The sequence below is a fragment of the Scyliorhinus torazame genome, chromosome 13 (genome assembly GCF_047496885.1).
Source record: "Scyliorhinus torazame isolate Kashiwa2021f chromosome 13, sScyTor2.1, whole genome shotgun sequence".
In the NCBI taxonomy this organism is placed as follows: Eukaryota; Metazoa; Chordata; class Chondrichthyes; order Carcharhiniformes; family Scyliorhinidae; genus Scyliorhinus; species Scyliorhinus torazame.
In genome coordinates, this window is record NC_092719.1 from 118,120,168 (window position 1) to 118,192,256 (window position 72,089).

Below are 72,089 nucleotides of genomic sequence, written 5' to 3' on the forward strand. Positions count from 1 at the left end.
CATCTGGAGTCTAGAGGAGTGGCTGAAGATTGAGGGCAAGTATGAAGAGACATCAGTTTGCAGGAGTATGATGGTGGGTGAGCAGAGACTGACCTTCTCGGCTGGATAGGGATTCTGCTCATGTTCGGGCTCTTGAACACAAGGAAACAGGAACTGATGATTGTCACTGGGTCTTCAGTTGGGGAATCAATTGCTTTGTTTGCTGACACAAAGTTAATGCTCTTTGAAACGACCAAACTTAAATCTGCCATGTTGAGCCCTCAAAATGTGTCTGATATGGAGCCAAGTGGACTTGCAAATGCAAAAGATTCTGATGATTCTTTCTATTGGCTTAGAAATTCTTTAGCTCAGTTTCTCCTATACCAAAAATGATGACACTTCAAGAGCACACCATTGCCGGTAAACCACTTCAGGCAGGCCTGAGATTGAGGTAGGTGCTACAGAAATGCACCTCCTTCCTTTCTGTTCCTTCCTTGCAATGCTAACAAGCCCAATGGGCTGTGTGGGTCGGATTACCGCCCCTCCTGCGATTGAGGTCTAATCTCCAGCACACCCCGACAAGCCAATCTCGCAGGAAGATCAAGAGGGGGAAACTGAAACACAGTTGTGTGGTTACTGTTTGCAGATTCTTTGAAAATATTCTAGCTTGGAGAATATGAGGGATGACTAAAGACGGGTTGACACGTGAATACTTGGGTGGTGTCCACTGCTTGCTACTGCCTCATCAGAGCTCCGGACCTTTTCAAAGATATGGGTTGAATTCTGCTTTTGTATGGAGTCGTTGTGCTGTCTTCCAAGATGCAGGAGTTGTTTGATGCTCGTTGTACCAGCAGTAATCTATAAGATCGGGTGTCAGCGCAGAAGGCAGTCAGTGATCTGATAGTACACTGTACCTTTGCTAACTTACGCAGCTGAGAAATCATGTAAGGAGGACAGTTAATGCCTGTAATTATTATAACCGACGCTCTCAGATCTATAATTGCTCGGATGATTTGTCATAAGACTGGTTGTCAGAAAAATACCAATTATCAGGATATCTCCAAACTTTGCAGCACGACTTCTGTAGTTTGTTTTGTATGTGAATCTGAAAGAAAAACAAAACTGCATTTATATAGCTTTCATGACCTCGGGATGTCCGACAGAGCTTTAAAACTGGAGAAGTGCTGTCTCTCTGTAGTAATGTGGAAAACACAGCAACCAATTTACACACAGCAAGGTCCCACCAACAGCTGGTGTGATAATAACTAGTTTTACTGAGGCTGGTTTATTGGCAAACATTGGTCCAGGACAAAAGGCTGAACTCACTTGCTCTTCTTTAAAATGACAACATAGGATGCTTAACACATCCATAAAAGTGCAGACAGGACCTCAGTTTGATATCTCAGCTAAAAACTGGCACCTTGGATGGTGCAGCATTCCCCCAGTGCTGCACAGGAGTGTCAGCGTACAGTACATGTTCAAGTCACTGGTGTGAGATTTTGAACTAGAGTCAGTGCGGATTCGGATTGCACTGAAACATTGCTGTACTGGGTTAGTTTGATATTCAGATCATACTGAGTCATTGCTGTACTGGGTTAGTTTGATATTCAGATCATACTGAGACATTGCTGTACTGGGTTAGTTTGATATTCAGATCATACTGAGTCATTGCTGTACTGGGTTAGTTTGATATTCAGATCATACTGAGACATTGCTGTACTGGGTTAGTTTGATATTCAGATCATACTGAGTCATTACTGTACTGGGTTAGTTTGATATTCAGATCATACTGAGACATTGCTGTACTGGGTTAGTGCGGATTCATTCTGTACTGAGACATTGCTGTCCTGGGTTAGTTTGATATTCAGATCATACTGAGACATTGCTGTACTGGGTTAGTGCGGATTCAGTCTGTACTGAGACATTGCTGTACTGGGTTAGTGCGGATTCAGTCTGTGCTGAGACATTGCTGTACTGGGTTAGTGCGAATTCAGTCTCTACTGAGACATTGCTGTACTGGGTTAGTGCGGATTCAGTCTGTACTGAGACATTGCTGTACTAGGTTAGTTTGATATTCAGATCATACTGAAACATTGCTGTACTGGGTTAGTTTGATATTCAGATCATACTGAGACATTGCTGTACTGGGTTAGTTTGATATTCAGATGATACTGAGACATTGCTGTACTGGGTTAGTGCGGATTCAGTCTGTACTGAGACATTGCTGTACTGGGTTAGTGCGGATTCAGTCTGTACTGAGACATTGCTGTACTGGGTTAGTGCGGATTCAGTCTGTACTGAGACATTGCTGTGCTGGGTTAGTGTGGATTCAGTCTGTATTGAGACATTGCTGTACTGGGTTAGTGCGGATTCAGTCTGTACTGAGACATTGCTGTACTGGGTTAGTGCGGATTCAGTCTGTACTGAGACATTGCTGTACTGGGTTAGTGCGGATTCAGTCTGTACTGAGACATTGCTGTACTGGGTTAGTGCGGATTCAGTCTGTACTGAGACATTGCTGTACTGGGTTAGTGCGGATTCAGTCTGTACTGAGACATTGCTATACTGTGTTAGTGCGGATTCAGTCTGTACTGAGACATTGCTGTACTGGGTTAGTGCGGCTTCAGTCTGTACTGAGACATTGCTGTACTGGTTCGTACGAATTCAGTCTGTACTGAGACATTGCTGTACTGGGTTAGTTTGATATTCAGATCACACTGAGACATTGCTGTACTGGGTTAGTGCGGATTCAGTCTGTACTGAGACATTACTGTACTGGGTTAGTGCGGATTCAGTCTGTACTGAGACATTGCTGTACTGTGTTAGTGCGGATTCAGTCTGTACTGAGACACTGCTGTACTGGGTCAGTGCGGATTCAGTCTGTATTGAGACATTGCTGAACTGGGTTAGTGTGGATTCAGTCTGTACTGAGACATTGCTGTACTGTGTTAGTGCTAATTCAGTCTGTACTGAGACATTGCTGTACTGGGTTAGTGCGGATTCAGTCTGTACTGAGACATTGCTGTCCTGGGTTTGTGCGGATTCAGTCTGTACTAAGACATTGCTGTACTGGGTTAGTGCGGATTCAGTCTGTACTGAGACATTGCTGTCCTGGGTTAGTGCCGATTCAGTCTGGACTAAGACATTACTGTACTGGGCTAGTGCGGATTCAGTCTGTACTGAGACATTGCTGTACTGGGCTAGTGCGGATTCAGTCTGTACTGAGACATTGCTGTACTGGGTTAGTGCGGATTCAGTCTGTACTGAGACATTGCTGTACTGGGTTAGTGTGGATTCAGTCTGTACTGAGACATTGCTGTCCTGGGTTAGTTTGATATTCAGATCATACTGAGACATTGCTGCACTGGGTTAGTGCGGATTCAGTCTGTACTGAGACATTGCTGTACTGGGTTAGTGCGGATTCAGTCTGTATTGAGACATTGCTGAACTGGGTTAGTGTGGATTCAGTCTGTACTGAGACATTGCTGTACTGTGTTAGTGCTAATTCAGTCTGTACTGAGACATTGCTGTACTGGGTTAGTGCGGATTCAGTCTGTACTGAGACATTGCTGTCCTGGGTTTGTGCGGATTCAGTCTGTACTAAGACATTGCTGTACTGGGTTAGTGCGGATTCAGTCTGTACTGAGACATTGCTGTCCTGGGTTAGTGCCGATTCAGTCTGGACTAAGACATTACTGTACTGGGCTAGTGCGGATTCAGTCTGTACTGAGACATTGCTGTACTGGGCTAGTGCGGATTCAGTCTGTACTGAGACATTGCTGTACTGGGTTAGTGCGGATTCAGTCTGTACTGAGACATTGCTGTACTGGGTTAGTGTGGATTCAGTCTGTACTGAGACATTGCTGTCCTGGGTTAGTTTGATATTCAGATCATACTGAGACATTGCTGCACTGGGTTAGTGCGGATTCAGTCTGTACTGAGACATTGCTCTACTGGGTTAGTGCGGATTCAGTCTGTACTGAGACATTGCTGTACTGGGTTAGTGCGAATTCAGTCTCCACTGAGACATTGCTGTACTGAGTTAGTGCGGATTCAGTCTGTACTGAGACATTGCTGTACTAGGTTAGTTTGATATTCAGATCATACTGAAACATTGCTGTACTGGGTTAGTTTGATATTCAGATCATACTGAGACACTGCTGTACTGGGTTAGTGCGGATTTAGTCTGTATTGAGACATTGCTGTACTGGGTCAGTGCGGATTCAGTCTCTACTGAGACATTGCTGTACTGGGTTAGTGCGGATTCAGTCTGTACTGAGACATTGCTGTACTGGGTTAGTGCGGATTCAGTCTGCACTGAGACATTGCTGTACTGGGTTAGTGAGGATTCAGTCTGTACTGAGACATTGCTGTACTGGGTTAGTGCGGATTCAGTCTGTACTGAGACATTGCTGTACTGGGTTAGTGCGGATTCAGTCTGTACTGAGACATTGCTGTACTGGGTTAGTGCGGATTCAGTCTGTACTGAGACATTGCTGTACTGGGTTAGTGCGGATTCAGTCTGTATTGAGACATTGCTGTACTGGGTCAGTGCAGATTCAGTCTCTACTGAGACATTGCTGTACTGGGTTAGTGCGGATTCAGTCTGTACTGAAACATTGCTGTACTGGGTTAGTGCGGATTCAGTCTGTACTGAGACATGGCTGTACTGGGTTAGTGTGGATTCAGTCTGTACTGAGACATTGCTGTACTGGGTTAGTATGGATTCAGTCTGTACTGAGACATTGCTGTCCTGGGTTAGTGCGGATTCAGTCTGTACTGAGACATTGCTGTACTGTGTTAGTGCTGATTCAGTCTGTACTGAGACATTGCTGTACTGGGTTAGTGCGGATTCAGTCTGTACTGAGACATTGCTGTACTGTGTTAGTGCGAATTCAGTCTGTACTGAGACATTGCTGTACTACGTTAGTGCGGATTCAGTCTGTACCGAGACATTGCTGTTCTGTGTTAGTGCGGATTCAGTCTGTACTGAGACATTGCTGTACTGGGTTAGTGCGGATTCAGTCTGTACTGAGACATTGCTGTCCTGGGTTAGTGCGGATTCAGTCAGTACTGAGACATTGCTGTACTGGGTTAGTGCGGATTCAGTCTGTACTGAGACATTGCTGTACTGGGTTAGTGCGGATTCAGTCTGTACTGAGACACTGCTGTACTGGGTTAGTGCGGATTTAGTCTGTATTGAGACATTGCTGTACTGGGTCAGTGCGGATTCAGTCTCTACTGAGACATTGCTGTACTGGGTTAGTGCGGATTCAGTCTGTACTGAAACATTGCTGTACTGGGTTAGTGCGGATTCAGTCTGACTGAGACATGGCTGTACTGGGTTAGTGTGGATTCAGTCTGTACTGAGACATTGCTGTACTGGGTTAGTGTGGATTCAGTCTCTACTGAGACATTGCTGTCCTGGGTTAGTGCGGATTCAGTCTGCACTGAGACATTGCTGTACTGTGTTAGTGCGAATTCAGTCTGTACTGTGACATTGCTGTACTACGTTAGTGCGGATTCAGTCTGTACCGAGACATTGCTGTACTGTGTTAGTGCGAATTCAGTCTGTACTGAGGCATTGCTGTACTGGGTTAGTGCGGATTCAGTCTGTACCGAGACAGTGCTGTACTGTGTTAGTGCGAATTCAGTCTGTACTGAGACATTGCTGTACTACGTTAGTGCGGATTCAGTCTGTACCGAGACATTGCTGTACTGTGTTAGTGCGAATTCAGTCTGTACTGAGACATTGCTGTACTACGTTAGTGCGGATTCAGTCTGTACCGAGACATTGCTGTACTGTGTTAGTGCGAATTCAGTCTGTACTGAAACATTGCTGTACTGGGTTAGTGCGGATTCAGTCTGTACCGAGACATTGCTGTCCTGTGTTAGTGCGAATTCAGTCTGTACTGAGACATTGCTGTACTACGTTAGTGCGGATTCAGTCTGTACCGAGACATTGCTGCACTGTGTTAGTGCGAATTCAGTCTGTACTGAGACATTGCTGTACTGTGTTAGTGCGGATTCAGTCTGTACTGAGACATTGCTGTACTGGGTTAGTGCGGATTCAATCTGTACTGAGACATTGCTGTACTGGGTTAGTGCGGATTCAGTCTGGACTGAGACATTGCTGTACTGGGTTAGTGCAAATTCAGTCTGGACTGAGACATTGCTGTACTGGGTTAGTGCGGATTCCGTCTGTACTGAGACATTGCTGTACTGTGTTAGTGCGAATTCAATCTGCACTGAGACATTGCTGTACTACGTTAGTGCGGATTCAGTCTGTACTGAGACATTGCTGTACTGGGTTAGTGCGGATTCAGTCTGTACTGAGACATTGCTGTACTGGGTTAGTGCGGATTCAGTCTGTATTGAGACATTGCTGTACTGGGTCAGTGCGGATTCAGTCTGTACTGAGACATTGCTGTACTGGGTTAGTGCGGATTCAGTCTGTACTGAAACATTGCTGTACTGGGTTAGTGCGGATTCAGTCTGTACTGAGACATGGCTGTACTGGGTTAGTGTGGATTCAGTCTGTACTGAGACATTGCTGTACTTGATTAGTGTGGATTCAGTCTGTACTGAGACATTGCTGTACTGGGTTAGTGCGGATTCAGTCTGTACTGAGACATTGCTGTACTGGGTTAGTGTGGATTCAGAATGGACTGAGACATTGCTGTCCTGGGTTAGTGCAGTTTCAGAATGTACTGATATATTTCTGTACCTGGTTAGTTCGAGATTCTGACTGTACCGAAACATTGCTGTACTTGATTAGTGTGGATTCAGACTACACTGGGCCATTGCTGTACTGGGTTAGTGCAGTTTCAGAATGTACTGATATATTTCTGTACCTGGCTAGTTCGAGATTCAGACTGTACTGAGACATTGCTGTACTGGGTTAGTGCGGATTCAGTCTGTACTGAGACATTGCTGTACTGGGTTAGTGCGGATTCAGTCTGTACTGAGACATTGCTGTACTGTGTTAGTGCGAATTCAGTCTGTACTGAGACATTGCTGTACTGGGTTAGTGCGGATTCAGTCTGTACTGAGGCATTGCTGTACTGGGTTAGTGCGGATTCAGTCTGTACTGAGACATTGCTGTACTGTGTTAGTGCGAATTCAGTCTGCACTGAGACATTGCTGTACTGGGTGAGTGCAGATGTCTCAGTACAATCTCAATTCGCACTCACCCAGTACAGCAATGTCTCAGTATGATCTGAATCTCAAACTAACCCAGTACAGCAATGGCCCAGTATAGTCAGAATCTCAAACATACCAAGTACAGCAATGTTTCGGTACAGTCTGAATCTCGAACTAACCAGGTACAGAAATATATCAGTACATTCTGAAACTGCACTAACCCAGTACAGCAATGTCTCAGTATAGTCTGAATCCACACTAATCAAGTACAGCAATGTCTCAGTACAGTCTGAATCCGCACTAATCCAGTACAGCAATGTCTCAGTACAGTCTGAATCCGCACTAATCCAGTACAGCAATGTCTCAGTACAGTCTGAATCCACACTAATCCAGTACAGCAATGTCTCAGTACAGACTGAATCCACACTAATCACGTACAGTAATGTCTCAGTACAGTCTGAATCCGCACTAATCCAATACAGCAATGTCTCAGTCCAGTCTGAATCCACACTAATCCAGTACAGCAATGTCTCAGTACCGTCTGAATCCGCACTAATCAAGTACAGCAATGTCTCAGTACAGACTGAATTCGCACTAACACAGTACAGCAATGTCTCAGTACAATCTGAATCTGCACTAATCCAGTACAGCAATGTCTCAGTGCAGTCTGAATCCGCACTCACCTGGTACAGCAATGTCTCAGTACAGTCCGAATCTCAAACTAATCCAGTACAGCAATGTCTCAGTGCATCTAAATCCCCACTAACACAGTACAGCAATGTCTCAGGACAGTCTGAATCCGCACTCACCTGGCACAGAAATGTCTCAGTACAGTCCGAATCTCAAACTAATCCAGTCCAGCAATGTCTCAGTACATCTAAATCCCCACTAACACAGTACAGCAATGTCTCAGTACAGTCAGAATCTGACATCCACTAATACAGTGATGTCGCAGTCTTTCTGTCTTTCAGGTGGACAGCATGATAGCACAGTGGTTAGCACTGTTGCTTCTCAGCACCAGGGTCCCAGGTTTGATTCCCGGCTTGGGTCACTGTTTGTGCTGAGTCTGCACGGTCTCCCCGTGTCTGCATAGATTTCCTCCGGTTGCTCCGGTTTTCTCCCACAAATCCCGAAAGTTGTGGGGCGGGATTCTCCACTCCCACGCCGAAGTGGCCGCGCCGTCGTGAACGCCGTTGAGGTTCACGACGGCGCGGAACGGCCCCGGTCCTGACCGATTCAGGCCCTGACAATGGGCCAGTATCGGGGCCGCGTCATCAACACGCGCCAGGCCTTGTCGCCCGCGTGAAAGCGGTGCCGCATACATGACGCGGCCGGCGCCGCATAATGGACGTCATCCGCGCATGCGCGGGTTTTCCGGCGCCAACCCGCGCATGCATGGTTGCCGTCCTCTCTAAGTCCGCCCCGCAAGAAGATGGGGGACGGATCTTGCAGGGCCGCGGAAGGAAGGAGGTCCTCCTTCAGAGAGGACGGCCCGACGATCGGTGGGCACCGATCGCGGGCCATCCCACATTCCAGGTGAAGCCCGGTGCAGGATCCCCCCTCGCCCCGCAACAGGCCGCCCCCCCAGCGTTCACGCACCGCCCACGGCTGCAGCGACTAGGTGTGGACGGCGCTGGAGGTAACCCTCCGTTTTGGCCTGGCCGCTCGGCCCATCCGGGCCTCAGAATAGCTGGGGTGCCGGAGAATCGCCATTTTCGGTGTCTCCGGCGATTCTCCGGCCTGCGGCCCGCGAAACTCGACCGGGCCATTCCCGCCACTTGGGAGAATCGCGGGAGGGCGTCGGACCGGCGTCCCCGGAAATTCTGGCGGCCCAGGCGATTCTCCCAACCGGCGTGGGAGTGGAGAATCGCGCCCGTGCTGTTTGGTAATTTGGACATTCTGAATTCTCCCTCAGTGTACATGAACAGGTGCCAGAGTGTGGTGACTAGGGGCTTTTCACAGTAACTTCATTGCAGTGTTAATGTCAGCCTACTTGTGACAATAATAATGATTATTATTATTATTATTAATACTGCACTTTCTCATTTTTATGTCTGTCCTGGTGGGATTATTAACTTTCAGGATATGGTCGGAAACATATCAGAGTGGCACCTCGCATTCACATCCAATTCGTCTGCCCCATATTCAAGTTGTTACGTTAAATGGGTTGACATATCTGTTGGATTGGTCGAGGACGGATTTTGATATCTATATCACAAGTATACATAAGTTGTCCGGTGGAAGGGCTCTTGTGGTCACATTAGTGTTAATAGAGGCTTCATTTAATATCTATAACTGTCGGGTGAGACAACAATTGGTCAGGTGCGTACTTATTTTGTATCTGCTCCAGCTCTTGGCAGTTCTCAGAGTCCAATATCATCACTAAGCGCTAGCTATGCAAGGAGAAGGGAGTAATGGGGAATAAGATCAAGGTTAGTTCAAATTCAGTGCAAGGTTCAAATCGTACTCCAGCCGGCCTTGGCAAGTGGAGATTGAACCTGCAGCTCTGAATTCTGGATTGCCCCCTAGTGGAGTACTCATGTCTGGTGGGTTTGTATTGCTCATCTCCCCTCATCATACAGATTATGAGAGTCCATTATATCCTCATCGGACTGACCATCATTCCAAAGAACAATACAGCACGGAACAGGCCCTTCGGCCCTCCAAGCCTGTACCGGCCATGATACCACCCTTGGCCAAAGTCCTCAGCACTTCTTAGTGCCATATCCATCTATACCCATCCTATCCATGTGTTTGTTGAGATGCCTTTTGAACACCGTCAATGTATCTGCTTCCACAACCTCCCCTGGCAACGCGTTTCAGCACTCACCACCCTCTGTGTAAGAAACCTGCCTCGCATATCTCTTATAAACTTTGCCCCCTGGACCTTAAACCTATGCCCCCTAGTGACTGACCCCTCCATCCTGGGAAAGAGTGCCTGCCCATCTACTCTTTCCATGCCTCTCATAATTTTGTAGACCTCTATCAGGTCGCCCCTCAACCTCCCTCGTTCTAATGAAAACAGTCCGAGTCTATTCAGTGTCTCCGCATAGCTAACACCCTCCAGACCAGGCAACATCCTGGTAAATCTCCTCTGCACCCTATCCAAAGCCGCCACATTCTTCTGGTAGTGTGGCTACCAGAATTTATCATAGAATTTACAGTGCAGAAGGAGGCTATTCGGCCCATCGGGTCTGCACCGGCTCTTGGAAAGAGCACCCTACCCAAGGTCAACACCTCCACCTTATCCCCATAACCCAGTAACCCCACCCAACACTAAGGGCAATTTTGGACACTAAGGGCAATTTAGCATGGCCAATCCACCTAACCTGCCCATCTTTGGACTGTGGGAGGAAACCGGAGCACCCGGAGGAAACCCACGCACACACGGGGAGGATGTGCAGACTCCACACAGACAGTGTCCCAAGCCGGAATTGAACCTGGGACCCTGGAGCTGTGAAGCAATTGTGCTATCCACAATGCTACCGTGCTGCCCATTGTGCGCAATATTCCAAGTGCAGCCGTACCAAGGTTCTATACAACTGTAGCATGACTTGCCAGTTTTTATACTCGATGCCCCGATACTTTTTTAGACTTGATGCTTTCTTGACTACTATGTCCACTTGTGTTGCCACTTTCAAAGACCTGTGGACCTGTTCACCCAGATCTCTCTGACTTTCCATATTCCTAAGAGTTTTGCCATTTACGGTATATTTCCCCTCTTACCAAAATACATTACCTCCCATTTGTCCGGATTAAACTCCATTTACCATTTCTCTGCCCCAGTCTCCAACCTATCAATGTCCTGCTGTATCCTCTGACAATCGTCAACACTCTCTGCCAACCTTGGTGTCATCCGCGAACTTACTAATCAGACCGGCTACATTTTCCTCCAAGTCGTTTATGTATACAACAAACAACAGAGGCCCCAGCGCCAATCCCTGTGGAACACCACTAGTCACAACCTTCCATTCAGAAAAACACCCTTCTACTGCTACCCCCTGCCTTCTGTGACCGAGCCAGTTCTGTATCCATCTTGCCACTCACCTCTGATCCCGTGTCACTTCACCTTTTGTACCAGTCATTCATGCCTCTACCTTTTGGAATGATAATCAGCCAGAAAATCCTTCCACTGCTTCTTATTGCTCTCCAAGGAAATAGTACAAAGATATCAAACCAATGGATGTAGTGAAGGTGCTAAGATGGTAGAGATTAAGGTGAATTAAAAGTCACAGCTGCAGAAGTGATGAGGTGGAAAGGACAGCTCGAACCTGTCAAGCAGCCAGGAAACAGCATAAATTCTACATCCAGGGAATGGAAAGCATTACAAAAATACAATCGTTTTTCCTCACTTTGCAGGTGAAATGTCGGCTTGTCAGAATGAAATACTCCTCACGTTTAATAAGGAAACAAAGCTTGGCATGGGAGAGAGGATTGATGAAAACGGCTTCATTGAAGGCATCCTCCGCAGCGTACGTACATTGAAAAACCTTACACCCAAGCAAGGCCGTCGCCCAGCATTCCTGTGTTGAAATGAGTGGATGGAGGGAATTCTCCTCTGTGATCAAGCCTCATAATGGCCTCCTTAATGATCTGATACCCTGGCGTGGAGTTCCCTATCCACAACCTCCTTCCCTGACGACCATGTGCAACTGTCTACCTTTGAGGGTGAGAATACCACCACTGAGCTGAAGCTCACTCACTGGTAACAGCGATTTGAATTTATGTAGCATATTAAACTGAGTAACCTGTCCTAAGGTGCATCATCAAATAAAACCTGTCACTGCTTCCAAGAAGCAGACCTTAAAACAGATGACCATGCTAATTGTATGAATTAAACTTAATTGTTTACAGATGGGGGCACTCGCTGGATAAATACTTAGGCACATATGAGGCAACACTTTTGAGACTGATGCGACTCTTAGCAGCACAATGTTTCTTAGTTAATATTTTCCTTTGACAGCATGCCCAAACCCACGACCTCTAACACCTATAAGGACAAGGGCAGCAGATGCATGGAAACACTACCACCTGCAAGTTCCTCTCCAAGGCATTCACCATCCTGACTTGGAAATGCATCGCTGTTCTTCACTGTCGCTGGGTCAGAATCCTGGGTGAGAACATCCTTTGCTTTGGATTGCTGCATGCCCAACTCAGTGGAGGGAACAATCCACCAGCTCTGGCAGGTGGCAGCCTGCCTCTGTGAAGAGTATTAGCAGCAGGAGTATCTCCTTCAGCCCTTGAAATCTTTTCTCCCATTCAAATAGGTCATATCTGGTAGATACCTCAGATTCATTCAGCCATCTTTGCACCAAATCCCTTGATACTCTTCCCCATGGTAAATATATGCATCTCCATGGTGAAAGCTCCTATCCCAGTTAAGAAGAGGCGATTAATTCCAGCACCTCCTTTCAACTTTTATGTCCACAAACCTGCCCTCTCAATTCCCACCCTTACCACTTCCTGCCTGAGAAGTCACTGTTGCTTTTCGGACTTTCCCAATGGACGTTAAAACCTCCCAAAAATTGAGGCTGGGTAGGAAATGGCCCTTAAATGGCTGATTGGGAAGCCTTTGCCCGCCCCAGTGTAAACTCACTGTGAGGTTGGGGCAATCGGGAATCTGGAGGGAGCTTCAATTTCATGCTCCTCTCCTCTCGCTGGTGGGGGAGCGTAAAACTCCCACTGTCACCTTGTATATAAAGTTCCAAGTTCCTCCCAACTTCAGCAGGATCTTTTATCCCTGGCTCCACCAGGGTGAATCATCCAGTGTCTTCCTCCTAAAGTTGTTCTGTCACTCAGTCTTCTGATCTTAATCAAATGAACAAGGTGCAAGACGGTCTCTGGCAATCCTTTGTCTTTAAATCTCCACAAGCCTCATTTCTTCAAACAGTGAAACAATCCTCACCAGCACTCGGCTTGGTGCTTATCACAAAAATAGTCCTTTTCCTCTGCTTGGCACGGCAGTCCAAGGCTGTGGTCTCCTTACCCAGATCTCTCTGCCCGACTGACCCTCTGAGTCTGCTGTCTCCTGGAGGAGGTGGGAATGGGTTGGATTTTTGTTTGGTTATGGGGAGAGGGGGTGAGGGGGAGGGACGCTGACTTGGGAGTGGTTGGTGTGGCGCAGTTCGTCATGGAGGAATGGTGGCGGACATCTTGGGCGGGTCTGGAGAAGTGCGAGACATGGACAGACGGGAGATGACTAAAGAAGCGGTATGGCTGATCGGCAGGGGAAGGGGGTGTGTTGGCCCCCTCCCCGACTTGGTTGGTCACATGGAACGTCCGGGCATTGAATGGACTGCTTAAACTGTTGCATGTTTTCGCATACTTGAGTTTGAAGGCGGACGTTGTGTTCCTTCAGGAGATGCACCTGAAGCTCTGAGATCAGACAAGGCTGAGGAAGGGATGGCTGGTGCAGGTTTTCCACTTGGGGTTCGACATGAAGACGAGGTGGATGGCGGTGCTGGTTAACAAGGAAGTGGCCTTCGAAAGTGGCAGTATTATGGCCGGCCATGGGGATAGATATGTGATGGTTAGTGGGAAGCTGGAGGGGACGCCTGTGGTCCTGGTGAACCCAAATTGGGAAAATGTGGACTTTATGAGGTGGGTGTTAGGGAAGATCCCAGATCTGGGCATGCACTGGCTGATAATGGGGGGTGATTTTAACACAGTTTTGGATCCAATAATGGACTGGTCGTGTCCCAGGTCTCTGACCACGCGCTGCAGTGGGTGAATTTGTGGGTGGTTCAGGGGGAGGCCCAGCCGCCACAGTGGAGGTTAGATGTGGGCTTTTTGCGGATAAGGGTGTGTGTGAGAGGGTGAGGGCTGTCATCTGAATTTATGTGGAGTGGAATGACAAGAGGAGATCAAAGCTTCCATGCTGTGGGAGGCACCTAAGGCAGTAGTCAGGGGCAAATGTGTCTTGATCCGGGTGCACAGGGAGAGGATGGAAAGAGAAGAGAGACCGAGGCTAGTGGATGAGGTTTTGAGGGTGGATCGGAGATATTTGGTTGCGCCTGAGGAGGGGCTACTAAAGGAGAGGCAGAGGCTCCAGATGGAGTTTGGGTTAGTGTCCACGGGGAAGGTGGTAGGGCAATTATGGAGAGCCAGAGGGGCAGGGTACGAGTATGGGGGAAAAGCAAGCAGGATGTTGGCGTATCGACTGAGGAAGCAGGCAGCGACGAGGGAGGCTGGGAAGGTGAGGGATGAGAGCGGCAAGGTGGTGTCAGATCCAGAAGGGGTGAATGGGGTGCTTGAGGCCTTCAGTGGAAGGCACTCCTGCACTGAACGAGTCTGGAGGTGGTGCTATTCGGAGTGCCGGAAGATCCGGGCGTATAGTTGGAGAGAGAGGCCGATATCTTGGCCTTTGGCCTCCCTGATAGCTCGGAGATGGATTTTGTTGAGCTGGTGGTAGTGGAGCTGCCAAAGGTGGGGCGGGGGGGGGGGGGGGGGGGGGGGGGAGTGCCTTTAATGCAAATATTTAAAAAGAATCTTGAGCCTTCCTTTCTAGAAGTTTTAACCTGGGCCGCTGTTCCCATGGCCAATAAACCACATGGGCTTGTTCCCGGGCAGCTCCCATACAAAACTGATCTATTTTACCTTGAACTAAAGGAGGGAGATAAAACAAGTAATGTCAGAGCAATCTGTGCCATCTGCTGTTTCTTGTTGAATCCTATAAGGTTTGCCAAGCACCACCCACCTTTAAGAAGCCTGTGCTGAATGGCCCTGATTAGTTCTGACTCCCTGATAATTGGGGCAATGGCGGGCTTCTTGTCCGAAGCTTTGCCCGCCTCAGAGTAAACTCACTGTGAGGTTGGGGCAGTGAAGAATATGGAGGGAAACCCACCCCTTCAATTTCATTCATACCTACACACACATGGCACAATGGCACAGTGGTCAACACTGCTGCCTCACAGCGCAGGGTTCAATTCTGTCCTTGGGTGACTGTCTGTGTGGGGTTTACACGTTCTCCCTGTCTGAGCGGGGTTCCTTTCACAGTCCAAAGATGCGCAGATTAGGTGGATTGGTCATGCTAAATTGCGCAATGGTTTGCAACCGTTTGGGTGGGGTTACGAGGATAGGTTACTAGGATGGGCGTGGTCCAGGGTCAGTGCCCACTCAATGGGTCAATTGGCCTCCTCTGCACTGTAGTGATGCTACAAATCTTTCTCTGGGTCCTCAGTACTATTGTGCTGTATGATTAACTCTGGAAGTCGATATTCTTTTGCTGCCTTTATATGGATAAGATAATTGAGATACCCCAAAAAGCACTTGCTTTGAATTTCAGGGGTCACCAGGTGTTCAGGTCACATGCTTCACCTCCCATTTCCCAGTCCGAGAGGGAACATCAGCCAGAGTTCCTGCTGCTGGTCGATGTCCAGTGACCCCTGCTGGAACAAGTGCATTTTTGCAAGTGTCAGATAAAGACAGGGTCAGACTCTATTGCGACTTTGATCAAGGTCTAATGGCCAGCTGACAGTAGCTGCCCAGTCCCAGACGTGGAAATGTGTGGATGTGGAACTTGAGGCAATTGCAGTTTGTGGAACTCTCTGAAAAGTGAAAGTCCTCATGGGAGGGAGGTGTGGATTCTACTGAGCGACAAAACAAGAAAAGTGCCTCCTTTTTAAATCCTTATCAATCTTTGCTTTGAACTTAGATTGTTAAGTCACAGGTTTTGCTGTGATAAATCTACATAGTCGCTTCTCTTCCCACACCTGGTAGTGAACAAGGCAGACTTTTATTTGTTCCCACAGTGAGGTTTACTTTCCTGGCACAGTCGTTAGTCTGTCACCAGGGGTTTAAGAACTTAAGGGGTGCCACTCTGCCCCAAGCATGGCTGACCAGGAGTCCCCCCTGAGCTTACCACCTGCCATTGGCACGTCGGAAGGATTTTGAGAGTTGATACCCGACCTGTTTGACTGCATTATAAACACACCTTCCCTGGCCATCAAGTCCTGGGGTATGACGTGAAGCCAGAACATCTGGGTCAGAGGCAGGGATGCTACCCGCTGCACCACAAGACTTACTCTTCCCTATACCTCTCATCAATTTTGAGGGAATTCCATCTCTGTCTCTGTAATGTTCTCTATATACATGGATGGTGATGTCTTTGTGGTTGAATCAATGAGAAAACATGTGGCTTTGTTAAAGAACAAAACTATTTATTCACTAACTAAACACTATAAAGGTTTCTACAATGTGAACGATAAGTACAGTTGGATACTGTGGCTAATACAAATCATTATGAGTAATTACTTTAGTATTAATTCCTATTGACTCGATTAACAGGACTGGTTTAGCACACTGGGCTAATTCGCTGGCTTTGAAGGCAGACCAAGGCAGGCCAGCAGCACGGTTCAATTCCCATACCAGTCTCTCTGAACAGGCGCTGGAATGTGGCGACTAGGGGCTTTTCACAGTAACTTCATTATGATAGTGACATTTAAGGGGCATCTTGACAAATACATGAATAGGATGGAAATAGAGGGATGTGGACCCAGGAAAAGTAGAAGATTGTAGTTTAGTCGGTCGGCACGGGCTTGAAGGGCCTGTTCCTGTGCTGTACTTTTCTTTGTTCTTTGTTGTTCTTTGTTTGATATGCGACTGGACTCTACGCCTGCTATCCATGGTCTGCTGCATCCCTGGTGTGTCCCTGTAACGGTCTCCTGTTGTCACGCCACCTCGTGGTCGGATGCTGGAATCTCAGTCTATGCATACGTCACCTATCTTTACTTACAGTCGGTTGTTAAATTATACACAAATGATATTCTACATATCATTAGAGTCTCCTGGATTGCTTATCCTAGGAAACAGCAGCATACCCCAGCACTGTTCAAAAACATATTTTGCTCAAGACAGGATGCCTGATTGATGCACTGAGGCTGTTAGCTGTCTCCAGTTATCAAGTTGTGTTTGCATTTTGCTCAGATCTAATATGCTTTGCTATTAATGTTAGAAATGTGTCTGAACAAGGGCTTGGAGCTAACATCATGAGAGAGTTGAGATTCCCCTGGCTTGAGTCTGACAGACAGCGTTCAACAATTTGTTAATTACTGCATGGCTGCTGTTTAGCTAGTGATTACTGAGAACGCGTGATTGTCAGTCTCCGAGATCAGTGATGTGAAATGAAAAGCTTGGGTGTAAAACCTAGCAATTGTATCAGCTTCTTTGAGCAGGTAAGGAGTTTTTAAAAATAGCTTCACTCACAGATGAACATGTCCTTTTTTATTTTGCTACAAATGTTACAAACTTTCATTGTCTTGTCTCAACATGAGAGATGGGGAATTGGGACGAACCAGTCAATTCAACTACAAACATCCCATGGGATTTGTTTGACTACAGGGATAATTGTACCTCACTTGTGACGACAATGGGTGCGATTCTCCAATAATGGGGCTATGTCCCCACTCCAGCGTCAAAACGCTGGCGTTTCCTTAAGAAAGTCCAGAGTGATTCTCCTACCTGCAGGGGGCTTGCAGGGCCCTGGAGTGCTCCTTGCAGCTCTGGCTGCAGATACGAGGCCCCGCACTTCCGGTTGGGAGTCCACGCATGTGCACGGCGGCGGCCTGCGGAGGCCGCCCTGTACGACATAGCGGACTCGCACCACGGAGTGCCACCAAAGATGTAGGCCCCCTGAGATCACGCGCGCCCGCGGTTCAGTGCCGCCCGATCGCTTGCCTGGCCATCCATGAGGCCCCCCCCCCCCCCCCCCAGTGAAGGATCCATCCCGCCCCCCACCAGGGTGGCCACGGACTGAGTCCGCAGCCGCCACCATGCGGGGTGAGTCCGCAGCCGCCACCGGCCATTCCCAACAGGCAAAACGTGGTTAGAACCACGCTGTCAGGAACTCGGCCAGTTATCCTCGGCGAATCGCGGGGAGGGCCTCTGTCAATGGCCCCCTACCCGCGTCGCGTAGACCGCCGCGCCCGATTTGCGGTGATTCTCTGGGGACCGGAGAATCGCAGGAGCGGTGTCGGACCGGATTTCGTCATTGATGCCCATTCTCCGCCCCGTGCCGATCGCGATTTTGGCGCACTCGGAGGATTCCGCCCAATGGCAGCAGCCAGCAATCCTGTCTGGACTGTTGGAGTCAGAGGCCCTGCAGATTTTAATGACGGGCCTAGGGTTGTCAACCCTCCAGGATTGGGCCTGAAGTCTTCGGGAATTGAAGATCATGACTGCGAGCAACTCTGGATAAAAATCATCAGGGCATTAAAGAATATGTATTTTTTTGCCATTTTCATTGATTGTTTCTTTTTACCAGATATAAAAATGTTGAAAATGGGGGAAATAAAGACTGCGTGTCTGACAGTCAAGCATCATCCAATTGGGTAATGTCTTTTTTACTTTTCAATTGGTGTAGGCTGACAGTCCGTCACAAGGCTGGATGTGTTGGCCGACTAATGGCTGGAGTGTGGGGGAAAATCATGTGATGAAGCCTCCAGGAATACATTTCCTCACAGTTGGCAACCTGAGCTGGGCCTCAATTGAAGACTTCCTCAGTCTCATGCCCAAAGTAGGTAGAAAGTGGAAAAAGTGGGAAAATGGAGTTGAGGATTATCACATAACGGGCACGATTTAATGGCCACGTAGCGCCCGGCGAGGATCTGTGCGGACTGGTAAGATCGCGGGAGTGGCTCAAATTGAGAACCGCACCGGGTGTCAAGTGGTTTGCAATCTAACCGGCCCGCTCCCGTTGTTGGGATCCGGATCCAGCCTGGACGCAGCGCAAAGCTAATTGAGGCCAATTAAGAGTAACCGCCATCTCATTAGCAAGACGGAAGCCCGATGTAACGGCCTCCCATCATCTAACCGGCTCCCCAGTGAGAGGTCAGGTGGGCGCCATTTAGTACTGGTCCACACACACGTGGACAAGGCGCCACGGTACCTGGGGGATCTCCCAGGCCATTGGAGACCCCTGGATTGTCAAGGGCAGGGTGTCACCCTGGTTTCCCCTCTGGCACCTGGGAACCTTGACATTGTCAGTCAAGCACCTTGGCACTGCCACCCTGACACTGTCAGGCTGGTAGGGGTACTGCCAGGGTAGCTGTACCATAGTGCCAGGGTAGCACCGCCAAGGGCCAGGGTTTGAAGGGAGCCATGCCCATGAAAGGAGAGATTGGGGGGGGGGGTATGATGGGTTGGGGGGGTGAAAGGTGGGGGGGGGAAGGGTTGGGGGCTAAAAGGGGCCTTCAGTGACCCCATAACAGGGTGCCCTCACTTGGGAGGAGGGGTAATGCTGATGTGTGTGGGGGGTGAAATTGTCGGTGGGTGGAGGGTGTGGGGGACCCTCAGTCTCACTTGGAGATCAGGGCATCCTTTCAAATATGGTGGCCCGATCTCTGAGGAACTGGTCTGGCTCAGCTCAGTGATGAATACAATTCTATGAGCTAGCCCGGAGATAAACTCCCGAGTGCCCAAAAAAGTGTGGTTAGATAGCAGTGGGGAACTTGCTGATAGAGCTGGGAGAAACTCCCAGCCAAACCTACCTGAAATAACACTTCGGAACTTTAACATTAGATTGCGCCCAGATCAGTCATGGTCTCATTGAATGGCAGAGCAGGTTCAATGGGCCAAATGGCCTACTGCTGCTCTTGCATCTGATGGCCTCAAAACCAGAGCCCAAGGATGGAGTGTTTTTAAAAAACTTATTTTCAGCAGCTTTACCCAGCAGGATGGTGGCCACAGGCTCCTTGGACAGGAACAGGTTATAAACCTACCAACGGGAGCCGGATATGACTTTCTTAATGAGACTCCTCTCGGAGTGGAACGCAAGATTCATCTGCTTCCAATCGCGGGGTTGTCAAAATTAGGAATTAGCAGGAGCTGAGAGGGAAATAGAGTTTTTTTAACGTTTTAACTTCTCCTCTTGCTTCCACTGCTAATCAAAGTGAGTTAAAATGCTAAAACGTTTGAGTGGCAGGATCTTTTGAATTAAACAGACGGTTAATTTAAATGTGATTAGTCTCGGCTGTTTTCGGGAAAATCCATTTAAGCTTGGCTGGTTCAAAATTGGAGAACCTGTCAGAAGCCTTTGGAGCTAGACAGTTAAACCAGACAGCTCCCATGGACATTGAGGAATAAACCTTTACTATGTCAGAATATATTATTGTTGTCACTGTTCTTCATTTACTACTTAGTTAAGTCTAATAATATTGTAAAACCTTCATCTGTGGCTCAGTGGGTGACATTCTCATCTCTGACTCAGAAGGTAGCATACAAATTAGGTGCAAGAGTAGGCCATTCGGCCCCTCAATCCTGACCCACCATTCAATAAGTTCATCGCTGATCTGATTGTGGCCTCAATTCCATATTCGCCTGCCCCCGATAACCTTCAACTCCCTTGTTAGTCAAGAATCTATCTACCTCTGCCTTAAAAATATTCATTGACCTGTCCTCCACCACTCTCTGAGGAAGGGGGTTCCAAAGCCTTGCCACCCTCTGAGAGAAAACAAAACCTCCGAATCTCCACCTTAAATGGAAACCCCCTTATTTTTTAAATGGTATCCCTCGTTCTAGTTTCTTTCATAAGTGGAAATATCTTCTGGGCATCCAACCTGTAAAATCTCTTCAGAATCTTCTGTGTTTCAATAAGATCACCTCTTGTTCTTCTAAACTCCAATGGACACAGGTCTGGCCTGTTCGACCTTTTCTTGTAAGATAACACCTCCATTCCAGGTATCAGTCAAGTGAACCTTCTCTGACTTCCGGTGGTGGCCATGGAGTGAGTGGTCGCACATTAGGTTGGATTTTTTGGTCCTTTTCGCCCCTTTTGTGGGGTGTTAAGCAGGTGGAAAATGAAAGAACAGTGAGAGCTAGTGATTCTCCTTCATCAGGGAATGTCTAAGGCCCACCAAACGAGGGGTGCAATGAGTAAAGGGCAACAGTCAGACCAGGAGGACTCTTTTAAGGTGTGACAGAGGAAAAGATAGCGGAGTTTTTAATGGCCAAGTTCCAGCAGCAGAGGACGGAGGCCCCAGATGACTTGGCTAAGGTGGCAGAGCCGATTTGGGTTGCACTAGAGTGAGTGAAGCAGAGGCTGGAGGCGCAGATTGCATTGCTCTAGAAGGTGAAGGAGTCGTGGCCAAACACAAGGACTGTTTAGTCTCATTGGAGACGGAAATGTTGGTGATGGCGGAGGGCCTGAAGACGTTGCGGGAGAAGGTGGACGACGTGGAGAATCGTTCAAGGAGGCAGAATCTCAGGATCGTGGGACTGCCTGAGGGGATCGAGGGGACACAGGCCATGAAGCATGTGGCTTGGATGTTCGAGAAGCTGGTGGGGGAGGGCATCTTTGACGGACCTCCTGAAATGGATCGGGCACACAGGTCACTGAGGAGGAGGCCAAAAACGGGAGGGCCGCTGAGGACGATCGTTGTGCGGCTACTCCCTACTTGGATAAGAAAATTGTACACTGGGTCAGGGAGACGAGGGAGAGTATCTGGGAAGGTCATGCGGTGCACATTTACTGATACTTTAAATTTCGGCGGGAGCGGTGCGCAGGGGCCTTCTGGGAGGTGGTGAGTATTTACTTTAAAAACCCTTACCTTTGCAGGAGCAGCCCTTTGAATTTCGGCGGGAGCGATGCGCAGGGGCCTTCTGGGAGGTGAGTAGTGACTTTAAAAACCCTTACCTGGTCCCGTGTCTGTTCTTCTTTTCTGTTTTATTTTTTTTTATATAAGGCAGGAACCGGAAGTTCGACACGCGGACCTCTGGGAAGGCCCCCCCCCCCAACCAATAAATTCTGGTGGAGAGGAAACCCGAGACACTACACGTGTAGTGTCTCCCACCCACCCTCCTCCTCTAACCTAATAATAAAACCCATTGGTGTGAGGTAAGTACCATATTTTATTATTAACACTAAGAAGGTAAGTAAGTGATTTTTACTCATTTTTACTTTTGTACCTTTTCAAATTGTGTGTGTGTCGGGGGGAAACTGAAGTGACATCACAGAAAAGCTGTGGCCTGAGTGGCTGGTTGGGATTCTACACTTAATTAAAAAGAAATTGAGCATTGGTAACTAATTAAACATAATTACTTAATTATAATTTAGAGGGATATCTAAGCCAGAGATCGGAGAGTACTATATTTAGCTTTCGCATTTCTATTAGAAATCTAGTGCTAGGAAACAGATAGTTAACAGTAACTTTGAATTAAAAAAAAATATTCAAAAAAAATGTTTTAATTAATTGACGCAATGTCAGTTAGAGGGGTGCTGTGCTCTGACTGTGAGATGTGGCAGGTCCGGGAGGCTTCCAGCGTCCCGGATGGCTTCATCTGCAGAAAGTGCACCCAACTGGAGCTCCTCACAGACCGCATGGTTCGGTTGGAGCAGCAATTGGATGCACTTAGGAGCATGCAGGTGGCGGAAAGCGTCATAGATCGCAGTTATGTAAATGTGGTCACACCCAAGGTGCAGGCAGAGAAATGGGTGACCACCAGAAAGGGCAGGCAGTCAGTGCAGGAATCCCCTGTGGTTGTCCCCCTCTCGAACAGATATACCCTTTTGGATACTGTCGGGGGGGATAGCCTATCAGGGGAAAACAGCAGCAGCCAGAGCAGTGGCACCACGGCTGGCTCTGATGTTCAGAAGGGAGGGTCAAAGCGCAGAAGAGTAATAGTAATAGGGGACTCTATAGTCAGGGGCACAGATAGGCGCTTCTGTGGGCGTGAAAGAGACTCCAGGATGGTATGTTGCCTCCCTGGTGCCAGGGTCCAGGATGTCTCTGAACGGGTAGAGGGCATCCTGAAGGGGGAGGGCAAACAGGCAGAGGTCGTTGTACATATTGGTACTAACGACATAGGCAGGAAGGGGCATGAGGTCCTGCAGCAGGAGTTCAGGGAGCTAGGCAGAAAGTTAAAAGACAGGACCTCGAGGGTTGTAATCTCGGGATTACTCCCTGTGCCACGTGCCAGTGAGGCTAGAAATAGGAAGATAGAGCAGCTAAACAGCTGGTGTAGGAGGGAGGGTTTCCATTATCTGGACCACTGGGAGCTCTTCCGGGGCAGGTGTGACCTGTATAAGAAGGACGGGTTGCATCTAAACCGGAGAGGCATAAATATCCTGGCCGCGAGGTTTGCTAGTGTCACACGGGAGGGTTTAAACTAGTATGGCAGGGGGGTGGGCACGGGAGCAATAGGTCAGAAGGTGAGAGCATTGAGGGAGAACTAGGGAATAGGGACAGTGTGGCTCTGAGGCAGAGCAGACAGGGAGATGTTGCTGAACACAGCGGGTCTGGTGGCCTGAAGTGCATATGTTTTAATGCAAGAAGTATTACGGGTAAGGCAGATGAACCTAGAGCTTGGATTAGTACTTGGAACTATGATGTTGTTGCCATTACAGAGACCTGGTTGAGGGAAGGGCAGGATTGGCAGCTAAACGTTCCAGGATTTAGATGTTTCAGGCGGGATAGAGGGGGATGTAAAAGGGGAGGCGGAGTTGCGCTACTGGTTCGGGAGAATATCACAGCTGTACTGCGAGAGGACACCTCAGAGGGCAGTGAGGTTATATGGGTAGAGATCAGGAATAAGAAGGGTGCAGTCACAATGTTGGGGGTTTACTACAGGCCTCCCAACAGCCAGCGGGAGATAGAGGAGCAGATAGATAGACAGATTTTGGAAAAGAGTAAAAACAACAGGGTTGTGGTGATGGGAGACTTCAACTTCCCCAATATTGACTGGGACTCACTTAGTGCCAGGGGCTTAGACGGGGCGGAGTTTGTAAGGAGCATCCAGGAGGGCTTCTTAAAACAATATGTAGACAGTCCAACTAGGGAAGGGGCGGTACTGGACCTGGTATTGGGGAATGAGCCCGGCCAGGTGGTAGATGTTTCAGTAGGGGAGCATTTCGGGAACAGTGACCACAATTCAGTAAGTTTTAAAGTACTGGTGGACAAGGATAAGAGTGGTCCTAGGATGAATGTGCTAAATTGGGGGAAGGCTAATTCTAACAATATTAGGCGGGAACTGAAGAACATAGATTGGGGGCGGATGTTTGAGGGCAAATCAACATCTGACATGTGGGAGGCTTTCAAGTGGCAGTTGAAAGGAATTCAGGACCGGCATGTTCCTGTGCGGAAGGAGGATAAATACGGCAATTTTCGGGAACCTTGGATGACGAGAGATATTGTAGGCCTCGTCAAAAAGAAAAAGGAGGCATTTGTCAGGGCTAAAAGGCTGGGAACAGACGAAGCCTGCGTGGAATATAAGGAAAGTAGGAAGGAACTTAAGCAAGGAGTCAGGAGGGCTAGAAGGGGTCACGAAAAGTCATTGGCAAATAGGGTTAAGGAAAATCCCAAGGCTTTTTACACGTACATAAAAAGCAAGAGGGTAGCCAGGGAAAGGGTTGGCCCACTGAAGGATAGGCAAGGGAATCTATGTGTGGAGCCAGAGGAAATGGGCGAGGTACTAAATGAATACTTTGCATCAGTATTCACCAAAGAGAAGAAATTGGTAGATGTTGAGTCTGGAGAAGGGTGTGTAGATAGCCGGGGTCACATTGAGATCCAAAAAGACGAGGTGTTGGGTGTCTTAAAAAATATTAAGGTAGATAAGTCCCCAGGGCCTGATGGGATCTACCCCAGAATACTGAAGGAGGCTGGAGAGGAAATTGCTGAGGCCTTGACAGAAATCTTTGGATCCTCGCTGTCTTCAGGGGATGTCCCGGAGGACTGGAGAATAGCCAATGTTGTTCCTCTGTTTAAGAAGGGTAGCAAGGATAATCCCGGGAACTACAGGCCGGTGAGCCTTACTTCAGTGGTAGGGAAATTACTGGAGAGAATTCTTCGAGACAGGATCTACTCCCATTTGGAAGCAAATGGACGTATTAGTGAGAGGCAGCACGGTTTTGTGAAGGGGAGGTCGTGTCTCACTAACTTGATAGAGTTTTTCGAAGAGGTCACTAAGATGATTAGGGCAGTGGATGTTGTCTATATGGACTTCAGTAAGGCCTTTGACAAGGTCCCTCATGGTAGACTAGTACAAAAGGTGAAGTCACACGGGATCAGGGGTGAGCTGACAAGGTGGATACAGAACTGGCTAGGCCATAGAAGGCAGAGAGTAGCAATGGAAGGATGCTTTTCTCATTGGAGGGCTGTGACCAGTGGTGTTCCACAGGGATCAGTGCTGGGACCTTTGCTCTTTGTAGTGTATATAAATGATTTGGAGGAAAATGTAACTGGTCTGATTAGTAAGTTTGCAGACGACACAAAGGTTGGTGGAATTGCGGATAGCGATGAGGACTGTCGGAGGATACAGCAGGATTTAGATTGTTTGGAGACTTGGGCGGAGAGATGACAGATGGAGTTTAATCCGGACAAATGTGAGGTAATGCATTTTGGAAGGTCTAATGCAGGTAGGGAATATACAATGAATGGTAGAACCCTCAAGAGTATTGAAAGTCAAAGAGATCTAGGAGTACAGGTCCACAGGTCATTGAAAGGGGCAACACAGGTGGAGAAGGTAGTCAAGAAGGCATATGGCATGCTTGCCTTCATTGGCCGGGGCATTGAGTATAAGAATTGGCAAGTCATGTTGCAGCTGTATAGAACCTTAGTTAGGCCACACTTGGAGTATAGTGTTCAATTCTGGTCGCCACACTACCAGAAGGATGTGGAGGCTTTAGAGAGGGTGCAGAAGAGATTTACCAGAATGTTGCCTGGTATGTAGGGCATTAGCTATGAGGAGCGGTTGAATAAACTCGGTTTGTTCTCACTGGAACGAAGGAGGTTGAGGGGAGACCTGATAGAGGTATACAAAATTATGAGGGGCATAGACAGAGTGGATAGTCAGAGGCTTTTCCCCAGGGTAGAGGGGTCAATTACTAGGGGGCATAGGTTTAAGGTGAGAGGGGCAAGGTTTAGAGTAGATGTACGAGGCAAGTTTTTTACGCAGAGGGTAGTGGGTGCCTGGAACTCGCTACCGGAGGAGGTGGTGGAAGCAGGGACAATAGTGACATTTAAGGGGCATCTTGACAAATACATGAATAGAATGGGAATAGAGGGATACGGACCCAGGAAGTGTAGAAGATTGTAGTTTAGTCGGGCAGCATGGTCGGCACGGGCTTGGAGGGCCGAAGGGCCTGTTCCTGTGCTGTACATTTCTTTGTTCTTTGTTCTTTGTTCAGAGCTGGCCAAGCGGCAGGTTGGTTTCCAAAGGGTCAAGGCAGCGGTTCGGGGTATTGTACCCTGCTCGATTGGGGCCACACATGAGGGGCAGGAACATTATTTTGATATGCTAGAAGAGGCAAATAAGTTCCTAAGGGACCATGGACTGGGGGACTCATGAGGGCTTTGGAACCTAGGTGCATACACCTGTGAAACGGGCGGTACGCAAGGGAACCAGTGAATCATGTCCACATGTTTTGGGCATGCCCGAAGTTGGAGGACTTTTGGGCGGCCTTTGCAGGATAATGTGGTAAAGGTGCTGGGGGGGCTGGTGAAGGTGGCTCCGAGCCCGTGGGTGGCTATATTTGGAGTTTCGGAAGATCTGTGAGTGCAGGTGGGGAGAGAGGCTGACATGTTGGCCTTTGCCTCCCTGAGAGCCCGGAGGCTGATATTGTTAGGCTGGTAAGGCTTGGAGCTGCCGAAAGCGACTGTGTGGCTGAGTGACTGGGCGGAGTTTCTGCACCTGGAAAGGATAAAGTTTACAATTAGAGGTGTAGGTGAGAGGGTCTTCTCGAGGTGCAGGTTGTCCATTGACTTCTTTAGAGAGTGGTGAAATGTCAGCGAGGTGGGGAGGATGAGGAGTGGCGTTCGGGGGGATATTTTGTTATTAAAGGTGCAAAATGCAGCAGGGGGTGCGATGGAAGGGTTTGGGTGTTCGGAAGATGTTTTTTGAGGGTTGAATACTGATGTCATGCCTCTTTTTGTTTTCTGTATAAAACTAAAAATGCCTTGAATAAAAATATTTTTAAAAAAGTGGACATTCTCTGAAATGCTTCTCAAGCCTTAACATCCTGCCTTAAATAATGGTCAGAGGCTAGGAACCTGCAGAGGTAACTCTCCTCCTGACCCCCCCCAAAGCCTGTACACCATCTACAAGGCACAAGTCAAGAGTGTGATGGAATACTCTCCACTTGCCTGGATGAGTCCAGCTCCAACAACGCAAGCTCGCACCATCCAGGACAAAGCAGCCCCGCTTGATTGGCACCTAATCCACGGACATTCACTCCCTCCAACGCTGACACTGAGAAGCAGCCATGTGTACCATCTACAAGATGCACTGCAGGAACTCACTAAGGCTCCTTAGGCAGCACCTTCCAAACCCATGACCTCTGCAGAAGGACAAGGCCATCAGACACAAGGGAGCACCACAACCTGAAAGTTCCTCTCCAAGTCATTCACCATCCTGACTTGGAAATATATTGCTGTTCCTTCACGGTCACTGGATCAAAACCCTGGAATTCCCTATCAGCACTGTGGGTGTACCTACAGCACATGGACAGCAGTAGTTCAAGAAGGTAGCTCACCGCCACCGTTTCAAGGGCAATTAGGGATGGGCAAAAAATGCTGTCCGAACCAGCGACACCCACATCTCATCAATTCATTTTTAAAAAAAACAAGGTTGTGGATTCAAGATTCCCTCTCAAGATTTGAGCCCTGAAGCTTGAGCTCCCAAAATGCTTTACAGCCGATGAAGTACTTTTGAAGTGTGATCACTGTTGTAGGGTACACAACAGCTGTCGGAAAATCCCACACAGAGCAACATGACGATGAGTAGATAACCTGGTATTTTTTTCTATGCTGTTGAATGAGGGATAAATATTGACCCACGATACTATGCATTGCTTCGAAATCACGCCATATCCTGTTTCCTGCACCGAAGAGGGCAGACAGGGAAAGTATTTAATATCTCATGCAAAATCCAGCACATCTGAGAATGCGGCAGTTTCACAGTACCGCAGAGGAGCATCGGCCTAGATTCTGTGCGCGAGCCCCTGGAGCAGGTGTTGAACCCACCTTTCTGACTCCGAGCTGAGAGTGTTACCAACTGAGACACAGCGGGCACCTGTTACACATCCACTGTACAAATGCCACTTTCTAGGAGGAGAAGTCACTTCTGACATGTCAGACAGGCAGCTCTCCAGAATGGAACCTGCTTGGGATTTGGGGATCACTCAGTGTACTGGACTTCATTGTTTGACAGGCATGAAGATTGTACCGGATGCTTTGATTGATGGGTTCAAACCATTGAGGTCTCATTTTAAATGTAGTTTTGCCACAGGTTGGACTTTGCAGCAATAAAATGGGTATTGGCATTCCCAAATTTGCACAGTGGATTTCCATACCACCAGGCAGGTGACAAGCTGGGGTGAGCAGAGCAGAAACACTTCAATAGGATATCAGTACACCCATAGCTGGGGGCACAAAGTGAATGATCGCGTATTATGCCCCTCCCCTGTTTTACAGATTTCAGGGGTTGTTTCCCATTGTCGTCAACAGTAAGACCTTTGGACAAAGGGCACAACAATGGTGGAGAGGGTGGAGATTTGCTCCCACCGGATGTGTACTCACATCCACCATGAATTGATACCGAATGGGACCCTGTTTTCCTGTTTACACTGTGGACTTAGACCTAAATCAGGTGTTGTTACTGAGGATGTTGTTTTATTCCAATTGATTTGGGAAAAGGACAGCGGGTTGCCGTAATCCAATGTAATGTGCTGTTTGGATAATCTTTGCTTCTGATTAACAATTCGTAATCCAAGATATATGACCTGTCGACGTTATTTATTCACCCTCAAAGAGATTTGGAGAGTACAAGAAATCACAGATAGTAAACTCATTTGATAATCTGAACAAAGGACTTGTTGTTCACCCCAGACACACTGGGCGTGATTCAGCGGAGTCGGGTGCAACGGGTGAATTGCACGTGAGCTCCAAATTAGGCTGTGCGCTGGTCGCCGTGCCGATCACCAGCCACCTGACTCCTTCCGCCCAGCACGATCTGGATCTCACCCTCACTGGGCAAGATCCAGACCTGAATATTTATACCCAGACGCTGATTCACCAGGTCCCCAGGACTCAACAGCCGCACCAGGGAGAGCTCGCCAGGGTGTCATTTAGATCTGGTCCACACAAACATGGACCGGGTGTAGTGGCACCTGGTGGGGTCTCCCAGGTCATTGGAGACGTCTGGCTGTTTGAGGACAGGGCAGGGTGGTATCCTCGCATTTCCCCTGGAACCTGGGTACCTTAGCACTGCCAGCCCTTGGCTCTACCAGGGGTAGGGTCCAGGGGGGCTTTGGCACTTAGAGGGGAGTGAGTCGATAAAGCAGAGAGGGTGGAGATTGGGGCTGCCAGACAAAGTAGTACCAAGATGGTGGGGAGGAAGATGCTCCTTGTCAGTTCTTCGTGCACATGGGCCTGAAGAATCATTCTAGGAGGTAGGGTGCGGGGGGCCGGGGGGTGGGGGGGGGGGGGGGGGCGGGGGGAAGGGGGGGGGGGTGTAAGGCCTGTTGCCTTCCTGCTGTTGCTGACAGGGGTGGTCCAATTAAGGGTCACTTATGGGTCCTCCCTATTGCTACTGATATTACTACCAGTTGTAGTTGGGTCCTCTGCCAGTTGAGGGTATCCCCAGGTATACTGTAGCATTGCCTTTGCTACCTGGACGTGGGACCTCCCAGTCAGATATCCTGTGATCCATAAAAACCCAGCCCCCAGCAAGGGCTGCCGCTGTGGGAAAAAACATCTGGCCTCATCAATGATGCATATCCTCTCCCTTCCCCCGCTACACACTGATGTGTTGGGTGCTCGGGATCCGTGGAACACATACAGGTCACCAACACTTCAAATAGTGCAACACTATTTTATTAAGTCAGAAACTGTTGAACATACTTTCACTGTGGGTTAATACGATACCAGATTAAACTAAAGACCTACGTCTGTCCTAACCAGTCTATGCACTCAGCACATGGTGAATATCTGTGCTGCAGGCTGTAAGCTCTGTCCTACTGGGAGGCTGCATCTCGAATGAGCGGGAACTCTGATGCCCCCTGTCTTTATAGTGCGTGTGCTCTAACTGGTGATTGGCTGCGGTGTTGTGTGTGTTGATTGGTCCCACTGTGTGTGCATCAGTGTGTGTATATCTGCACCATGATCTACTGGTGTATATTATGACATACACCATCTCCTCATTGGGGTCTGTCTGACTTACCCGACCCGTCTCACCTCCAATCCGTGCCCTGCTTCATGTTGTTGGTCCTGGCCAGGTGCAGTCCCCGCAGTGGCCACCACTCCCAGTGGCGCAAATGGGACTGAAAAGCTGATGGTCCTCCAATTGGCTGACTGCTCTTGTAGGCGGGACCTCATCCCTTAAAGGGACAGGAGCCCCAACACCAGGCAATTTACTGCATGCTGCACATAAAATCTGGTTGTGGTTTCCATGACCGGCTGAGACAGGATTGTCCCCAACTTTCCAGCCAACGGTCAGCGTTGCCACCCTGTCTTGAAATCCTACCAAAGAACAAAGAACAAAAAACAATGAAAAGTACGGCATAAGAACAAGCCCTTCGGCCCTCCAAGCCTGCGCCGACCATGCTGCCCGTCTAAACTAAAATCTTCTACACTTCCGGGGTCCGTATCCCTCTATTCCCATCCTCTTCATGTATTTGTCAAGATGCCCCTTAAATGTCACTATCGTCCCTGCTTCCACCACCTCCTCCGGCAGCGAGATCCAGGCACCCACTACCCTTTGTGTAAAAAAACTTGCCTCGCACATCTCCTCTTCACCTTGCCCCTCGCACCTTAAACCTATGCCCCCTAGTAATTAATCCCTCTACCCTGGGAAAATGTCTCTGACTATCCACTCTGTCTTTGCCCCTCATAATTTTGTAGACCTCTGTCAGGTCGCCCCTCAACCTTCTTCATTCCAGTGAGAACAAATCAAGTTTATTCAACCTCTCCTCATAGCTAATGCCCTCCATACCAGGCACATCCTGGTAAATCTCTTCTGCACCCTCTCTTCTGGTAGTGTGGTGACCAGAATTGAACACTATACTCCAAATGTGGCCTAACTAAGGTTCTATACAGCTGCAACATGACTTGCCAATTTTTATACTCAATGCCCCGGCCAATGAAGGCAAGCATGCCGTATGCCTTCTTGACTACCTTCTCCACCTGTGTTGCCCCTTTCAGTGACCTGTGGGCCTGTATACCAAGATCTCTCTGACTGTCAATACTCTTGAGGGTTCTACCCTCCGGAACCTCACTGCCTCAGTGCAGTCTTCAAGGCAACTATAGAATCATAGAATTTACAGTGCAGAAGGAGGCTATTTGACCCATCGAGTCTGCACCGGCTCTTTGAAAAGAGCACCCTACCCAAGCCCACATCTCCACCCTATCCCCATAACCCAGTAACCCCACCCAACACTAAGGGCAATTTTGGACACTAAGGGCAATTTAACATGACCAATCCACCTAACCTGCACATCTTTGGACTGTGGGAGGACCATTGAACAAATGCTAGTGCCCTTTTTTGAAGCCGGCTATGATGTGTTGGGTGTTCTGGATCACATACAGGTCACCAACACTTGAAATAGTGCAACACTATTTTACTGAATCATTAACTGTTTAAACATACTCAGACTGTGGGTGAATACGATACTAGCTTTAACTAAAGACCTTTGCCTTGTCCTAACCAATCGATGCACTCAGCACATGGTGAATGTCTGTGCTGCAGGCTGTGAGCTCTGTCCTCCTAGCTAGCTGCAACTCGAATGAGCGGGAACTCTGATGCCCCCTGTCTTTATAGTGCGTGTGCTCTCACTGTGATTGGCTGCGGTGTTGTGTGTGTTGATTGGTCCTACTGTGTGTCCATCAGCGTGTGTCTGCACCATGATATACTGGTGTGTATTATGACAGCCTCCACAAGCATTTAGGCAAAAGCCCTGCAAAAACCCATTTTGATTGGCTGCACACTATGCCCAGGTGACTGAAAACCATCTCCTGATCAAAATTCCAGGGAAAGACAAGGAAAACAATTCAGAGTCACTCTGAAACTCTCCTTGACACAGCAGCATTGACTGGGCTGATTAGTGGCAAGCAACATTCGCGCCACACACTTGCTAGGCAATGACCATCTCCAACAAGAGAGGATCTAACCATCCCCCATGACATACAATGTCATTGCCATCACTGAATCCACCACGATCAACATCAAGGCGGCTATCATTTAAAAATATATATATTTTTATTCAAGACTATTTACATATATACAGAAAAATATCAGAAGACCAAAAGATCAACATGAACAGAAACTACAAGCCCCCCCAACCTCCCCTGATACCAACACCCTCCGCAATCCGTGTGGGCAGCACGGTAGCCTTGTGGATAGCACAATTGCTTCACAGCTCCAGGGTCCCAGGTTCGATTCCGGCTTGGGTCACTGTCTGTGCGGAGTCTGCACATCCTCCCCGTGTGTGCGTGGGTTTCCTCCGGGTGCTCCGGTTTCCTCCCACAGTCCAAAGATGTGCGGGTTAGGTGGATTGGCCATGATAAATTGCCCTTAGTGTCCAAAATTGCCCTTAGTGTTGGGTGGGGTTACTGGGTTATGGGGATAGGGTGGCGGTGTTGACCGTGGGTAGGGTGCTCTTTCCAAGAGCCGGTGCAGACTCGATGGGCCGAATGGCCTCTTCTGCACTGTCAATTCTATGAACCCGCCTTCCTAACTTTTTCCCCCTTGTGCCCCCCCCCCACAAACCCCCAAACATGCCCCCCCCGCCGCCCCCCCCGCCCCCCCGCCGCCCGCTGACCCCTCAATCCACCTTGAATAAATCAATGAACGACTTTCACCCCCAGGTGAATCCTTCCTCTGACCCCACAAAGCGAACTTGACCATCTCCAACCAGGTCACTCACCCACACCCCGCCTTCGGAGGCTCTGAGAAACGGCAACACAACAAAATCCGTCTCCAGCCAATCAGGGAGGCAAAGGCCCATACATTGGCCTCTCTCCCCACCTGGACTCCAGGATTTTCCGACATACCAAATATCGCCACTTCTGGACTCGGGGCCACCCCCACATCTAGAATCTCGAACATAAAGTCCAAGAATCCCTGCCAGAACCCCTTCAACCTTGGACACAACCAAAACATGTGGACGTGATTCGCGGGCAGCCCCGCACACCGCCCACACCTATCCTCCAACTCTGCAAAGAACTGACTCATCCTGAAATGAATAAAAAATGAAATGAAAATTGCTTATTGTCACAAGTAGGCTTCAAATGAAGTTACTGTCATAATATACACATCAGTATGTGATGGTGCAGAGACACACACTGACTGACACACTGCAAGACCAATCAACACACACAACACAGCAGCCAATCGCCAGTTAGGGCACGGTCACTATAAAGACAGAGGGCACTAGTTTTCCCGCTCATTCGGGATGCAGCCTCTGAGACAGATTGAGCCCGCAGTCAGTAGCACAAACATCCACCATGTGCTAGCAGTATAGGCTGGTCAGGTTAGGCATAGGTCTTCAGTCAATCTAACATTGTGTCGACCCACAGTGTAAGTATGTTTAACAGCTCTTAGTTAAATAAAATAAAATTGTACTATTACAAGTGTTGGTAGCCTGTCTATGTTACTGCTAAGGTAAACGCAGTCTCCACAGATCCAGAGTACCCGACACATCATGGTACCAGTATGTGATGTTAGAGTTTAATAGACCTACCTTCAAGTGATCTGCATTCGACCAGCAATCAGCCGTCCGGTAGTATGGACAGCGTCCGCCCTCCCCCGCCGCTCCGCATCACCGGCAACCTCGGTGCGAACTGGAAAATCTTTAAACAACGATTCCAGCTGTACCTCGAAGTTACAGACCTGGAAGCTGCTTCAGAGGCCAGCAAGATTGCTCTCTTCCTCTCCACGGCCGGGGGACCAATCCATCCATATCTTCAACTCTCTCACTTTCGCAGAAGGTGAAGACAAGTCCAAGTTCAAGACAGTCCTGCTCAAATTCGACAGTCACTGTGACATCGAGGGAAATTAAAGTTTTGAGCGCTACGTCTTTCAACAGAGTCTGCAGGGTAAGGATGGACCTTTTCAATCTTTCCTCACCCACCTTCGCATCCTCGCGCAGTCCTGCAATTACGGCTCCACCTCCGACTCGATGATCCGTGACCAGATCGTTTTCGGTGTGCAATCGGACCCCCTACGCCAGCAACTCCTCAGCTCACCCTTGCAATAGCCATCGAGACCTGCGTTCTGCATGAACACGCCACTAACCGATACTCGCACATTCAAGCGGCTGAAACGGCGCTGCAAGGTCCCCACGAGGCAGAGCGGGTGCAAGCCATTAAACAACTCCAAGGCCTAAGCCTGGATGAGGGGCGGCAATTTTGCGCTCCCACGCATGCGTGCACTGACCGAGGGGATGGCGAGGCCGAAGACCGCACTGTGCAGGCGGGCACTACATACGACCGCACCGCGCATGCGCGGTGGCGTACCGAACGTTCTGACGTCACGAGTGCGGCAACTGTGGCTCTGTCCACTTAAAGCGGCAATGTCCTGCAAAATCCCGACGCTGTCTCCAATGTGGCAAGCTTGGCCACTATGCAGCCCTATGCAGGTCTGCTCAACCTACTACCTCTCATCGCTCCAGCCAGCCACGCAGGGATGTCCAAACCATCCAGCCACCGGTCACCGATTCCGACTCCGACTTGATTCCGGACCTTGACACCGAGGACCCTAAAGCACCATCTCGGGTGGGCATCATCACCAAACACAAGATGCTCCAGAAGACAAAAGCCAAGTCTCTCCCAATATTCAGCATTGATCCGGACGACGAGTGGTGTGCCACCCTCACAGTCAACCGATCCCGCATCCGATTCCGCCTGGACACCGGCGCTTCAGCCAACCTCATTGCACGGTCTGACCTCGAAAGCCTCCATGTCAAGCCTACCATCCTGCCATCCGCCTGCCATTGCTGCCAGTGGCTCTTGCCAGCTTGAAGTGTCGCACCGGTCATTAAAGGCTAACCTGTCATTCGAAATAGTGGGATCCACTAAAGCCTCCCTGCTTGGTGCTCAGGCCTGCAAACTTCTAAACCTTGTACAAAGGGTTCACTCCCTGTCACCCGCTGACGCTTCCGCATCTCAGGACGCTGACTTTCGGACACAGCTGAACACCATCATCACCCGATACCACGGTGTATTCGAGGGCATGGGCACACTCCCATACACTTATAAAATCTTGTTAAAACCAAATGCCATGCCTGTGGTGCACGCACCTCACAGGGTACCAGCACCCCTCAAGGACCACCTCAAGCAGCAGCTGCAGGACCTCCAGGACCAGGGAGTAATTTCGAAAGTTACAGAACCGACTAACCGGGTCAGCTCTATGGTGTGCGTGAAAAAACCCACCCGGCGAATTACGCATATGTATTGATCCCAAGGACCTCAACCGCATATTATGAGAGAACACTATCCCATTCCAACGCGCGAAGAACTCACCTGCGAGATGGCTCGCGCCAAATTTTTCACCAAGCTAGACGCATCCAAGGGGTTCTGGCAGATCCAACTCGACGCATCCAGTCGGAAGCTCTGCACCTTTAACACCCCATTTGGCCGGTTTTGCTACAACTGGATGCCGTTTGGCATCATCTCTGCATCGGAAGTGTTCCACAGAATAATGGAGCAGATGATGGAAGGTATTGAAGGGGTTCGCGTATATGTGGACGACATCATCATCTGGTCTACCACCCCGCAGGAGCACATTGATCGCCTCCAACGCGTCTTCCAACGAATCCATGAGCAAGGCCTCCGCCTCAACAGGGCCAAATGCTCCTTTGGTCAAACAGAACTTAAATTTCTCGGAGACCACATTTCACAATGTGGTGTGCAGCCGGATGCTGACAAGGTATCTGCCATTAAGGCCATGAAGACACCGGAGGACAAGAAGGCGGTCCTCCGCTTCCTGGGCATGGTCAATTTCCTGGGCAAATTCATCCCTAACCTCGCTTCCCACACCACGGCTCTCAGGAACCTGGTTAAGAAGACGACCGAGTTCCAATGGCTCCCCGTCCACGAACAAGAATGGCGGGAAGTCAGGGCGAAGCTGACCAAGGCCCCGGTGTTGGCATTTTTCGATCCGGCCAAAGAAATAAAGATCTCCACGGATGCCAGTCAGTCCGGTGTTGGAGCAGTGCTCCTTCAACGTGACGCCGCCTCCTCATGGGTTCCTGTTGCATACGTGTCACGTGCAATGACGCCCACCGATCAGCGCTATGCGCAAATTGAAAAAGAGTGCCTGGGCCTTCTTACCGGAGTCGTCAAATTCCATGACTATGTCTATGGACTCCCAAAGTTCACAGTTGAGACAGACCACAGGCCACTGGTCAATATCATTCAAAAAGACCTTAACGACATGACGCCGCGCCTGCAGCGCATTCTCCCTAAACTCAGGCGGTACGACTTCAAACTCGTCTACACCCCGGGTAAGGAACTCATCGCCGCCGAAGCACTCTCCCGATCTGTCACCACACTTTGCGACCCAGCGGGCTTCGTGTGCCAAATTGATGCTCAGGTGGCATTCGCCACATCCAATCTGCCCGTCACGGATGAACGACTCATCCATATTCGTCGTGAGACAGCCAACGATCCCCTGCTCCAACGTGTCATGCGCCACCTGACAGACGGGTGGCTCAAGAGTCAATGCCCTTAATTCTATAACATTAAAGATGACCTGGTGGTGGTAGATGGAATTCTACTAAAGCTGGACAGGATCGTCATTCCGCACAGCATGCGGAACCTCGTCCTTGAGCAGCTCCATGAGGGCCACCTGGGAGTGGAGAAATGCCGCCGACGGGCCTGTGAGGCAGTGTACTGACCTGGAATCAACGAGGACAGTGCCAATGCCGTTCTTAACTGCCCAACACGCCAGCGTTTCCAGCCTGCTCAGCCAAGGGAGACCTTGCAACCCCATGAGTTGGTCACGTCCCCCTGGACCAAAGTGGGCTTTGACCTGTTCCATGCACTTGGCCGGGACTACGTCCTCATAGTGGACTATTTCTCAAACTATCCGAAGGTAGTTAGGCTACACGACCTCACCTCAACTGCGGTCATCCGTGTGTGCAAGGAAACCTTCGCTCGCCATGGCATCCCACTCACGGTCATGTCCGACAATGGCCCGTATTTTGCCAGTCAGGAGTGGTCCAATTTTGCCAAACGATATAACTTCACACATGTCACGTCCAGTCCCCATTACCCCCAATCCAATGGCAAAGCTGAAAAGGGGGTGCACATTGTCAAACGACTCCTGTGCAAGGCGGCCGATGCAGGATCCGATTTTTACCTCTCCCTGCTTGCTTACAGATCAGCTCCATTGTCCACCGGCCTGTCACCGGCTCAATTGTTGATGAATCGCACGCTGCGGACGACGGTGCCGGCCATTCATGTCCCGGACTTGGACAACCTTCCGGTCCTTCGTCGAATGCAGTTGTCTCGGGCCCAACACAAATCAGCATTCGACGCCCGCGCCACGGATCTCCCTGCTCTGGCTCCTGATGACGAGGTCCGTGTCCAACTTCCCGATGGTGGTTGGTCCGCCACCGCTGTGGTGCTCAGACAAGTGGCCCCCAGGTCATTTTTGGTTCGTCTACAAGATGCTCTCTTCTTCACCGAAATAGGCGGGCCCTACGACTCCTTCCTCGCTCGCCACCAGATCATCATGTCCTGCCTCGCCGTCACGACGAACCCGTCACGGACTTTGCAGATCTCCCTTTCGCTCTGACACAGTCCCGCCCATTCCAGAACAGGCGGCCCCTGACCCACCCTTGAGGCGGTCAACCAGAATTCGTCGCCCACCTCAGAGACTGAATTTATGAACTGCCTGAATTCATGGACTCTTTGAACTCATGAACTGATTGTTTTGTTACCCTGTTTGATTAACTCACTGGTTTGTACATACTGTTGTTCTAGTTATATTTTGTGTTACATACTGTCCATCTGCACTAAACACCTTCCAATGTAAATACCTTAGAGTTTCTGTATATAGTCCTGTAAATATGCTCGCATGTGCCACACATAGTTAGGAATATTCGCATACTACATTATTTATTGCCACAAACTCACATTTTTTTTGGAAAAGGGGGAATGTCCTAATATACACATCAGTATATGATGGTGCAGAGACACACACTGACTGACACACTGCAAGACCAATCAACACACACAACACAGCAGCCAATCACCAGTTAGGGCACGGTCACTATAAAGACAGAGGTCACCAGTTTTCCCGCTCATTCGGGATGCAGCCTCTGAGACAGACAGAGCCAGCAGTCAGTAGCACAAACATCCACCATGTGCTAGCAGTATTGGCTGGTCAGGTTAGGCATAGGTCTTCAGTCAATCTAACATAGTGTCGACCCACAGTGCAAGTATGTTTAACAGCTCTTAGTTAAATAAAATAGAATTGTACTATTACAAGTGTTGGTAGCCTGTCTATGTTACTGCTCAGGTAAACTCAGTCTCCACAGATCCAGAGTACCCAACACATCAGTTACTGTTAAAAGCCCCTAGTCGCCACATTCCGGAGCTTGTTCGGGGAGGCTGGTACGGGAACCGTACCAGCATCCTTGTAACCGTCATGTGGGCCCTATGCAACCAACTTAAATTGGATGAGGCTTAACCTCATACACGATCATGGCCCTCACCTCCCCACCCAACCCCTCCTCCCATTTGCACTTAACCTCCTCCACTGGAGCACCCTGCCTCTCCACCAATTCACTGTAGATATCCAACACCCTCCCCTCACCAATATCATCCTCCGGCAACAGCTTGTCCTGAAACACCGGAGGCGGCAGCCCCGGGAAGGACGGCACCTCCCTCCTCACAGAATCCCTCCCCTGCAGGTACCTAAAACCATTCCCTCTGGGCAACACATACGCTTCCTCCAACTCCCCCAGACCTGCTAACTTGCCCCCATGAACAACTCCCTAAAGTATTCTATCCCCACCTGCTGTCACCCCCAGAACCTCATATCCAGCCCCGCTGGCACAAAACTATGATTGTCACATATCGGCGCCTACAACAGTATGCCCTCCAACCCGAAAAGCTGCCTACACTGGCTACACACGTAACGGCAAAACCACCACGGTGCTCATGGAGTACTGGACCGGTGAGAATAGAAGGAGTGCCAACAGGAGTGCCCTCAAACCCGTCCCCCTACACAATGCTGCCTCCATTTGCCCCCACACCCACCCCTCCTCCATAGCCCATTTCCTTACCATTGCAATGTGTGCTGTCCAGTAATAATTAATCAAATTTGGCAACGCCAAGCCCCCTCACCCCCTCTCCAAGAACACCCTTATCACCGGCGGGGACTTCCCCGCCCAAATAAACCCGATCCCGTTTCCTTCCTAAAAAAGGACTTGAGGATAAAGATGGGGAGGTTCTGGAATACAAACAAGAACTTGGGCAGCACCGTCATTTTAACCGTCTGTATGCGCCCGGCCAGTCACAGCGACAACACATCCCACCTCTTGAAATCCGCCTTCATTTCCTCCACCAATCGTGCCAAGTTCAATTTGTGTAGCTGGACTCAGCTCCACACCACCTGGATTCCTAAATTCTGAAAACTCGCCCCCACCACCCAGAACATCAACTTTCCTAACCTCCTCTCCTGCCCTCTTGCATTAATTGGGAACAGCTTACCCTTCCCCATGTTCAATTTGTCCACCGCAAACTGGCCATATTCCCTCAGGATCTCCATGATCCTTTCAAAGCTGCCCACCCGGTCCGAAATATATAGCAACAGATCTTCCACATACAGCGAAACTCTGTGCTCAGCGCCCTCCCCGCTCAATCCATTCCATCCCTAAATGCCGTTGCCAATGGCTCTATCGCCAAGGTGAAAAGCAATTGGGAGAGTGAGCACCTCTGCCAATGTAGCCCAAAGTACCCCAAACCCATCCTGTCCTTCCAGTACAGCAGTTAAACCCAGTCCATGAACCCCTGGCCAAAACGACCCAATACCTCCAACAAATACACCACTCCACCCGATCAAAAGCCTTCTCCGCATCTTTGCCCTGCTACCTCTACCTCCTGCCCCTCTGAAGGCATCATAATAACATTAAGCAGCCTGCATATATTCGCCGACAACTGCCTTGATGCACTATCAATTACGATGAGACGAGAGTAGAATGTAATTGAGGCTTTATTACACAGAGATGCGTGGCCTCCTACGGCAGCTTATGAAATGGTTGCTGTTCGGAGAGCACACACATTTATACTCTGCCTCCTGGGCAGAGCCAACAGGCAGGGATCTGCCCCCGTACCTGTAGTACAGGGGCCTTACCGTAATACCCATATATATAATATAATACAACAGTGATGACTACCACATTCACCCCCTGTTAAAAATGAGTCCAGCGGGGGTGGTGGAAAACTATATACATACAGATTTGTTTTAAAATTACAGAGAAGGTTACAAATTTAGACGATCGGGTGCCTTGATCTGTCGGTGAGAGCGCCAAAGTGCTGGTGGCGACTCAGGCGTTGGCTTGGTCTTCGGTGACTCCAGGAGCATGTTGAAATCCTCTTAAATTGGGCAGCACGGTAGCATTGTTGATAGCACAATTGCTTCATAGCTCCAGGGTCCCAGGTTCGATTCTGGCTTGGGTCACTGTCTGTGCGGAGTCTGCACATCCTCCCCGTGTGTGTGTGGGTTTCCTCCGGGTGCTCCGGTTTCTGCCCACAGTCCAAAGATGTGCAGGCTAGGTGGATTGGCCATGATAAATTGTCCTTAGTGTCCAAAATTGCCCTTAGTGTTGGGTGGGGTTACTGGGTTATGGGGATAAGGTGGAGGTGTTGACCTTAGGTAGGGTGCTCTTTCCAAGAGCCGGTGCAGACTCGATGGGCCGAATGGCCTTCTTCTGCACTGTAAATTCTATGTTAATCTAGGATAATCTTCATCCCCGGGTGGGAGCAAGGGGAGGATGGATTGTCCTGGAGCGGGGGCTGTGCTGGGGTGCGCCAAGGGAGGGGAGGGAGGCGCCGGGATAGGGGTGGGGGGGGTGGGGACCCAGCTGGTGCCAGATCCCTGAGGGAGATTGTGTCTTGGCGGCCGTCGGGGTACGCTACGTAGGCGTACTGCGGGTTCGCACAGAGTAGCTGTACTCTCTCAACCAACGGGTCCGCCTTGTGGAGCCGCACGTGTTTACGGAGGAGAACGGGTCCTGGAGCTGCCAGCCACATTGGGAGCGAAACGCTGGAGTTGGACCTCCTGGGGAAGTCAAAGAGACGTTCATGGGGGGTTTCGTTGGTCGCGGTGCACAGGAGCGACCGAATGGCGTGAAGTGCGTCGGGGAGGACCTCCTGTCAGCGGGAGGGTGGGAGATTTCTGGACTGTAGGGCCAGCTGGATGGCCCTCCAGACCATCCCATTCTCCCACTCCACCTGCCCGTTTCCCCTGAGGTTGTAGCTGGTTGTCCTGCTTGAGGCAATGCCCCTGTTGAGCAGGTACTGGCGCAACTCATCGCTCATAAATGAGGATCCCCGGCCGCTGTGGACATAGGTGGGGAAACCGAACAGAGCGAAGATGGTGTTGAGGGCATTGATGACGGTGGCACACATCATATCGGGGCATAGGAAGGTGAAGGGGAATCGGGAATACGCGTCGACCACATTAAGAACGTACATGTTGCGGTCGGTGGAGGGGAGGGGCCTTTTGAAGTCCATGCTGAGGCGTTCAAAGGGGCGGGAGGCCTTCGCCAGGCGTGCACACTCTGGCCGGTAGAAGTGCGGTTTACACTCCGCGCAGACCTGGCAGTCTCTGGTGATCGCCCTGACTTCCTCGATGGAGTAGGGCAGATTGCGGGCCTTAATGAAGTGGTAAAAGCAGGTGACTCCCAGGTGACAAAAATCGTCGTGCAGGGTCCGGAGTCGGTCCACTTGTGCGCTGGCACATGTACCTCGGGACAGGTCATCGGGGGGGCTCGTTGAGCTTACCGGGGCGATACAAAATCTCGTAATCGTAGGTGGAGAGCTCGATCCTCCACCTCAAGATTTTATCGTTTTTGATCTTGCCCCGCTGTGTGTTGTTAAACATGAAGGCAACCGACCGTTGGTCAGTGAGGAGAGTGAATCTCCTGCCGGCCAGGTAATGCCGCCAATGTCGCACAGCTTCAACGATCGCTTGGGCCTCCTTTTCGACGGAGGAGTGCTGAATTTCGGAAGCATGGAGGGTGCGGGAAAAGAATGCCATGGGCCTGCCTGCCTGGTTGAAGGTGGCAGCCAGAGCGACGTCTGATGCATTGCTCTGGACTTGGAAGGCGAGCGTCTCGTCTACCGCGTGCATCGCGGCTTTGGCGATGTCGGCCTTGATACGGTTGAAGGCCTGGTGAGCCTGTGTAAGATTAAGGGTGACTACGGGTAATCCCTGATTCCTTTTTGTCATTTGTTTATGTAAACATGCGGGTTGAGGTTTGGGGGTTGGTGGGTAGATGGGATCGCTGTTATTATGGGGACTGACATATCTTGCTGATTATTGTTTATTGTTGATGGATGTAAATGTGGGAGAAAATGTGAAAAAGGAGGAGAATAAAAAAAAAGAAAGCGGTGGATTGAATGAGTGGGCGGGCCTTGTCCACATAGTTTGGGACCCACTGGGCGCAATACGAAAAGAACCCCAGGCATCGTTTGAGGGCGTTGGGGCAGTGGGGGAGGGAGAGTTCCATAAGGGGGCGCATGCGATTGGGGTCGGGCCCTAGAACTCCGTTCTGAACCACATAGCCGAGGATGGCTAATAGGTTCGTGCTGAACACACTCTTCTCCTTGTTGTAAGTTAGGTTGATGGATGTGGCGGTGTGGAGGAATTTGGAAAGGTTAGCGTCGTGGTCCTGCTGGTCGTGGCCGCAGATGGTGATGTTGTCCAGGCACGGGAAAGTGGCCCGCAGCCTGTACCGGTCAGCCATTCGGTCCATCTCCCGTTGGAAGACCGATACCCTGTTGGTGATGCCGAAGGGAACCCTAAAGAAATGGTAAAGGCGGCCGTCTGCCTCGAACGCAGTGGATGGACGGTCTGCCTTACGGATGTGGAGCTGGTGGTAGGCAGATTTCAAGTCCACTGTCGAGAAGACCCGGTACTGTGCAATCTGATTGACCATATCAGATATGTGCGGGAGGGGGTACGCGTCGAGCTGCGTGTACCGATTGATGGTCTGACTGTGGTCAACGACCATCCTGTTTTTTCCCCCGGTTTTCACCACTACCACTTGGGCTCTCCAGGGGCTGTTGCTGGCCTCGATGATACCTTCCCGCAGCAGCCGCTGGACCTCAGACCTGATGAAGGTCCTGTCCTGGGCGCTGTACCGTCTGCTCCTGGTGGCGACGGGTTTGCAATCCAGGGTGAGGTTTGCAAACAGGGAAGTCGGGTCGACCTTAAGGGTCGCGAGGCCGCAAACAGTAAGGGGTGGTAGGGGCCCGCCAAATTTCAGGGTTAGGCTCTGGAGGTTGCACTGGAAGTCCAGGCCGAGTAGCAAGGCAGCGCAGAGGTTGGGGAGGACGTAGAGGCGGAAGCCGCTAAACTCTACACCCTGGATGGTGAGGGTGGCGATGCAGTACCCCTGGATCGCCACGGAGTGGGATCCGGAGGCCAGGGAGATTTTTTGGTTAGCGGGGTGTACCGAGATGGAGCAGCACCTTACCGTATCGGGGTGGATGAAGGTCTCAGTGCTCCCGGAGTCCAAAAGGCAGGAGATCTCGTGCCCATCGACTTTCAACTTTGTCGAAGCGGTTGCGAGGTTGGCGGTCGAGACTGGTCGATCGTGACCGAGGCGAGACGCGGCTGGTCGTCGGCGCTTGCAGGTGATGAGCGGCCCCATGAGGCGTCCGATGGGCAGGGGTTCTGAGGAGGGTAAGATGGTGGCGCCCACGGGCCGCACGTATCCTGGGGCAGGCACGATGGCGGCGCCCTCGGGCCGCACGTGTCCTGGGGCAGGCAAGATGGCGGTACCCATTGGTTCTGAGGCAAGCAAGATGGCTGCGCCCATGGGCCGCACGTGTTGTGAGTGGAGCAAGGTGGCGGCGCCCACTGGCCACACGTGGGGGGTGTCGGGACAATAGCGGCGATTGAGTGGGCCTGGCACACTGCAGCAAAATGTCCCTTCTTGCCACAGGCCTTGCAGAGCGCACTCCGTGCCGGGCAGCACTGTCGGGGGTGTTTTGTCTGTCCGCAGAAGTAGCACTTGGGTCCCCCGGGGTTGGTTGGCAGCCGTGCGGCGCAGGCGTGGGGTTGGCTGAGGGCGGTCGCTGGCGGGGTCCACGATGCACAAGTGGGGTGGGCCATGCGGTCGGGAGCATAAGCCTGTAGGTTGCGTGAGCTGACCGTGAGCGAGAGCGCTAGTTTCTTGGTCACCGCGAGGTCAAGCATGGCCCCTTCTAAGAGGCGCTTGCGGATGTAGTCAAACCCTATGCCTGTAACGAACGCGTCTCTCATTAGCAAGTTTGAATGTTCAGTGGCCGAAATGGCCTGGCAGTCACAGTCTCTCACCAGGGCGAGCAGGGCACGGCAGAAATCTTCCACAGACTCACCGGGAAGTTGGTGCCGCGTGGATAGGAGGTGCCTGGTGTAGATCTTGTTGGTCTGCTGAGCGTAATTCTCCTTCAGTAGCGCCATAGCCTCTGTGTAGGAAGGCGCGTCCTGGACGAGGGGAAAAACGTTGGAGCTCAGCCGCGTGTACAGAATCTGAAGCTTCTGTGATTCTGAGATTGAGTCTGGCGCAGACCCGATTTATGCTTCAAAGCAAGCTAGCCAATGTTGGAAGTCCTTTTTGGCGTTGTCTGCTTGAGGATGCAGCTGCAGGCGCTTCGGCTTGATGCGGAGGTCCATCTTTGAAAAATCGCTGTGTAATAAATTGATGCACTATCAATTACGACGAGACGAGAGTAGAATGTAATCGAGGCTTTATTACACAGAGATGTATGAATTCCTACAGCAGCTGATGAAATGGCTGCAGTTCGGAGAGCACACACATTTATACTCTGACTCCTGGGCGGAGCCAGCAGGCAGGGATCTACCCCCGTACCTGTAGTACAGGGACCTTACCGTAATACACATATATACAATATAATACAACAGTGGTGACTGCCACATGCCTTCCCTTCATAAATCCTGTCTGGTCCTCCCCTATCAACCCAGGCACAAAGTCCTCTATCTGCAATGTCAACACTTTCGCCAACAACTTTGCATCAATGTTAAGCAGTGATATGCCCACACTGCTCCAGGTCCTTATCTTTCTTCAAAGTCAAGGAGGTGGAAGCCTGCCAACAGTGTTGGAGGGAGCTCCCCCCTACACCTTGCCTCATTGTACGCCGTCACTTAGCAGCAGCGCCAGCTCCGCACCGAACCTCTTATAAAACTCCACTGGGAACCCATCCGGTTCTGGGGCCTTTCCTGCCTACATTGCACCAACGCCATCCATCACCTCCCTCAACCAGGATCCCCAATCCCTGCACCCTCTCCTCCTCCGCCCTGGGGAACTCCAACCCATCCAGGAACTGTCTCATCCCCTCTTCCCCAGATAGGGGGCTCTGACTCATACAGCCTCCTGTAGAAGGCCTCAAATACCCCACCTGCCCCCTCTGGGTGCGTCACCACCTTACCCTTCTCATCTTTCAGTCTATCAATCTCCCTCGCCGCTGCCTGCTTCCTCAGCTGATGGGCCAGCACAAACTCCATCTGGAGCCTCTGTCTCTCCTTTAACAACCCCTCCTCAGGTGCCACCGAGTACCTCCTATCCACCCTCAGAATCTCATCTACCAGCCTCGCCCAGTCCTCTCGTTCCACCCTCTCCCTACGCGCCCGGATCAAAATAAACGCGCCTCTAACTACCGCCTGAAGTGCCTCCCACAGCGTAATGGCTATGACCTCCCCTGCATCATTTAACTCCACATATCCCCAGATGGCAGCCCTCATCCGCTCACACACACCCTCATCCACCAACAGCCCCACATCCAATCTCCACTGTGGCCGTTGGGCCTACCCCTAAACCACCTGAATCCGACGGTTACCATTGACCAGAAACTGAACTGGACCAGCCACATAAAGACTGTGGCTACAAGAGCAGGTCAGAGGCTGGGTATTTTTCAGTCAGTAACTCACACCCTGATACCTAAAGCCTGACTGCCATCCACAAGGCACAAGACATGAGTGGGAGGGAATACATTTGCCGGGATGAGTGCAGCTCCAGTAATATTTAAGAAGCTCAACACCATCCAGTACAAAGCAGCCCACTTGATTGGCACCCCATCCACAAATATTCACTCCCTCCAGCACCGATGAACAGTGGTAGCCGTGTGTACCATCTACAAGATGCGCTGCAGCAACTCACCAAGGTTCCTTTGGCTGCACCTTTCAAACCCATGACCACTACCATCTGGAAGGGCAAGGGCAGCAGATACCTGGGAGCACCACCACCTGGAGGTACCCCTCCAAGTCACTCACCACTCCAACTTAGAAATATATCGCAGTTCCTTCACTGTCGCTGGGTCAAAATCAAGGAACAGCACAGTGGGTGTACCTACACCTCGAGGACTGCAGTGGTTCAAGAAGGCAACTCACCACCACCTTCTCAAGGGCAATTAGGGATGGGGAATAAACTAATGATAATAATAATCTTGATCAGTGTCACAAGTAGGCTTACATTAACACTGCAATGAAGTTGCTGTGAAAATCCCCTAGTCGCCACACTCTGGTGCCTGTTTGCGTACAGAGGGAGAATTCAGAATGTCCAATTCACCTAACAAGCACGACTTTTGGAACTTGTGGGAAGAAACCAGAGCACCCGGAGGAAACCTACGCAGTCACGGGGAGAACGGGCAGACTCCACACAGACAGTGACCCAAGCCAGGAATCCAACCCGGGTCCCTGTCGTTGTGAAGCAGCAGTGCTAACCACTGTGCTACTGTGCTGCCCAAACTGGGCAAATACTGGGCAAGTCAATGATGCCCACATCCTCAATAAATTAATGACTGGGAGGAGTTCGCTGCCAATCGTTTAGAAAGACGACAACTTGTCCATCAAGTTTTATGAATATTTTGAGTCACAATGCCATGGTAAGGCAGAGAAGGGAAAGGCAGATAATTCTACACCCTGGACCCACTACTCATGGGACATCCTGCCCATGTGCCGAATGATCAGTGGGTTGAGAATTGCCATGCTCAGTCATATGAAGACTCATGGCAGAAACTCACGACCGAGTAGAGGTCAGCCTCGAATTGAAGGACAGCCGGCAATGACGTTTGGTGTCGCTGACTATATGAATCAAGCGAGACAGTGAGGTGAAATCGTTGTGGAACTATACTGAGTTCAGAAGCAAGCTAGCCCATCATCCTGTTGTGGACAATAGTGGAGAGAGTGGTCTTTGTAAAAACTGGCCAACCACAGGGATGATCGAACACTGGGATCTGGGGAGGACATTTCCAGGTTCGGCATAAATTGTGGTGCTGAGGACTGGGACCAGAACTGCAACTGGTGCACTTTGTGGAAGCTCCTACAGCAGCCATCCTAGCATGTCTAGGCATTGAACTGTGTATATATAGGTCTTTATTTCTGTATGTAGGTGTCTCAGTATAGATCTCCATATATGAATGTGACTTTATACAGGAATTTATATATATATTTATGAATGTGAGCGTAGGAGGGAATTGATCTATCTCTGTCTGATATTAACAAACTGTGATGAATGATATCTGTATACATATGTACCTTTAATGCGTAGGCCCCTTTAAGACCGGGTTTGGAACCCTGGGGGACTCCGCCTCCGGCTCCGCCCCCAGGAAGCTGTATATAAGGTTACGTTCAGCAGGCAGCGTGCACACGTCTCGGCAGCTGTCTGGTTTTCTGGTTATTAAAGCCTTTGTATTATCAAACTCCTCTCCTGAGTTGTAATTGAGGGTATCTCACAAACAAAGAAGAATGATGGGCAGGAAAATCCCAATAAATCCGTCACATCTTCCCTACACTCATGATGGTTGGAAAACTTTCATTGGACACTTCATATGCATTCGCCACCCCCCACTGAATATTCCCCTCGTCCAGCAGTTCAGTTATTGTTAGGTATCGTCCTGGTGGAGGATCAAGAACAAGAAAGAAATATGGGATATTCCTGTCCGTTTCCCTCAGATGGTCAAAACCAGACCAGACAGGATGCAGTGGGAGAGCTTTAGAGACGGGGGGGGGGGGGGGGGGGGGGTACAGTTTAGGTTGGGTGGGGGTCAGCGCTCAGATGTGTTGTCACTGTATCCAAATGCTTTCTTGGGCAACAGTTAACTAATTAGACCAATGTAGGCCTCGCTTAGGGACAGGTTTTAGACTTTCCAGCGTCAGACTGAACCCCCCCCCCCCCCCCACCATGCCCATCCTTACCCCATAGGGCAGCAGTAACTTGGAGATGGCCTTGACAGGCTGGAGGGTCATTAGCACTTCCTCTAATTGGCCGCATGAATGAGTCGTAAGGATGAAAGGACCACAGCCTTGGCCATAACCATTCACATTTTCATGGCCTGAAGAACTGCAGGTCTTCTTATTTCTTAAATTCAGCAGCCACCCAAGAGCACTTCCATTTTGAGACACTCTTCCGCTCCCCTACTTGCCACAGCAATGTCTCGCTCTGCTGGCAGGGTTGCTGGACTGCAGGACCTCCACCTCAGGAACCTGCCCGTCGTCCTTCATTGACAATGTGACATTCTATCAGAGGCCCCTCTGCAGAGGTTAGCTGGATCTGGGCCTGCAATTCATCCCAGGTATCAGGTCAGGAAACACACTCAACTCCTTAGGGTGGGATTTGAACCCATAACCATCAGGCTCAGAGGTGAGTGTTCAGAAAGAACGATAGGGGCAGCTTAGTAGTAAGATCATTTAGGGCCGAATGAACCACATTCTTTGTGAAAGAAATTTGAGCTCATCACCCCTCGAAAATACTGAAAATACAGAAAAGCACCTGAGCAGCTGGGCACATTGTAAATTGAAGGTAGACAGAGAATTAATTAGTGTCATATTAAATGTTCTCCGATAAATAGATTTCATCATTAACAAGGTAGCTGTTATCTGGCACATCCAATAACTGCAGAGATGCTGGCGTCAGTTCCACGCTCCAGGACATCAACCTATTAAAGCCTTCTCCGTGGGGAGTCGCAGCAATGGAAGCCATCTGTCATTCTTTGGGACAAGTCAAAACATTTCCTAGTCTGGTGACGGAGGCAAATAATAACAGTACTTCATCACTTTGATTCTCGGGATTGTCAAAGCACCGAGCAATTTGTTCTGTAGTCTGTGGCCTTCACCTTGTTCTCATTTGCATTGGTTCCCAGGCCACGGATAGAATTTTTTCCCTGTAAACTATGCATCTTCTTCTTGGGTTCCTTCACGCTTTCTGCAAATGTCTTTCCGACCTCTGGCCTCCCTTGGGTTTTTCGATTCATCTGCCTTTAGCTTTGCGAGTGCAGTGGTGCAGTTGATCCATCTCCCAGGCTGACATGCAGTAGCACTTGTGCCCTTATCATGTTCTGCTCCATGATGTAAAATGTAGCTCTCCTCAATGTCAGTTGCTAATTACAAACTGCTTCCTGAGCGGTCAGCCAGGCTCAAGGGGATGCAGGCACACTGGTAAGGGTGGCAGACTCGATTTCGATCACGCCATTGGGAGTGGAGGTTATTGATTCCTTTCACGCTCTCGCTTGCACGATGAAGATTCGAACATGCCATTACTGGACTTTCGGGGTGGTGTCATTAATAGAATTTTACTCCTCGTTTTCAAATCTTTCATTGGCTATGCCCTTCCCCATCTGTGTTCCTCCAGCCCCACAATCCTCCAAGACCTCTATGTTTCTCCATTTCTGGTCTTTTGCGTGGCTCTGATTTTCTTCCCTTGAACATCAGCAACCACAGTTTCCGCTGGCGAGGCCGGAAGCTCTTGAATTCCCACCCAAAACTGTTCACTCTCTGTTATTTCAGCTTATTTCGGACACTGTTTTCTTTGATCAAGCTTTTGTAACCTGCCTCTAATATCTCCTTCGGCAATTGTTGGGAAAACCAGCATATCTTCAAGAACCGTGGTCGGGATTCGCGTCGACTGATGCAAGAATCGGGAAACGCGATTGGGCGGAGAATCGGTTTTGATGCCAAAATCGTGGCGGGCACCAGTTTCACGCCAAACCGCAATTCTCTGGTGCCTCGACATCGTAGTCAAGGCGTTCCACTCCGCACAGTGAACACCATTGGCCATATCATTAGCGGGCCTCACCTGGTATTCTCTGGGGCCTCCGCGATTCTCTGCCTCCACTGAGGCGAATTCCCGACGGTAAAGTTCACTTCTGCTTTTAAAAGTTGAGAAACAGGTGATGTTGCTGATGAGGGAGAGAGAGGAGCTAGGAGATGGAGAGATGGAGATGGAGAGGCGCGACCTTGGGCTGTTCGTCCTGACACTGGCTGGGCTAGTGAGGGGAGGAGGGGTGTGCGTGGTGATGGGGGCAAGGGCCATGGGGCTGGGATGACCCCCACGTGACTGGGGTGGTCACCATTGCCGTAGCCTGCTGGGCAGCTATCTTGCTGCGCACCCCACTGACAACCCACCTTGGCCTCTGGTTCTACAGAGTGCCACCGGCTGTATGGGTGCTCACACCCCCAAACCCCAGCCCCCACGTTCCCACTCCACCACTCCCTGCACCAGCCCCCACCCTCCACTCCGCAACACCTGCACCCCACCTCCACCATACCAGCTGCTACCCGCTGGTGGGGCATCACGTGTCCCACCCAAGGGCAATGCCCACAGTTGCCCCGACAGGGGGTTGCCATGCGGGGAGGATGCAGTATACTGCTGGCATGGGCATCTCCAGTCAACCGTACCCCTGGCAGCAGGGACTGGCGCCGGGCACTGACGGGGCCAGGGGTGCAGGTAGGCGGAGGGGAGGGGGACCATGTGGGGCCAGAGTCTGCAGTGGCAACCAGGGGCATCATGTAGCCCGTTGGACCTGGTTTGGCACGGGAGTATGCAGCATGCTAACATGACAGCCTTTCACACCCTGCAGACGATGAATATTGGAAGACAACAATGGTGGCCTTCCTCCTAGTTCTAGAATCACAGGACACCGACAGTGCAGGACAAGGCCATTCAGCCCATCGAGTCTGCACTGACCCTCTGAAAGAGCACCCCACCTAAGCCCAAACCACACCCTATCCCTGTAACCCCACCAAGGGGCAACTTACCATGGCCATTCTACCTAACCTGAACCTCTTTGGACTGCAGGAGGAAACCCACGCGGACACGGGGAGAACATGCAAACTCCATACACACAGCCGCCTAAGGTCTGAATCAAACCTGGGCCTCTGGCGCAGTGGGGCAGCAGTGCTAACCATTGTGCCACCATGCCGCCGCAGCCCTGGGGGATGCACTGCGACTGTGCGAGCTGGAGTTGTTCGAGGAGGGGAAGCTGCTGCAGCAGAACCTGTCCCAGAGGAACAGGAGGCAGCAGCTGAGGATGGAGAACCGCTCAACATGCTGAGGAGGAGGAGGAGATGCGAAAGAGGCCTGTCAGCGCCGGTCATTCGAGGACCTGCTGGACCGGGCTACCGTTTAAGATTCCAGCTGAGCAGGCGGACAGTGCAACATATCTGCCAGATCATGATGCCCCGGGTCCAGGCGGTTATTGATGGGATGCATGTCGCTCCACGAGAACCTGCAGATGACAGGCCGCTCTGAACAAACTGAAAGGGGTTCCACTTGATGAACGTGCAGCAGGTGTGTGACCATCAACTGCGCATCATGCACGTCTGCACCCGATGCCCGGTGTGCACGATTCCTTCATCCTGGCACACTCGATGATTCTGGCCTCTTCGATCCCCTGTCTGAGGGGTTGGCTCCTGGGCGACAGGGGTTATCCACTGCAGTCATGGCTGATGACGCCTATCCAGAGGCCACAAACGGACAGGGAGACCCCCTACAATGAAGCCCATGCAGTTACCAGGAGCATGATTGAGCGGTGCTTTGGCCTCCTGAAGATGTGGTTCAGGTGCCTGGACCGCTCTGGAGGGGCCCTCTAGTCTAGGGCTGGGCGGCTCACCCGCATTGTGGTGGTCTGCTGCGTCCTCCACAACATCGCGCAGCAGAAGGGCGATGTGCTGGAGGAGGAGGATGAATGCCAGTTCTCATCCGATGAGGAGGATGTGGGGGAGAGCGAGGATGGGCAGGACATGGGGCCTAGGCAGGCATGGGAGACCGCACAACTTGTGCACCAGGGCCAAGGTGCACGGGGCACTCCGATCGCGTCCAGGTTCACCGAGGAGGAGGGGGGACTGGCCAGGGGCACGGACCCTGCACCCCCCCCTCCCCACCCCCACCCCGATGCACCGCCCCCACCGCCAAGCCTGAAATCCTCTCTGTGGTACATACCTGTAGCATTACATGGTGCGGGCCCTGAGTTGGCAGTAACAACGGGTTTGGGACACGGGACGGAGGATGATGACAACCTGCTCTGGGATGAGCTCTGGTGCTCCGCATCGTTCAACAATGCCTGACTCCTGCTCATGGTAGCAATTTCCACCTTGCACCTGAGTGATGCTTGCATGCAAGCTGGCCATTCCACCACACGGTGCCATCGACTCCCTGGGGTGGCAGAGATGGGGATGGTGGAGTGGTGGGATGGGGGTGGGACACCAGTGCAGTGAGCGGTGGCTGAACTGTGGTCCCTGAGCCAAGCCCTTCCTCCCCCCAAGCCCCCGCCCCCACCTGCGCTCCCTCTGCAGCCAGTCCAGCCCAACCCACTCCCCACACCCTTCTGACAGAGCACGAAGGCAGGTTGTAACATTGTGCACTGGTGTTTAATTTGAAAACATATATACAGATATGTGCCCTAACCCCTATCACTAAATTGTGCCCTTCACACATGCCAACGTAGCTGGTGTCTAGTTTTCTGGCCTTACGGGCTTTCACGCTGTGTCTAGGTGGATTGCCTGACGTCAGGAATGGAGGCAGCTTGCCGCGATTCCCCCCCGTGACCTGGTCCTCTTTGGCGGCCCTCTTCTGGGCCTGGATGGGCCCTGCTGCTGCCTGGGTGTCCCAGATGGCATGGTGCCACCCTGTTCTGCTTGCTGCCCACCAGATATGCTAGCTCAGGAGGAGGTGAGTGTTCCGGCACATCCCCTGTGGGAGTCACCAACATGGGCCCCATCACCTCCTCCTCCCTCGGGATGCCCAGTGGCCCACGGGCTACTCCATGGGATGGGGGTGTGAGCATAGCTATCCCCTGAGGCTCTCCCGTCACCTGGCGCCACCTGTCCTGGAGGCCGGCTGCCGAATCGACCAGGGTCTGCATTCTCAGTGGCCATGGATCACCTCCGTCTCGGACCTCCTCGCCACATTACGCTGCAACTGTGCCACCACCTTCTGGTCTGTGCCACACCAGCCAGTGATGCGCCATCTCCCTCTGGGACAAGTCTGTGCCACGTTGGCCAGCTCCTGGGCAATGCCGGCCATGCCCTCAGCCATGGCCTGCTGTGACTGGGCCAGGCTCAGAAGCGCTGCTGCAATGTCCAGGTGGCTCTCGCACCTGGCTGCCTGTGAGAGGGCAGCCCAGTCCTGGGCCTCGGCCAGCACCTGCACAGTATTCCCCAAGCCTTGGACATTCTGATCCATAGCCAAAACCCTCACCCCCAATGCCTCCACCGTGGATGCCACCCATGCAGTGTGGCCTGGGAGTGGGGGTGGTGTGGGGGGGTGACACATGTGTCACGGTTAGTTGCAACTCAGCGGGGTCTCACTTCCTCGCCCGAGGCCGACCTCCATCCTGGCGCCTGCCTTTGCCCTCTGCCCTGCCACGGTGAGGAGGTTGCATGTCCATCAGTCCCCCTCCAGTCTTCTCTTGCTCCCTGCAGTTAATAGCGGCCTTCCCCTGCGGGGGGAGAGGGGGGTTGGGGGGACAGAAACGCACAGTGTTATACAGTTCGCACATGCAGTCCAGGGGATGGGTAGCTGGTGTCTTCAGTGGCCTGGGCACCCAGCCATGGCGGGTGTTATGGGTACCAGCATGTGGTGCAGGCTGGGGGTTTGGCCGCTCTCCTGGTGGGAGGTGTAGATTTATGGGTGTGTGGTTCGGGGTTGGTGTCAGGGGCACAGTGCTGCCTACTCACCCTGGCCGCCCTGATGAGGTTGTTCAGTTTCTTCCGGCATTATGTGCCGGTCCGGATGGTGATGCTCGTGGTGCTGATGGCCTCTGCCCCCTGCACCCAGGCACAGCGAATGGCGGTGGCAGGTAACCTTCTTCCTGGGCTGGGATACAGGTGGCCCGCTTCTCCTCCATGGCGTCAACTTGGCAGCTGCGCACTCTGTCACTGCCAGGTGTCTCCTGTGGTCCCGACTGGTCCACAGGATCCCTGGTGAGGTCTCCCAGGCGTGGCCGGTGAGTGCTGGGCACTGGGTGAATCCGCTATGGCGAGATCCAAATCGTGCTGGGTGAAGCGAGTCAGGTGACACACGATTTGGGGCTGCCGCGCGCTTTGCCCTTTTGCACCTGGATCTGTCCCGGGCACAACGGGGGTCGCTGAATCGCGCCCATAAGTTCACCTTTGAACTGGTAGCAAGCATGCCTTTTTCAACTTTTCCATGAAACCACCTGACCAGCATGGTACTGATGGGAGAAAGGCTGTTTCTTTGTTTGCACTATAATTATTGTAATTGATGGGGAAAAATGGTTTAAAAGTAAAGGCTAATGCTTTTCGCATGACAAAAATGAACATTAAGTTTTGAACTTGTTTTTCAAATCTAGTTGGGATGGAATTAAGTGAGAATCTGCCCAACTCATATGCTCCTTAGCTTGCCTGAAATGGAGTGGTTATCAGGATCCACTTGGAATTGCATCTCAGTGGAACTTGCTTGTCTTTTTTCAGGCCTCTAGTGGGCCCAGTGATCTGTCTTCACAGGACGGAACTTCAGATCAACAGTGTTGAAACCCTGCAAACGTCATCCTTTTTTATATATATATTTTTTATAAATTTATAGTACCCAATTCATTTTTTCCAATTAAGGGGCGATTTAGCATGACCAATTCACCTACCCTGCACATCTCTGGGTTGTGGGGGCGAAACCTACGCAAACACGGGGCGAATGTACAAACTCCACACGGACAGTGACCCAGGGCTGGGATTGAACCTGGGACATCGGTGCCATGAGGCAGCAATGCTAACCACTGCGCCATGGTGCTGCCCTATTCTTTTTTATATAAAGTCTTCTCTTCAATTATCCCTCTCTGCAGAGACTCCTATCTGTTTGGCCCTTGTCTGTTTGTGTATGTGTGTGTCTATTGGGGAATTTAAAAAGGAATGGAAAATTATACTTCTAGATTACAATTGTAAGTTAACCAGTTTTTGCAAACTGTTTAAAAAAAAGTAAGTTTTGTTTTGAAATAAATCGATCATTCTGAGTTTATTGAAAGAAGCCTGGTTGAAATTTATTCTATTCCATATCTATCAGCAGTGAAGGTAAATAATTGGCTATTTTGGTGAGCGAATTCAACTTTTAAGCCAATGGTGTGACCTGTGTAGTGGGGCTAGATAAACTGTGTTTGCCATCCATCCTGGTCCTAACACAATCCAGTCTCAAATTTTATTTGATAATTGCTCCTACGAAGCACCTTAGAGCATTTTACAATGATGAAGATGCTATAAAAATGTAAGTTGTTGCTGCTGCTTACAGGGAGAGAATGAAAGGAGCAGGAAGACTCCCCATAATCCGCTCTCTCTCTCTTTCTGACAGTATCTGGGTGCAAAGGGTATGCCCTTACTGTATCCCATGTTGACCACTCTCATAATTTTGTCCATGCACTTTATGCAAATATCCTTTTGCAACTTGCTGCTCCCAGCTACACGATCTAATGTGCTACATACACGTTGTAATTTTCAGGTTAATCTCTCCTACCTTCCTTAAATAATGGATGCAACAGAAATAAAAGTGTTCTGCTTAACATAATGCACCCTGTTAACCTGCTTATTTCCGAGAATTGATTAGAGCAGTGCAGACAGGAATATGTTAACAAGTGCGGCAAAATCAGTGCCCAAGTACTGATTCGGCCTGTGCTAATGACACCATACTCTTTCGCCAGATATAAGAGAGCTGAACAGCATCTAATAGCTTCTGGGCAAATTGAACAGATGGCAAATTAATTATCAACAGACATTAGTTTGGATACAAATTCATACCTGGATAGGAAACAGCAAGGTGTGAGCAAGGTGTTTATTAACAAAGACGGAAGGTGAATAGGATGAGTTCTTGTATCATTTTGGCTCGTGTGTGGGAAGGCAAACTCAGTCTTGCTGGGGAAGGTCACCAAGTGCACCTCCAACATGGCAGCAGGCCTTTGCAAGGCCTCAGAGCTTAAACCATCTGGGAGAGGACTTGCTCTTTTGATGTGTAACAAGGCATGTCAGATAGTTTACTTTATTGGTTGAGGCCTAGGGTATAAAAGCAAGGAGGCTATGCTGGAACTATATTAAACACTAGTCTGTGAATAACAAGACTGTGTCTGGTTCTGGTTGCTTCGCTGGGATTCCCCACTAGGGGGGTACAAAGGAGATTTGCGAGGATGTTGCTAGGAATGGAGAATTGTAGTTATGAAGAAAGATTCGACAGGCTGGGATTGTTTCCTGCTCACCACAGAAACGCTCAGAAGAATCATATGCACTCGAAATGTTAACTCTGTTTCTCCCTCCACAGATGCTGCCAGACTTGCTGAGTTCTTTCAGCATTTTCTGTTAGTACAGCGTAATCCTAATTTCCAATTTTGGTCCAGGTTACTGTAGCTCAACTGCGTATCCAAGGATTTTTTAAAGGCTATGAGGGTGTCTGCCTCTATTACCCTTTCAGGTAGTGAGTTCCAGACCCCACCACCTTGTATGCAAAAAAATTACTCCTCCACTCCCCCTGTTTAACTAGCACTAAATAAGGTGGCATTGTGACACAGTGGTTAGCACTGCTGCATCACGGCACTGAGGACCCAAATTCAATTGTGGCTCTGGGTCACTGTCCATGTGGAGTTTGTACATTCACCCCATGTCTGCATGGGTCTCATCCCCACAACCCAAAGATGTGCATGGTAGGTGGATTGGCCACGCTAAATTGCCCCTTGGTTGTAAAAAAAATAATTGGGTACTTTAAATTTATTAAAAAACATTAGTACTAAATTTAACCATTCATAAATTATCTAGTGTCCAGGCAATCTCCAGCAAACAAAACAATATCCCATTAGCCATTTCTCTGTAAGCAAGTAAATGGTTAATTTCACTAATTACACCATCTTTTACGACTCCTTAATTACAGCTTAATAGACCCACTGCCTGTATGTATTTTAAACCAAGGTTTTAATAACATTACTGTCACAAATAAGAAATATAATATATAATAATTTCTATATTCATCATACCTCCCCTTTAAAGTATGAAATGGTAGCTTCATTTTCAACTTTAAACATTACTTATTGCTGAACACTACATGATACATATCTCATCATATTTATGCATGAAAATTTACACATCAGTATAGTCCATCACAGTTTTTCTTTCCCAACTTTAACGTTCATTTCTTCTTACACCTCAAAGTCATGGTAAAGCATCGGCAATCATGTTTTCTCTTCCTGCTCCATGCAAAATCTTCAAATTAAATGGTTGTAGCAATAAACTCCATCTAAACAGTTTTGCATTTTGATCTTTAAACATTTCCAGAAACTTCAATGGATTATAGTCTGTATAAACAATTGCCTCTAATGAATTGTTAGCAACATAAATGTCAAAATGTTGCATTATCAATACCAAACTCAATGTCTCCTTACTGATGGTCGAATACATCTTCTGATGAATAGTTAGTTTTCTGGAAATTTAGTTTTCTATACCTTCATCGTCTTCTTGTAACAGTACAGCACCAACGCCCACGTCACTCACATCAATAGCCACCTTGAATTGCTTGTCATAATTTGGTATCGCCAAAACTGCTGCAGTGGTTAACAGTTTACAGATTGTCAAATGCCTCCTGACATTCTGACACCCAATGAAATTTCTGGTTCTTTTTTAAATGTCAGTCGATGGAGCACACAATGCTGAAACTTGGCTTAATTTTCTGTAGAAACCGCTCATGCCCAGAAATCTCAGAACTTCTCTTCTCATTGATGGTTTTGGGAACTCCCCAATATCTTTAATTTTCATGTTCCATGGGACCATCTGACCATGACCAACAGTATGGCTAAAGAATGTGACTTGGGCTTTTGCAAACTCTGGTTAAGCTTACCACCAAGCCAACCTCCTGTAGTCAATCGACCAATTTCTTTCAATGTTCCAAATTCTCTTTCCATGTTTGGCTGAACACCACCAGATCGTTTATGTACACTGCACAATTCTTTAGTCCAGATATGGGGTGTGATTCTCCGACCCCCCACCGGGTCGGAGAATCGCCGGGGGCTGGCGTGAATCCCGCCCCCGCCGTGTCTTGAATTCTCCGCAACCAGACATTTGGCGGGGGCGGGAATCACACCGCGCTGGTCGGCGGGGGTGGGAATCGCGCCGCGCCGGTTGGCGGGCTAACCCCTGGCGATTCTCTGGCCCGCGATGGGCCAAAGTCCCGCCGCTGTCAACCCTCTCCTGCCGGCGTGGATGAAACCTCCTTTTGAACGGCGGGACAAGGCGGCGCAGGCAGGCTCCGGGGTCCTGGGGGGGGGGGCGCGGGGCGATCTGGCCCCGGGGGTGCCCGCACTGTGGCCTGGCCCGCGATCGGGGCCCCCCGATCCGCAGGCGGCCTGTGCCGTGGGGGCACTCTTTTTCTTCCGCCTTCGCCATGGTCTTCACTATGGCGGAGGCGGAAGAGACCCCCTCCCCTGCGCATGCGCGGGGATGATGTCAGCAGCCGCTGACGCTCCCGCACATGCGTCACCCGGCGAAGACCTTTCGGCCCTGGCTGGCATGGTGCCAAAGGCCTTTCCCGCCAGCCGACGGAACGGAAACCACTCCGGCGCGGGCCTAGGCCCTCAAGGTGAGGGCTTGGCCCCTAAAGGTGCGGAGACTTCCGCATCTTTGGGGCGGCCCGACGCCGGAGTGGTTCCCGCCACTCCATTACGCCGGAACCCCCCGCCCCGCCGGGTAGGGGAGAATCCCGCCCATGATCTTGTTGGCTAGTCTTTGGAATGTTTCTGGCACAGTTTTCATTCCAAATGGCATAATTTTAAATTGATGCAGACCATTTGGCATTATAAAGGCTGAAACTTCCTTTCCCCTGTCTGATAAAGGTACTTATCAGTATCCTTTAAGTAAGTCAATTTTGGTAATAAATTTTGCTTGTCCCACCTTTTCAATACAGTCTTCCAAATGAGGAATATGATATGAGCCTGACCTTGTAACTGCATTAACCTTCCTATAGTCCACACACATTTGTTGCGATCCATTTAGTTTTGGTACCATCTTAAGACGTGAATTCCAATTGCTGCTACTCGCTTCAATTATATCATTCTTAAGCATGCTTTCAATCTCCTTTTGAACCTGAGCCAACGTATATGGTCTATATGGATGCTGCTGAATTGGAATAGAATTTCCTACATCTACATCATGTATAATTACTTTTGCACTTCCTAGTTTGTTCCCACATATAACTCAATGTGACTGTAATAACTCTTTCAGGTCACTTTGATTTTCCTCTGGAAGGTAACTCAGTAATTTATCCCAATTTTTTGTTACTTCCTCTAATCTAATCTAATTTGAGGAATGTCAAATTCAGAATCATCTGGATTTATCTCTTCTCTCTGAGTTATAACTATTAACACTTCCTCCTTTTTTCCTTACCTATCAAAATGCATTTTAAGAATTATAACATGATACACTCTATCTGGCATTCTTACCAAATAATTCAGCTCTCTCAATTTCTTTTTGATTTGATAAGCCCCACTAAATCTTGTTTTTAATGGTTCACCTACCATTGGTAAGATTCTATTCCTGTGTCTGCTTTCTGATACAACTGCTTTATCTCTGAATCCTTCTGTTGTAATTCGACCAACTTCTCTGAACTGAAGATACACACTTCATCCTCCACCAGCTCTTGTTCTTTATCAACCATTTGGTCAAGCATTATTTCTGACAGAGATAGAGGAGGGTTGGCGTTGCCGAATTTGGGTGGGTACTATTGGGCAGCCAACGTGGCAATGATCCGTAAGTGGGTGATGGAGGGAGAGGGGGCGGCGTGGAAGAGGTTGGAGATGGCGTCCTGCAAAGGAACGAGCCTGGGGGCGCTGGTGACGGCACCGCTGCCGCTCTCGCCGACAAGGTACACCACAAGCCCGGTTGTGGCGGCAACGCTAAAGATCTGGGGGCAGTGGAGATGGCACAGGGGTGCGACGGGAGCCTCGGTGTGGTCCCCGATCAGAGACAACCATCGGTTTGTCCCAGGAAGGATGGATGGGGGGGGTTTCAGAGCTGGCATCGGTCAGGGATTAGAAGAATGGGGGACCTGTTCATTGACGGGACGTTTGCGAGCTTAGGGCCGCTGGAGGAGAAGTTTGGGCTACCCCCGGGAAACGCTTTCAGGTACATGCAAGTGAGGGCGTTTGTGAGGCGGCAGGTGAGGGAATTTCCGCTACTCCCGGCACAGGGGATTCAAGATAGGGTGATTTCGGGCGTATGGGTCGGAGAGGGCAAGGTGTCGGCGATATACCAGGAGATGAAAGAAGAGGGGCAGGCTTTGGTAGAGGAGCTGAAGGGCAAATGGGAAGAGGAGTTGGGGGAGGAGATTGAGGAGGGGCTATGGGCTGATGCCCTAAGTAGGGTTAATTCCTCTTCCTCGTGTGCCAGGCTTAGCCTGATACAATTTAAGGTGGTTCATAGAGCGCATATGACGGGGGCGAGGCTGAGTAGGTTCTTTGGGGTGGAGGACAGATGTGGGAGGTGCTCGGGAAGCCCAGCGAACCATGTCCATATGTTTTGGTCATGCCCGGCACTGGAGGGGTTCTGGAGGGGAGTTGCGGGAACAGTATCTAAGGTGGTGAAAGCCCGGGTCAAGCCAAGCTGGGGGCTAGCACTATTTGGAGTAGTGGACAAGCCGGGACTGCAGGAGGCGAAAGAGGCCGGCATTCTGGTCTTTGCGTCCCTAGTAGCCCGGCGAAGGATCTTGCTAATGTGGAAGGAGGCGAAGCCCCCCAGCGTGGAGGCCTGGATAAATGATATGGCAGGGTTTATCAAGTTGGAAAGGATAAAGTTTGCCTTGAGAGGGTCTGTGCAGGGGTTCTCCAGGCGGTGGCAACCGTTCCTAGACCATCTCGCGGAGCGTTAGCTGATGGTCGGACAGCAGCAGCAGCAACCCAGGGGTGGAGGGGAGGACGGGGGGGGGACGGACATCGTTTGTGGGGGGTGGGGGGTGGGGGGGGTGAGGAGGGAGGGAGGGGGAAGGGGGGTTTCTCTCGGGGGCATTTGAGCAAGAAAACACATGAATGATCCGGAAACTGACATGTACGGGAAGAATCCAATGTACAAAGTTCTGTATCTTATTGACTTGCCATGTTCATGTCTTGCCACGCGAGCTTTCTTTCTTTCCTTTGTTACGGGAGGGGGCGGGGGTGTTTGTATGGTGGAAAATATTGTTGAAAAATTCTTAATAAAAACATATTTAAAAAACAAAAAAGCATTATTTCTGATTACTGAACCTCAGCCTCGGTATCTTTACTAGAACAAAGAAACGTACAACACAGGAACAGGCCCTTCAGCCCTCCAAGCCTGTGCCGATTATGATGCCCCAACTAAAAAAAAAACTACCCTCACTCGGTCCATATCGCGCTCTTTCCTCCCTCTTCATGTATCCATCCCGATGCCTCTCAAATGTTGCTAATGTGCCTGCTTCCATCACATCCTCTGGCAGTGCATTCCAGGCACCCACCACTCTGCGTGTCATATCTACCCCGCACATCTGCCTTGAACTTTCTCCCTCTCACCTTGAACCTGTGCCCTCTTGTAATTGACACTTCCACACTTGGAAAAAGCCTCTGACTATCCACCCTGTCTATGCCTCCCATAATTTAGTAGACCTCTATCAGGTGTCCCCTCAGCCTCCTTCCTTCCAGTGAAAACAATCCTAGTTTATTCAACCTCACCTCATAGCCAACACCCGAGAGACCAGGCAACATCCTGGTGAACCTTCTTTGCACTCTCTCCAAAGCTTCCACATCCTTCTGATAACACCAGTTCTAGTCACCACAGAGTTTTCCTCTTCCTGTCTCAACCTGCAACTTTATGATCTTGTTACCAACAATCTGGGAACACCCAAGGATATACTTATTGCAACATCTCAGTTGTTGGACATTCCATCAGGTTTTCAACCACAGTAGGCTGCGCTCCCACCTGTGATCCAGCTATATCATTACCCACGATAAATTGTGCCCCTGAAAAATGTAATTTCTCTATTACTCCTACTACCACTTTACCACTTTTCACCGGACTTTCAACCTTACCATACATAATGGAATACTAGCCACTTCACCAGTAATCCCACATATTACCACCTTTTCGCTATTCAATGGCACTTTGCTGCTTTTTTTGGCCCCGGGGTGTTTCTCTCTGCTTAGGCCACCCTTAAAGCCATTTCTTGCTGGTGGGTCCAGCAGGAAAGGATACCCACAGACTGGGTGCCATTTTGTCTGGCTGTCCTGATCTGCTCCCTCCCTTTCTGCCCCCCTCAGTTTTAACCCCCATCTCGGGGAGGGCCGTGGGAACACATCCTCGTCCTCTTCCACCTGGTAAGGCCCCCCCCCCCCGGCCTCATCCCTGGCAGTGCAAACCTGGAACCCAGGCACCCTGCCATTGCTGCCACACACACCGGCAGTGCCCATAAGACCATAAGACGTAGGAGCAGAATTAGGCCACTCGGCCCATCGAGTCTGCTCTGCCATTCAACCATGGCTGATATTTTCTCATTCCTATTCTCCTGCCTTCTCCCCATAACCCCTGATCACCTTATTAATCAAGGACCTATCTATCTCTGTCTTAAAGACACTCAATGATGCCAGGGTGTCTGGGTGGCACTGCCAAGGCGTTAGGCTGGCAGTGCCAAGGTACTTGGGTGCCAGAGGGAGTGTCAGGGTACCATTCTGTCTTGCCCCGATCACCCGCCGGTCTCCAATGGCCTGGGAGGCCCCCCCAAGGTGCCATTATGACTGGTCTACCTTTGTGGAAATCAGTACTAAGCCGCACCCTGGTGAGGTCTGTCAGGCACAGCCGTTAGGTTCCGAGCGTTGGGAGAATCCCACAAACGCATATTTAAATGAGCCCAGTGAGGGCAAGGTCCAGATTGAAACATCTCGTGAGACTCTGTTAAATCTCGCAAGACCTTTCTTGAGATTCAATGCTTTGTACAATACCAAGTTGGGCGCGACAAGGCCGGTAAATCATGCCCAGTATCTCTCAAAAATGTAAATGCTGAGCTATCACTTTAATTATCTTCACGTTTCTCACCCCTTCAGGTAAAGTCAACTGCAGCATGACTGCCAAATCCAAAAACTTTGTTTTCAGCACACTTCGTAATCCACCCAGAGTGACCTCTTCAACACCCAGGAAACTCTGAGCCACATCCCATAAATGAAAAATTAAAAAAAACCACTGTGGCCAAACAACCCCATTTTTGGCGGTTCATATTCCTCTTAATGATGTTAAATAACAAAAAACAAATGTAGAAGATTTAAATTCTGGGTGAAAAAAAGGTATATGAGGGAGGCGGCAATGATTCCAAACTGCTCGCTGATCTCTATGTAGCATGGCTGAGTTGAAGATGTTTGCCTGGTAATTATAGGTTGTCACGATCAGTGCTAAAGCAGCCCCTAGGGGCTTATTATAGCCACGACCAACCGCACTCTTAGAGACAGAGTGTTACGGTGCAACAATTACTGAACAATCATCTACAGCATTTATTCTGGAGGAGGATCAATCAAAGGGGCCCAATGGCTCAGTTAGTGAATGCATTGTTTAGTCTTATCCTGGGCCCATGAGAAATTCTGGAATCTGTTTAACTGTTTACTTTAAACATCCACCTTTAGCTGATGTCGGCTTAGCTCAGCTGGCTGGCCAGCTGGGTTGTGATGCAGATAGGGGCTAACAGCACAAGTTCAATTCCCATGCAAGCTGAGATTATTCATGAAGGCGCCGCCTTCTCAACCTCACTTGAGGTGTGGTGATCCTCAGGTTCAATCACCAGCAGTCAGCTCTCCCCCTCAAAGGGAAAAGCAACCTATGGCCACCTGGGACTTGTCATGATATTCAGATAAACATATCATGGTGCATACACACATACACACTGATGGACAGATCAACGGACCAATCAACACACACGCAACATCACAGCCAATCACCAGTGAGAGCACACGCACTATAAAACGGGGAACACCACAGTTCCCGCTCATTCCAGCAGGAGACAGCTCAGGGCACAGAGCTCACAGCATGCCACTCAGACATACACCATGTGCTGACAGCCTCTCTATAAGATAGGGCTGGGTCCACAGGTTAACGGGTAAATTACAAGCCACAGTCATAAGTTTACAGATGTTGTTATCAAGAGTAATAAAACAGAGTTGTACCATCTACAACCGTGTTGGTTCGTCTGTATAGCGGAAACACCCAACACGACATAGTACCAGGTTTGGAACCCAGCAACTGTGAGACCTATCTGCCATCTTGCACCATGGACACCATCAGCCCGCCGCAGCCGCTCCAAATCGCTGGAAACCTTGGCGTCAACTGGAAGCTGTTTAAACAGCGCTTCCAGTTCTTCCTAGAAGCCACAGAAAGGGAGAATGCAGGGTAAGGATGATACTTTTCAATCTTTCCAGACACACCTCCATATCCTCGTGCAGTCCTGCGGCTATGAGGCCACCTCCGATTCCATGATTCGGGACCAGATAGTTTTTGGGGTCACCTCGGGCACCCTACGCCAGCAGCTCCTCGACATTAAGAGCTTCACCCTAGCCACCGCCATCGAAGCCTGCGTCCTCCATGAAAACGCGACCAGCCGGTACTCCCAATTCCAGGCGGCCGAATCTGCACGGCAGGGGACCTACGAGACCGAGCGGGTCCAGTCGATCGAGTTCCTCCCGGCCCGCGGCCCGGACGAGGGTGGCCATTTTGCGCGCTTTCCGTAGCCTCCCGCGCTTGTACGCGCCAAAACAGACATCGACGCAGAGGGACGTGACGCGCAGGCGCGTTCTACGCAGGACCAAACTGCGCATGCGCGGTGGTGCAACAAACGCCATGACGTCACGACGTGCGGCAACTGTGGATCCTCACATTTAAAGTGGCAATGTCCAGCAAAGAATCGACAATGCCTCCGCTGTGGCAAGATGGGACACTACGCTGCCTGCTGCCGAGCAGCTCAACCTGTCAACGCTCCCCAATTCCGCCAGCCTCGCAGGGACGTGCAGGCCATTTAGCCTCCATACACCGAGTCATACCCTGATGATGTACAGACCTGGAAGCCTTCCGCGTTGCGGTCATTGACAGGAATTGGGTGTCCCCAAGTAGGACCCACCAGCCGATGCCAGTGAACAGCGTTAATCCGGGTGATGAATTGTTTGCCACCCTAATGGTCAACCGATCCCCAATCACATTTCGTCTAGACACTGGTGCCTCCACCAACCTCATTGCATGGTCAGCCTTCTACGCCTTGAAGGTCAAACCACCGATTCGGCCATCCCGCTGTCAGATGGTCAATTACAACGGGAATGTTATCCCGGCCATGGGATCCTGCCAGCTCGAGGTTACACACAATGCATACACAGCCACACTGTCCTTTGAGATAGTTGGATCAGCACGGTAGCCTTGTGGATAGCACAATTGCTTTACAGCTCCAGGGTCCCAGGTTCGATTCCAGCTTGGGTCACTGTCTGTGCGGAGTCTGCACATCCTCCCCGTGTGTGCGTGGGTTTCCTCCGGGTGCTCCGGTTTCCTCCCACAGTCCAAAGATGTGCAGGTTAGGTGGATTGGCCATGATAAATTGCCCTTAGTGTCCAAAATTGCCCTTAGTGTTGGGTGGGGTTACTGGGTTATGGGGATAGGGTGGAGGTGTTGACCTTGGGTAGGGTGCTCTTTCCAAGAGCCGGTGCAGACTCGATGGGCCGAATGGCCTCCTTCTGCACTGTAAATGCTATGATAATCATCGAAGGACCCCCTGCTAGGCGCAGAGGCGTGCAAGGTTCTCCACCTCGTTCAGCGGGTACACACTCTGTCTCCAGAAGGCACGTCCGACTTCCCGGATGCAGACTTTAGGGCACAGCTCCACTCGCTCCTCGCCCACAACCAGGACGCTTTGAAGGGCATGGGCACACTGCCCTACACTTACAGAATACGGCTCAAACCAGACGCCACCCCGGTCATTCACGCACCTCGTAGAGTCCCAGCACCACTCAAAGACCGCCTCAAGCAGCAGCTGCAGGATCTCCAGGACCAAGGAGTGCTTTCCCGGGTCACGGAGCCCACGCCATGGGTCAGCTCCATGGTGTGCGTAAAAAAGCCCTCTTGCGAACTCCGGATCTGCATCGACCCAAAAGACCTGAACAACATGAGGGAACACTACCCCATACCCAAACGGGAAGAGATCACGAGCGAAATGGCTGGGGCTAAAATTTTTTACAAAGCTTGATGCCTCAAAGTGATTTTTGGCAGATTCAACTGGATCAGTCCAGCAGGAAGCTGTGCACCTTTAACACTCCCTTTGGAAGGTTCTGCTACAATAGAATGCCGTTTGGCATCATCTCGGTATCCGAGGTGTTTCACAGAATCATGGAACAGATGATGGAGGGCATCGAAGGGGTGCGTGTCTATGTTGACGATGTCATCATCTGGTCCACCACACCACAGGAGCACATCAGTCGTCTCCAGCGCGTCTTTGCTCGGATACGAGAGTACGGCCTGCGCCTCAACCTGGGGAAGTTAATTTCCAAACTTGCCTCCCACACAACGGTTCTTCGCCACCTAGTGAAGAAGACTACGGAGTTCCAGTGGCTGCCCGCACACCAGAAGGAATGGGAGGAGCTCAAGATTAAGCTCACCACATCTCCGGTCTTGGTGTTCTTCGACACTTCTAGAGATACGAAGATCTCGACTGATGCCAGCCAGTCCGGCATTGGGGCGGTACTCCTGCAACGGGACGACACTGCATCTTGGGCCCCGGTCGCCTATGCCTCGCGGGCCATGACCCCCAGAGAACAGCGCGAGGCGCAGATTGAGAAGGAGTGCCTGGGTTTGTGAACCGGCATAGATATGTTCCACGACTACGTGTATGGTCTCCCCCAGTTCACCGTGGAAACCGACCATCGCCCCCTGGTCGGCATCATACAAAAGGACCTGAATGAGATGACCCCTCGCCTCCAGCGCATTCTGCTCAAGCTCCGGATGTACAACCTCCAACTGGTCTACACCCCGGGAAAGGACCTCATCATCGCGGATGCCCTGTCCAGAGCAGTAAGCACAACGCCCGATTCGGAGGGGTTCGTATGTCAGGTCGAAGCGCATGTGGCCTTCACATCGGCAAATCTGCCAGCTGATGATTCAAGTCTGGCCCGTATTCGCCGGGAGACTGCGGCTGATCCCCTTCTACAATGTGTGATGCACCACATGACGGGAGGGTGGCTCAAAGGACAGTGCCCACAATTCTACAATGTCCGGGACGCCTTGGCCGTCATTGACGATGTCCTCCTAAAGCTGGACCGGATTGTGATTCCACACAGCATGCACAGGCTGGTCCTCGACCAACTGCACGAAGGCCATCTCGGGGTTGAGAAGTGCAGGTGGAGGGCCCGAGAAGCTGTGTACTGGCTGGGCATCAGCGACGACATCGCCAACATGGTGCTCAACTGCCCCACCTGCCAAAGGTTTCAGCCGGCGCAACCCCCTGAGACGCTTCAGCCCCATGAGTTGGTGACGTCCCCCTGGGCGAAGGTGGGTGTGGACCTTTTTCATGCGCTCGGCAGGGACTACGTCATCATAATTGATTATTTTTCAAATTATCCAGAGGTCGTACGCTTGCACGATTTGACATCGTCAGCTGTCATCAGGGCATGCAAAGACACCTTCGCTCGCCATGGCATTCCGCTTACCGTCATGTCGGACAATGGGCCCTGTTTTGCAATCCAAGAATGGTCTTCTTTTGCCGCTTTGTATGGTTTCACACATGTGACGTCCAGCCCTCTGCATCCCCAGTCAAATGGCAAGGCGGAAAAGGGCATCCATATCGTCAAGCAGCTCCTCTGCAAGGCTGCTGATGCCGGATCGGATTTCTGTTTAGCCCTGCTGGCCTATCGTTCGGCCCCACTGTCCACTGGCATCTCACCAGCCCAGCTGTTGATGGGTCGCGCCCTCAGGACCACTGTACCGTCCATTCATGTTCCTAAACCCGGCCATGCTCCAGTACTGCAGAGGATGCAACAGCAGCGTGCTCAGCAGAAGGTGGCACATGACACTCGGGCAACTGATCTTCCTGCCTTGGCGCCTGGAGACAACGTCCGCATCCACCTACCAGAGGGTGGCTGGTCGGCAACTGGCGAAGTTCTCCGTCGCGTGGCTCCCCGCTCGTTCCTGGTTCGCATGCCTGATGGCTCCATTCGCCGGCATAATCGCTGGGCTCTTCGGCTGCTTCCACGCTCGCTACATGATCATGCACCGGTGCCACGCCCTCCTGTTGTCCCTGATGTCGACTTCGTGGAGCTTCCTGCCACCATGCCTATTCCTCTATCGCCTGTGGCCAGGCCCATTCCTCAGCCGGTGTATCCTAACCCACCCTTGAGGCGGTCAACCCAAATTCGTCGCCCACCTACTAGGCTGGACTTATGAGCCTGTTTGCACATTGGACTCACTAAAGTGTTATGCCACAAAGTTAATGTGTTTCTCTTTTTGTCGTTACAGGAGTTTGTTTTCGATGTTTGATGATTGCACTTGTTTTGTTTATGATACAACCTCGTTGCTATGTTGCACCTGACACCTTCCTATGTATATAGTTTAGCCTCATGTACATGTTGTAGATATTGCACACACATATTCAGCTGCACTCAGTACACACCAATATTTATTACCACATAGGCACATATTCTTGTAAAAAGGAGGGATGTCATGATATTCAGATGAACATATCATGGTTCAAACACACACACACACTGATGGACAGATCAACAGACCAATCAACACACACGCAACATCACAGCCAATCACCAGTGAGAGCACACACACCATAAAACGGGGAACACCACAGTTCCCGCTCATTCCAGCAGGAGACAGCTCAGAGCACAGAGCTCACAGCGTGCCACTCAGACATACACCATGTGCTGAGTGCCTCTCTAAGATAGTGTTAGGGCTGGGTCCACAGGTTAACGGGTAAATTACGAACCACAGTCATAAGTTTACAGATGTTGTTATCAAGAGTAATGAAACAGAATTGTACCATCTACAACCGTGTTGGTTCGTCTGTGTAGCGGAACACCCAACACGACAGGACTATGGTGACTTTATTTTACTCCTTTAAATATGCAATCGAATTTTAACTGAAGACTGAGAAGTGAAATTGCTGCAGCTCAGCTTTCCCATCCCTTTCGGCTGTAGAGTAATCAGGACCTGTCTGGATGTCGGAGGGGCTCAAGGTGTTGAGGAATTAGTCCATGAAAAGGTTAAGCTGGAATAAAATACAGCTAAACATCTTGGTGAGAAATACATTCATTTTCACAGACAGGGGCCTTAGAAGTGCAGCCCATCCAGACAGGGAAACAGGCTAAAGCTGATAATGTTTGCACCTGCTATGTTATTTTGATTCCCAAGAATACTCAGACAAAGAACCTCAGAAATGGAACAGGCAGTGGTAAGCTATTCTCAAACCAACAGATTTTCTTTATAAATAGAAACTTAGGTAAACAAGTAGTCAGACTTGAAAACTCTGCAGGGAAGCCAGGTCCCAGCAAATTTCCCCGTATGCTGAATATAAGGTGCCCCCCCCCCCCACTGCCGGCTTTTCCCATCATTTTTTTTGACACTCTGAAAAAAGCAGTGAAGGGGTGGATCCCACAACGTCACACTGGCACCCCAACTGAAAAAAAGAGGAAGAAACACCCCACAGAGCACCCCTCCCGAAACTGACCTCCCCCCCCCCCACCCCATGGGAAATCCCCCACCACGGAAACTGCTGACCACCACTGTCATGATATTCAGATAAACATATCATGGTGCAAACACACACACAACATCGCAGCCAATCACCAGTGAGAGCACACGCACTATAAAACAGGGAACACCACAGTTCCCGCTCATTCCAGCAGGAGACAGCTCAGGGCACAGAGGTCACAGCGTGCCACTCAGACATACACCATGTGCTGAGTGCCTCGCTAAGATAGTGTTAGCGCTAGGTCCACAGGTTAACGGGTAAATTACGAACCACAGTCATAAGTTTACAGATGTTGTTGTCAAGAGTAATGAAACAGAGTTGTACCATCTACAACCGTGTTGGTTCGTCTGTATAGCGGAACACCCAACACGACAACCACCATGGCACTCCCAGCATCCCTACCCCTTCCATGGAACCCCACCCCCCTACACTACCCAGGCTTTGCCAGAGGGCCATGCTGGGGCATGACCCTCTCCCCCTGGGTGCTCACTCACCTGCGCACCTCCGGCGGGTTCTGTCGCCAGGTGTATGTCGTGTGGGAGTTGCATGCCAACGTGAATGGACAGTCCATTCTGGGGGGACAATCCTGCAGAATCAATTAGATGTAAATGGCGGAAGGGGGGGTGGGGGGGTGGTGTGGAGTCTCCCTGTTCCAGTGATGATTAGGATTTTCATCCCTCATTGGGGAGGAAGTCCTGTCCTCGGAGGGGCCGGTAACTCTGTCAGACTCGGATGTTAGTGGGCCCTGCTGGGACTGCAAGAAGAGAAGGAAGATGGCCCATCGATCTCCACACAGGAAGGATTTGGGCAGGTCAGGGAAATGTGTGGGGTAGTGGGGCTAAGACTGTGGGCGAATAGCAAGAAAGGGTGGGTGGGGCAGGGGGAGGGGCTTCTCCCCCACCAGCAGAGAGCAGCCCCTGATGATAGAACCTGCCCTTCATTCCCACCCTTTGAAGCACTTATTTAAAAAATCAACCTGCCCAATACTACTCCACTGCCCACATTAAAGGTTTCATGACTTGCACAGCATATTAAGCCAAATTGACCTTTGATTATCAATTTAAATATTGCGGACAGGCTGTCCATTCCAGCTCCTGCCCACCACCATATCATGCGGGTGAGCTTGCAATGAGTGGGAAGGTGGTCATTTGGCAGCTGCCTAATTTTATTAGCTCCTCTGCACCAAAAACCTGGCCGGTGGGGCACATAAAGTGCAGCCCTTTGATCCTGCCTTGAGAAATGTGTATTTTAGTCCAATTCTCATTGGCCTGTTGAAATGCCTTTGTCCATTGCTTTAATTATTGTTACACTCTACTCAATGATTAGGGTCATGACCTTTACTCCCATGTACCCTGTACCAGGTGTGCTAACACCAATTGAAGTGACTGAAATGTCACTCAACTGAGAGGGGGGGAACTCAGCACCAAGAGTGAGAAATAGTGCACATGAGAGAAAACAAGGTAACGTAGACAGAGAGGAAGAATAAAAGAAAGAAGTGGGACAGAAGACCATAAAATCATGATCAAAACATCAAAGGAAATTGGAGCAGGAGTAGGCCATTCGCCCAATTGTGCCTGCTGCACCATTCAATAAGGTTATGGCTGCTCTGATTGTGGGCGTAATTCCAATTGCCTGTCTGCACCCATAATCGTTACATGGGATTTTCCACACAACTGGAGGTGGCCCGCCATTGGTTGGTGGCCAGATCTTCTGGTCCCACCATTATTCACAAGACTTTCTGTAGAATGCACCCCTCGCTGTTGGGAATCCCCCGGCGGTGGTGCGCCATAGGCGGGACAGGAAGATCCTGCCAGCGCTAACGGCTGGAAAGATCCGGCTC